At 31.7% G+C, this 56,328-nt stretch overlaps 2 protein-coding genes and 1 long non-coding RNA gene across 4 annotated transcripts; 2 read left to right on the top strand and 1 right to left on the bottom strand.

Annotated features, from left to right (window-relative positions):
- Window positions 1-13,117: 13,117 nt before the first annotated feature.
- LOC132728741 (uncharacterized) lies at window positions 13,118-15,743 on the bottom strand. The gene is made up of 3 exons (XR_009625521.1): window positions 14,386-15,743; window positions 13,760-13,957; window positions 13,118-13,242 (listed from the first exon to the last, which is right to left on the bottom strand). It is a non-coding gene; the product is annotated as an uncharacterized LOC132728741 (long non-coding RNA).
- A 3,049-nt stretch (window positions 15,744-18,792) lies between these two features.
- Window positions 18,793-30,454, top strand: LOC132728740 (amine sulfotransferase-like). 2 transcript variants are annotated; one of them, XM_060714413.1, is made up of 7 exons: window positions 18,793-18,879; window positions 23,741-23,949; window positions 24,529-24,688; window positions 25,343-25,503; window positions 27,525-27,625; window positions 29,469-29,646; window positions 30,191-30,454. In XM_060714413.1, exons 2-7 carry the CDS (start codon window positions 23,772-23,774, stop codon window positions 30,301-30,303), a joined length of 891 nt encoding a protein of 296 aa, XP_060570396.1. In that variant the 5' UTR covers window positions 18,793-18,879; window positions 23,741-23,771; the 3' UTR covers window positions 30,304-30,454. The 2 variants fall into 2 exon arrangements, with proteins under 2 accessions (XP_060570396.1, XP_060570395.1); XM_060714412.1 differs by having other exon boundaries at window positions 23,738-23,949.
- Window positions 30,455-32,449: 1,995 nt separating this feature from the next.
- On the top strand, window positions 32,450-56,211 carry LOC132728739 (uncharacterized; the record flags this gene model as incomplete). Its single annotated transcript, XM_060714410.1, is given in 2 exon segments — window positions 32,450-33,084; window positions 56,089-56,211. Coding segments are annotated over 2 exon segments (254 nt in total), but the record flags the coding sequence as incomplete, so codon positions are not given.
- Window positions 56,212-56,328: the final 117 nt, after the last annotated feature.

The following is a 56,328-nucleotide window of genomic DNA, read 5'->3' as shown; positions in this document are numbered from 1 at the left end:
AAGGTAGGGCCCAATATTTATAAGGTTAGAAAAGCCCGGAAAATAATTTTTGTTTTGGGTAAGAAATTTTACTTTTTCCTCTAAAAATGATGCTTGCCAGCTCGGGTTATTTTTCCAAAAAACCCGTATATTTTAAAATTAAATAAAGTTTGCCCTATAAAAAGGATTTTTTAAATAAACCCGACCGCTGGGGTTTAAAAACCCTTTATATACGACCATCAAACCTGTAAAAACCTTTAAACGAACTTATAAACAGCAAGCATCTTTTTAGTAAAAAATGAAGATTTCTTCAGAATACCCGTCCCAGCCGTGATTTTTTAGTTATAAAGATTGTTGCAGATTAAAATGGCCCATAAAAAGGGCTTTTTGAAATTAAACCCGGACCGCTAGCGAGGTTATATGCATACATCCGTTCATATAGGGCCATATAACATGTCATCAATCTTTAAACGAATTATAATACCGCAAGCATTTTTTTTAAAGGAATAATCGTGATTTTTTTTAATTCGACAGCAGCCATGATAAAAACTATAAAAACGTCACGATTATCCCCAATGAAAAGCAATTTAAAAAACGTGCAGTATTAAAAGGGTATATAAACACGTAAAAAACTTTAAAGCTAAGATGTAAGAAAACGGTAATATGTTTGCTTTGGCATGTAAAAAAATGTTTTTTTCTATTTTTAAAATGACAAAAAAACTATTTTAATAAATTTTTCATCCATAAATTAGCTTATTTTCGCAGAAATTTTCCCAATAGTTTGTAAATAAACCCCCTCTATAATAAATTTTTGTTTGACATATTCTACCCCACTTGTTTTAATTTTATTATAACATTGTAACGAAATTTGAAACGAAAACATCATATTAATAATAAAACTGTTATTTTAAAAAAAAAAAGAAAAAGATGAATTGTATATTAAACGTGTTTTTTTTGGAGGGGGGCTACAAAACAATGAAAAAGAAAAAAGGGGAGATAACGAAAAATATTGAAGAGAAGTTATAGAAAAGTAAAAGTCGCTCAACGTGTTATTAGTGGTTAAAACCCAAAATTATATTTTTTTGTTTGAATGAAAAAAAAGGTTTAAAAAAAAGAGCATTTTTTCCCCATGATAATCCCCCCCCCCCCCCCCCCCCCCCCCCCCCCCCCCCCCCCCCCCCCCCCCCCCCCCCCCCCCCCCCCCCCCCCCCCCCATCCTTTTACATGTCTGTTACTTTTACCTTTAAAAATTTATTGATTCTTATTAAAATTTGGGCATTCTGAAATGGGGCTAAAAATCGTTTTTCAATAACATAGTTAACAAGCGAGTGGGAAAACGGACCCAATTTATTTTCAGTAATCTATTAACGCATAAAACGAAGATACAAATGGTATATTTGCTTTTTTAATGAGAATGTATTTGGAATATTTCTGGGTCATTTTAATTTGATACACGTTTTATTCTAAAAGTGCATTTCTTTCATATTTACATAGGACTATGTACGTAAGGTGGGGCCAAAAAACATGTTGGGGTCAAGCGACTGAACTGGTTTACTCCGGTAAATAAAAGAATTTTCAAAAACAAGGACAAATCATTTTACCTTCATTATTTTTTAAAATGTCTTTTTGAGAAGTAAGAGACGCTCCTACTCTCATATGCACTGTTTCATGATGCAGTATACATGCTAAGTATAATTTTTCTATACTTATCACAAGATAATGCCTTCATAAAGATTGGTGCGTACATTTACTAAATAGTACAAAAATTAAATAACTGAATAAATAATAATAATAATAATAATAACAATAACAAACAAAATGTGTTTATTGTTTTTTTTTAGTCTAAGTTATGATAAATAGTTGTGATATATAATTTTATCTGTCCAGGGATCGCAGCTGGATCTTGGCACGGACTTTTTGGGGCAGCTACCAATCCCCAAATTGTCCCCCCGAAAAATCCCGGGTTTTTTTGGGGCCGTTTTTAACGTTTAAAGCAGGGAAGTGCATTTATTTTAGGGAAATGGAATATAACGAGGCTTTTAAATTTAACATTGCTGACATGGTTTTTTTCAAAAAGGAAAAAAGTTTTTAAATAATCAAAACCGTTCCGTTTTTGCCTTTTGCCGCAGCAAAAAAGGTCAAGGGTCTCTAATTTTCCCGGGAAAGGGAAGATTTCTACACCCATTTGGCGTCTAAAATTTACCATGGTTCCCCTCAGGGGTTGGAAAATCACGGGTAAATTTCCCCCGGTCCCAGTTACCTATGCGTTGAAAAACCGCCCCGGAAGTTGAGGTTTAGCTGGTTTCAAAAACGAAAAAGGGGGGCATGGAATTTTAAAAGATTTAAACTGGACATCCCGGCCCCCCTGACCTTCCAAAAATACTTTGAAAAACCGGGAAATTTTCTTGTGTTTTTTGTCCCCAAAAGGGAATTTAAAATTTAAAAAACTTTTTTAAAAAAAAATTAAAACCATTTTTTAAAAAATTTTCAAAAAAATAATTTACATTAAATGGGGGTTAAAATTTTTGATACTAAAGTTTTTAAAATATCAAAACAAGAAAAATCTTTGTTTGAAAAACCCATCAAAGGGCAAACCCCAAAAGAATTTGATCCCGTTTTTTGGGAAACCTAAATATTTTAACCCAAAAGATTTTGAAATTTTTTAAGCAGTCCCCCAATTACATGGCCCCTGGAGGTAGGGCCATTTTAAGTTAAAAATTTTAAACCCAAAAGAATAGACTTTTGCTTCCCCAAGATCCCCAAAAAAAATTTTTATAGCCAATTAAGCAATCTTTTAAACTTATGCTATAAGAAAAAAATTTTTCTTCAGTTTTATTTAAAAGACCCCAAGGGTTCCGATCATTTAGCATAAAAATCACGGCACGAGTATCGGATTTGGGGGGAAAAAATTTTAATGACCAGTTGCCCAGATTGTTTAAAAAAAACTGTTTTTAAAAAACCAAAACAAAAAAATGTAAATAATGACCCCTTTTAAAAATTTTTAATTTAATCAACTTGAAGTATATTTTTAAAAGGGTCTTTTATTTACATTTTTTTTTGGTTTTTTTTGAAAATTTTTTTAAAGAGGGAACACAGGTTTTTTTTTAATCAATCGGCCCATATTTTTTTTTCCCAAAGGGTTTCTAAATACTCGTGCCTGTGCTTTTATTTTAAAAAAGTTTAGCTTATTTTTTGAAGACATGTTTTTGACTTTAATTTTTAACTTTTAAAAGAGCCACCAAAAATGAACATCGGGGGACGGGCATAGGAAACCCCAAAAAGAAAGTATAGAAGGGAGAAACCAGCCACATAAACCAAAGCTACATCAGAGAAAAAAGAAAAAAACCCAGGAAAAATGTCTTTTAATATAGGGCAATGCTGAATTTTTCTAAAAAAAGAAAAAAAAACAACCCCTTTCATCCCAGATTTTGCTTTTTAATTTTTTAGTTGTTAAAACGTACCCAAATCCCCTTTTTGGAAATTTCAAAAAGTTTTCATGCAATACCCCTTTGTCCATTTCAAATAATGAAATTTTCGGGTTAAATAAAATCAAACATGTGCCCATTTGGGAAAAAACCACTTCTTAAAACCCTGATTAAACTGCCTAAACCAGGACTTCGAACCCATAAATTTTTCCCAAAAACCCCAAACGAACTATCCGGCCTGCTCCCAACCTTTTTCTTTTTTTAATAAGAAACATTTTAAACCAAAAACAAAATTTCCCCCACTATATCGTTTTTGTTTTCCGTAAATTTTTTATTTAAACAGAGCATGGGAAAATTGAACTCATGCAAATTTTTCAGTCACGGGAAGGGGAAAAATTTGAGCTTGACCAGAACTAAAAACCTGTGACCAACAAAAAAAATTTTTAAACGAACCCCCCCTTTAAATTTTTTTTAAAATTTGCATAAAGGGGCACCGGGCAAAAACGAAAATCCCAACAAACAAAACCATTTTTGGGAAAAAGATTGTTTTTTTCATTTTTTTTCATCTGGCCCCTCGGGGTTTACTTTTTTTTATACAAAATGTTTTTTCATGGGGCCACAAATCAAACTAAAAATTTTAGTTGCAAAAAATTTTTTAATTCAAGGGCAATTTTAAATCTATCTAGTACACTGTTTGGGTTGACGCAGGAGACCGGGAGGTTGAGACCGGTTCTCTTCATTAAAAATTAAAAAACCGAAGCGTTTTTTTTAAAAATATTTGCACATGTTAAAAAAAAAAAATAAATAACTTTTCAAATATGTTTTTTTTGAGAATTTTTTAATTTTACATTCCCTTGACCAATTTAAGGACTTTTTTTTCAATCAAAACATTTTTTATCTTTTATAATTTAAATAAAAAGTCCATCCCTTTAAAAATTTAATTTGACAAAAACTGTATCTTTTTAAAAATGCAGAAAATTTTAATTTCCCCAAATTTTATCAATTATCACTTGTCAAAGGGATATACATTATGCACATAACTTTTAATTTAATTTCCCCCCATTTTTTTTAATTTTAAATAGAAACCCTAAAAATAACATGCTTTTGATGACTTACAACTGGGGGAAAATTTATAAAACAAAAATTTTTTTGGGTATTTTTAATAATACCTTTAAAAAAACAAAAAGACAAAAAATTTTATTTAACAGGGTTTATTTCCCCTTTTAAAATAAAAAAAAACCTAAAAACCAAAAGAACCCCCAAACAGCAAAAATGAAACCTGCGGGTTTCCCATTTTTATCAAGCCCATGCAAAAATTTTAAAGGTTTTCATAAAAAAAAAATTGGCCCTTTGTGCCCAGCAGAAATTTCCCAGAAAAAATGGGATTTTTTTTCAAAACCCGGGGAACGGGTTTCACTTTGAAAAAACAACCTTTCTGCGCAACAATAAAGTAAAAAAGGATAAAACAATAGGATAATTTTTTTTACAAATTTCCCCAAATTACCTTTTTGCTTATATCAATTGCAGTGGAACTTTTTTTCTTTGGGAAAATTTTGGAAATTATAAATGAAAAAGGGCCCCTTAAATTTTTAAGAAAACAACGATTTTCAAAACCCGGGGTTTTTAATTTTTTGTCTTTTAAAACTAAGGGACAAGCTTTTTTTTTTTTTTTTTTTTTTAAAAAAAACCCTTTAAAATTTTCGTAAATAATATCACAAGGCACATGTTTTTTTTATAAAAATTTTTTAAATAAAAAATATAAAAACACTTTTGTTTCCCTTTGTTTTTTTACAAAATCAAAATAAAACTAATTAACAAAACATAAAATTTAACTTTTTTAATAATAAAAGCCCCTTTCCATAGGCCCAAAAAAAAAAAAGCTTTTCCATAATAGAGGGAGGGCCGCTAAACCGGCGTCCCCAATACAAAAACCCAAATTTTAAAAAAAAACAAAAAAAAAAAACAAACAAACGTTATGTTGTTAATTTAAAAAATACACGTCAGTTTTCATCCTTTTTTTTAAAGGGCGCTTTTCCGGGGATTTTAATTTAACTAGATATACGACAGTAAAAAAAATTTTTTAAAATTAAAAATTTTCTTTTATAGACTTGCTTTTTTGTTTTTAAAATTTGATGATAAAATTTTTTTTAGCAAAAAAAAGGGTTTTTTGGTCCGTTTAAATTTTTATTTATGGGGCTTTTAAATCAAATTTTTTAACTTATTTGAAAAACAATCTTTTGAATTATCAAACAAAGTTATTTTGTATTTGTTTGATTTTGATTTGACTTTACATTGGGATTTTTAAAATTGATTTTAATTTGCGGAAAATTTTAGTTTTTGATATGAAAAAATTTACCTGAAAGTTTTTTATTTTATTTATTTTTTAATATGAGGCCCATTTTGGGAAACCCCCCCTTTTTCCAATTGCAGTTTTAAAACTTTTTTCCAAATAAAAAATTTGCATGGGGTGAGAAAAAATTTGGCTAAAACAGTTATAAAAAACCCCGGTTTTTTTGAAAAATTTAAAGGAGAAAAAAGGTCCCCACTATAATCATTTCTGAATTTGCCCCCAAAATCCCTTTGAAATTCAAAAGGTTTCTCTTCCGTCTAAAGCGTTTTCAACTGAAAAATTTTTTGGGTTTTTACTTTGGTTTTGTCGTCCCTTTAAAATTATAAGTTTTTAAAATTTTTACTTTAAAGGGAAATTAATTTAAAATTTAAATTTAAGGGTTTTTTCAAAAAAAACGACATTGAACTGTAAGCAAAAAAAAAAACTTTAATATTATCTTTCTTTTTATAAATTTAAAAAATTTATAGGTTAAAATTTCAAATTTTTTTTTTTTTTACCATTTCCCGAGCGGCCCTGCTTCTGTAGGGGTTTTTTTTATTTTTTTCATTTTGACAAAAGGTTTCGGGTTTTTTATTTAATTTTTTCTATTCCTTTTCTTTGGGTTTTTTTCTTTTTGTTTCCCAGACACAGTTAAAAAGTGTGAGAATGTATTACACTTTTTAATTCCCTGAATTTACCCCCCTTATTTTTTAAAATGTTTTTCTATTATGGAAGCCTGAAATGGTGCCTACCTCTAAAACCACCCACTGCTCGCAAGCGTTTGGGGAAAATAGTTTAATTTTAAAAGATTTATTTTTTATTTTTTAAAGACATATTGATATCAAAAAAAATTTAATCAGTTTAATAAAAAACAAAAAATTTGGGGAAGGAATTAGAGACTGATATTATTTACTTTCCGTTAGGGTTTGACAAAATTTGGAAAAAAAAAAAAAATTTAAAAAAAACAACCCAAGTAGGGGCCGATAAAGGAAACTTTCCCTTTTCTAGCCCAAAACTTGGCACGGAAACCAGTCCATGAAAAAAATTTTAAAACATACAGACATATGCCAAACTGAAATGAAAAACATTTTAAATCTGTGTTTAATTAAACAGAAGGGATAAAATTTTTTTCATTTTTAAACCTTAGTTTTTGTATTTTTTAAAAAAAATTACAGTAGCATAAAATGACACCCAAAAGAAAAATTTTCTACTTTCATTATGTTTTTTAAAAATTTAAAAAATAAAATTTTACCAAAAATTAGAATCTGGCAGGCATTGTGTAAAGCTCTTTTTCTGGGATTTTTTTAAAAAATTTCTTTTTCCTTTTACCCCTACTCCCATTTTTAAAAACTCATTTAGTTTCGTTTTTTTAAATTTTTGAAGGGCAGATGCCATAGTTTTTATTCTGCTCGGAAAAAACTTTTATATAAACCTAATAATGTCATTTTGATTTAATTATGAAAAAAAATATTGTTAAAAATAAAGCATGTAAGATTATTTTCAAATAACTTAGGATATTCACTTGTCAGATCAAATCAAATCTTAGGGTCAGGTTCATAATTGTAGGGGTAATGACTAACACCCTATAATTCGAGCATTTTTTTTTACTAGATTAACTCCCCATTGTGCCATTAAAAAGGTGGTTTTTTTCTTTATTTCTAAAATGCTCAGGATGCACTGTCTGACTGGCAGCTATTGTTTTCTTTATATGATAATTTATATATAAATCTGTTTTACTAGATTTTTATTTGTCATAATAATTTATTCTGTAAAGAAAAAACATGGTTAAATTTTTCCTGGCATACTTACTGGTGGTTTTTGAGAAACATGTTAAATTTTTCTGGCAATTCTTAATGCTAGTAAGATTTTAGGATGTTGCAAAGGCATTTAATAAATACATTGAATAAAATAAAAGTACAAATTTATTTGGGCACCATAGCTGAGTGGGGTTATGGTATGGTTGCCAACTTCAAATCATTAGTCCTGATAGTCTTCCCTTGCTGTGAGGTTCAAACCCTGCAAAGCTTTAAAGACTTTGGATTGTGCGTTTAATTTTTTCCAATTGAAACGTTTGTGGTTCTACCAGTGTGCTTGCTTGTGCCTGAAAAACCACAGTTGGGCACCTAAACTCTTCCTCCACCCAGAATAAGGCAAAGGGTCACCATAAAAACCTTTATCATGTCAAAAAAAAACTTCATTCATGAACAAAATTCTTTAAAACACATACATTACATCTAAACATTGATACTTCAAATTTTTTTATGATGTAATGAAAAAACAAAATGTATATGCCATTTGATACTAACTTCCACGTATAATTTTCAAGCAAACGGGACCATTTTTTTGCCCCCATCGTCCCCAAAGGGTGAGCTTTTGGATTACTTTTCGTCCCGCGTCGTCGTCCCGGGTGTCCGTCCCAAAAAGTTAAAAATTTTTTCTTTAAAAAGCATTTTCCCCATAAACTCAAACCAATTTCATTCCAAACTTTAACCCGGAATTTTTCCCTTTGGGGGTCCCTTTTTTTAAAATTTTTCAAAGAATTTTAAATTTTAATTTGCAGAACCTGGTTTTCCAAGGCAACCAAAAAGAAAACATTAAAATACCCTTTTTCTAAAAAAACCCAACTAACTAAGAATTTGGGGTGAAACATCTTCTAGGATGTCTACAAATTTTCAAAATAAAACCCCCGGTTTAAAAATTTGGGCCCCCCCAGGGTTTTTTCTTGATTTTCCCAATTTTTTCAAAGTTTAAAAACCTTTTTAAAAAAACTTCTTTTTTAAAGAACCCAAAGAGCCCAGAGCAAGATATTTAGCATGAAACATCTTCTAATAGGGGTGTCTACCAAGTTTGTTCAAATTAAAAGCCCCGTGGGTCAAAATTGCCCCGCCCCAGGCATTGATTTTTCCCCATACAAACCATAATTAAGTAAAAACTTAAAAAATCTTTTCCCCTTAAAGAATCCAAAGAGCTAGAGCTAACGGAATATTTAGCATGAAAAAATATTTCTATGGATATCCCCAAGTTTTTCAAATAAAGCCCTGGGCGTCAAAATTGGCCCTGCCCGGGGGTAATAATTTTCGTATAGGTTTATAACAAAAACTTTAATTTTTTTAAAAAAAACTTCTTTGAAAAAACTCAAATACTTAGCTTAAGAGTTCTAGATATTTTAAACCCCAAAAGGGATCTTCTTTTGAGAGTTCTACAAATTTTTTCAAATTTAAAAGCAATGGGGGTCAAAAAAGGCCCCCCTGCCCAGGGTGGGCATTGTTTTTAACTTAAAAATGTGTGAAAAAGGGCTTCTTTGAAAAAAACCCTTTTCAAAATTTTTCAAGCTGGACCTTGAAATTTTTTGCATGAAACATCTTCCCAATTTTGGTTTTTACCAAGTTTTTTTCAAATAAAAGCCCTTTGGGTTTTTTAAACCCCGCCCCCTTTCCCGGGGCCCCTTTTTACAGGTGAGCGAAATTTCAAAGGCCATCAGGCCCTTCGTGTTACAATTTAAATTTTCTTTTACTTTTGATGTTTTTAGAATTTTTTTAAACATCTTCATATTTTTTATATCCCTTTTACTTTTCCCTTTTTTAATTTTAACACCTAATAGGATATTATTGTAACTTCACCCTGTTGAAATTTTCTGTGTGGATTTTTTACCCTGCTTTGAATTTGGAACTGCGCATAGTCTGGTTTAATGTTTTTTAAGAATAAAAATATTGAAATTGAAACAACACAACACAGTCACAATCTGAAACTGAGGGGGCATTGAATTTTTTGTGAAGACATTATTGATGCCAAAAAGTATAGTGATTACTTATATATTTTTTATTAGCGCGTACAGTTTGGTCAGATATTATATTTTTTTTATAAATCTTTTCATTTACATAACAAATTATATAAAAAAAATACTTTTATTGATTTTACTTGGAAGTTTTTTTTTTTTTAAACTCAGGAAAATTGCTATTTTAAGATATTTTAAATAAGAGAAAATTGAACCAGGCATCGATTCTTATATTGAGAGTGTCTTTGCAAATGAAAAAAATGCTGAACTTTCAACACTGCTAATAGCAAGCAATACTTATTTATAACACCAAAAGATCATTTTTTTTTACAGAAAAGATAATACAAAGTAAACTTTTTCATAAAGAATTTGGATATAGATAAATTTTTTAACATTAAAAAAATTATTTATTTTTTTTCAAACCCCAAAGAAAAATTTTTTTGTTATTTCTCTTTTTGCAAAATTTTACTAATTTGTACAGTTTTTAATTTATTTTCCCCCCAAAACATGTTTAGTATTTAAAATGAAAGAACAGATTTTAAAATTTCACATTGCATGTTAGAGTGAAATGCACGCAGCCCGGCTACTGTAAGAAAAATGTCTCCTAGTGTTGTTTTTATTTCTTAGTTTTGCTTCTTAGGCTATTACCCCCAATGAAAAACTTATGAAAATTTTGTCTTTTGTACAAGTACAAATAGGATGTTTTTTAAAGAAACATGAATGTTTCAGTCTGTATGTACCCTATTGAAAATTGACACTTATATATGTGAGAGTAGGCACTCTCATAAAATTGCAGAACATTGACAAATAGGATTTTAAGATACATGTAAGTAAAAACATTTAATGACTGATTTTGCTGTATTTTTTTTTAAATCACCATATAACAGTAAGGGCTAATTTTTGCACATTTTTGTTTAATCTTAACCCTGTTTTGGTCATTCCCCATGTGGATTGGGCATGGCATAAGTGTTGTTTGCAATATGTAAATTCCTTTCTTTGTCTACTCCCCAACATCACAATACTTTTAAACACATTTATAAAATTTTCATTAAATAAGTATAATTCTGGAGGCATGGCGCTTTAACATTTTCAATTTTTGCAGAATCTATTACATTTAATATATTATTTTGTGGAAAGTAATTAAAAATTGAAATTTGTGGCAGTCAAGGCTGTGATAGTAATGGTAATTTATTTAGGAAGCTATTTCTTATGAAAATATGAACTTTCATCAGAAATGATGATTTAATTGAGTGTTTTTTTACCAAAAGCAAATTTATAATTGCTTTTTTTGTCAGAAATCATAGTTTGTGTGCATTATTTGTTTATTTTTTCAAATGCATATGTCCTTTGCATTATAACATACCTTTGTTTTAGAATGCAATATTTGTATTAAACTGAATATTATATGTATTTTGTCGGTATGTGTGCATTATAGAAACCTTATGTTATATTTATTTTTGTAGGTAGTTGCATTTGTGGATGATTATATTTAAATTTAGTATTTTGATATCATGATTGATTTCAATTTTAGTAAATTGTTTATAAGTTTTAGGTGATTGTTTGAGCATCGAGCAATACATTAAGTTGACCTAGAATCTACCTGATAATTTTTTTTAAATCCCAAGAAACGTATCTGTTTTTTTATGGTTTTTTTTAAAACCCTGGGTTTAAAGATTTTAATGGTACAACCCCCTTTAAAATTTGGAAAAAATTTGGAGTACTTTTGTGCACTTTCTAGAACAATAATTGTTTAAAAAATTTAATTTTTTATAGGGTTTAAAAAGTAAAGTAAAATTTTTACCTAAAATTATAGTAATAAGCCCCAAAATAGAACCATTTTTGTCCAAATTTCTCAAAAGGTTTTTAAAAATTGACGTTTTTTTTGGGAAAAATAATAGTAAAAAATTTAAAATTCTTAGAAATAATTTTTAGCTGAAGTTTTTCGTTTCGTGTAAAATTTCCATACATTTTTTACAAAGGGTTTAAAAGACTAAATGTAAATTAAAACCCCGAATCGAGTTTTTTTCACAAAAATCTGAAAATTTTTACAGCTTAGTCTAAATTTTCCGCTTCATCTGAAAGCCTTTCAACCCAAATACCATAAATTAAACATTTAACAAATCTTGTTGTTGTTTTATTTTCCAGCAACATGTTTTAGCAACATTCCTGTGGTTACATACAAACATTGAAGAAGACAGTGAAGCCGTGAAGAAACCAGTTTAGTCAATTCCTGGCCAAGTTGACTGTGGCAATGTCAGACAAAAGAGAGCAAGAGGAACTTAGTATCATGAACCATCGATAAAAAACTTGTTAAACTATTCTGTGATAATTCTAATAATGTATCTTTGTCAACTTATTTATTTTCTTGTAAAAAATTTTGATCTGTAGTTCTAATTAATTCAGATTCACTGTAGATTACTTTGAGTATTGTTGAGTAAATGTTTGTTCTAGTGGTGTATTCAAAACTGAACTTTTTTTTCAGAAATGGAACCTGGATGGTTACTATGCCAACGCAGTATAGGTCAAAGTCATAAAATGATGTAAAAAAAAATGATGCTGTAAAATTGAATCTCACCACACCAGATGTTGTTTCGCTTATTTTTTCAAATAGAATATACAAGTTATTGTTAGGAACTGGTGTTTTAAGGGAAAACATTATTAACAACATATTATTGATAACCGTAAGATCAACATTTTTCTTTTCATGTTAATATTGTTTATATATTAAAAGACTTGAATACATTCTGAATAAAAGTGGATTATGTTTGAAATGTGGCTACACTTTTATAAAATATGATAATAAAATAATGAAAATAAGACACTTAAATTCTGTTAATTATGCACCCAAACAAAAAAAAGATAGGAATGAATCAGTATAATAAATGATAAACAAATTTACCATTTATTCCCCAATTTATTATAGATGGAAATGACATGCAAATGAGCCAATGCATTATGAATAAATTTGTTAATAAATCAGTGAAATGAATTGGTAATGAATTGGGTCCATTTACCAACTTATTATAAATTGTTAATAAAATCAGGTTAACAAATGGGTAATGAATTTGGTCCTTTTCTTGACTTAGTCAATGAATTATCAACAAATCAGGTTAATCAATTGGTAATAAATTAGGTTCGCTGACCAACTGATTCATTAATGAATTGCAAATAAATTGTTAATGAATCACTAATAAATTGTATTTTTTCTTTATCCATAAACCCAAATTCAATGTATTAATGAATCATTAACAAATCAGGCTCATCTAGTGGATATTGAATAAAAGCAGGTTCCAATGATGGTGTCCATTCCGGAGAAAAATATGATGATAATAATAATAATAACATATCTTGATAAATTTTATTTATTTTTCTTTTATTTTTTACAAACAAAAGCTGACTAGATTAATCAAGAACATACAACAAGATCAAAATTTGTGAAAAAATCTATGCCACCACATCAATAACATTGAAAAACTCATAATGTACGTGCATAGCTCATTTCATAAATATCCCTGCAAATAAAACAGGTAAGTCAGGTAAAAAAGTAAAGGGAATAATTCTGGAAATATCGTGCTTGCTGTTAGGAATATATTTTCTAGTTTAGAAACTAGGGCTTTATGTCAGTCTGAAAACATCTTTGCCTTCCTTTTCAGTGTCTGTCTGGAGCTACACCTTTTTTATTCCTATAATCATTAAATGTTGAATCTCTATACTGAGGCAATGAATGGCATACTCTGAAATAGAAAATAAAAGTCTCATAAAAAGTATCATATTTATAATAAAAATATCAAAATTTAAACTTAAGACTTCTGACATATCACTCTGAAAAAAGTATGATATATTTTTGTTCTATTTGCAATACAATCTGAATTTGAATTTCAACTCGAGCCAAATACACTAAAGGACTCAACCACTTTTGACTGTACATGTTCTATTGAATAAATACCAGCAGTATATTTCACAAAGTCTGATGATAGATAAATATTTGTTCATAAAACAAACGGGTGAATGTTCGATTTCATTTTCAACAGAGGAATGAACAAATATTTTGTAGCAAGTCCAGTTTTTTACCATTTGCTTCAATTAAATTTAAAACAAAATTGAAAAGGCTATGACATTGAATTACTATATGTACATGAACAAAATTCAGATTGAAAAGTATTATTTTTTTATCATTTACTAGTACTTAATATTTAAAAAAGCACATTGTCGTTTTTAAAATGATTAATATATATGTAGCCCTATACTTACGCTTCAAAGACTCATATATGTCATTTCCTTGGAATGCCCTTGTCCCATAACTAATAGCAAACTCTTCACGATCAAAGAAGCCGTCAATCTGCATTTTTATTATCTCCCGTTCATCTGCTTTTTACCATCTCATCAGAGTTGCTGATTTTTACGTTCTGTCCTTTCTTTGCTGCTCTTTTTCAGTTTTCTGCGAGATAACTAAGTAAAAGAAAAATAGTCTTCTGAAGTCACTTAAAATAAAAAAGAACATCATTTTTCATCGCATTCAAATGTGCGGATGAGCTCAGTGTGAAACAATGCAGATTTATGTTTTTAAAATGGCTGTACATAGATTTCCTCATAAACAATGCATGTACATGCGTGCATATTTTAAAACTTGTATCTTGTATCATAAATATTTTTCAATCCAAATCAAATGAATAAAAAAATGTTTAATTTAAGGTGGTGCCATTAGGGGGGACGAATCGTCACTAAAATGGGGCGAGTCGTTATGGGGCGAATCAATCGTTATCCTAATCTGCACATTATTCCAGTAAATTTTATTTATTGCCAACTTACATATGATCTAGATCTATAGAAGGTTATTAAAAACGCTATGTAGAACGAAAAGAAAATTTTGAACTTACCGTCTATCAGTATACCATCTATCAGTAGTCTAGATGCCTTGATATTGTTTTTTATCCATATTTTTGTGTAACACCACAAGTTTTCATCTTCCAAAATAACCGCCTTTTTCCTATGCATAGAATTAATGCAAACGAAATGTTATTCCTAGCTACTAAATTATTGTATAAAGTTCCTAATTTTGCAGCTGCAATGACAAAATCTGTTGTAAGTTAGTTTGTTTCTGACATTAGTTATATCCAAAAGAAAGAAAATTGTTTGTATGGTAAGATATCTTTTTTCTGAAATGGCAAAAAAATTTCGTTTCCTATTAATCTTGTTCTGTTGTCGGCTGATAGGGGGCGCTCGGTAGGCTGCAGTTCCCTGCAAGATCTTATCGTTTAATCGCGCGGCTGGGAGCCATGCTGTTCAAAACAATAAACTAACAACAGATGTTAAGTCCGAGAGAATTAAGTCGCTTTTTTACGACATTTTACCTTTTTACGCATACGTTAATCTATTTGACAGTTTTTTTACTGATAATGATAGATCTAATCATAAAAAGCCGTGGGTATGGATCAGATTGCGTATTAACAATAAGAAAGACAAAAACTGATCTTGATCACTCAAAAATAAAATCTACATGCAAATTAGTTAAACATATTTAACAGTAAAACGAGTTTGTATAATTGACCCTTTTTTTACGTTTTGCGCTGAGCATGGAATTAATAATATGGTGATGCTTAAACTAAGAGACTTGAAAAACCCATATATATTTTCCAGTGACTGATTAAAAAACAAGTACGGTAATGAGTTAAGGGAAATTAAAAAAATATGTATTTGTATAGTTGAGAGGGGTTTAGTTGTAATGAACAGTAAAACAAAAGGACCTACATCAATGAAAATTTCTGTTATAATTAAGCAAATTATGAACATCTGAAGTACAATGAATATGTTATGAATTGTATTGAATAAATCCTGGAAAATCTCTGATTTTAATGAATCATGATTCATGAACAACTTGTGAATATCTCAGAACTTTAAAGTGTATTGAATTTGTAATAAATGGTATTAAATACAGTCGGGAAAAGTTCTATTTTCAATAAATCATGAATAAATTGTATACATTCCAGTTCAAGTGTAATGAGTTTACAATAAATTGTATTGAATATATCTTATGTTTGTAATCAATGGTTAATAAATCTGTCTTTTGTAATGAATCTATAATAAATGGGGTCTTTTCTTTCCAGTAAAAGCACAATTTATTTATGATTCATTTAATGAATCATGAACAAATTGTATTAACAAATCAGGAAAACATGATTTATTCCAGATTTATTCACAATTTTGATATAATTTGTTGATGTATTTTTTTGTTTGGGTGTGTTCCCATGAAGGCTCGCACGAATGAAAATACACAAGGCAGTTTAATATAATATATACATGTACTCGTAAAACTTGTCAAACATGGAGGAAACCTTATTGTCCTATCCCGGAAATTTCCTTGTATTGATGTCTGCGGGGAAAGTTTTTTTTTCTAAATCCCTAAGAGTGCTAGATTGGATAGAGAAAGTTCAATTGGAAACCTTCATTGACAAAACATACAGTATCAATAACAATATCAACAATAAACCATACTTGTCTGAAACCTAGTAAAAAAACTTGTGTGTTTTAATATGATGTCATTTAATCACTGGTGAAGCAGCACCGTTATGGTTTCATCCAATCAACTAACGGACACAGCCAGCATTTTAATCATCATATTGACTCGTTGATACCGTAGAATTTTGTAATTTTAGATGAGCTTCCGAACAATGTGGAAATACATGGCATCTTGCCATACAACTGTCTTCTTACCATAGCATATTTGCTTCCAGTTTCACAACGAGGAACGTTTAACAAAAAAACTTCCATCATGTTTTTTTTAAATAGATGAAGCAAAACCTTCGGCCACTCAACTAAACCAGAATCCGAAATATTTAACAGTCTGGCCGAGTGGTTAACGCGTCGGATTAGTAATCTAAGGATTGCTGGCCGCATTGGTTCAGAGCCCGTTAGGGGCAAGCTGTTGTTTCCTTGAGCAAGAAACTTTACACTCATTAATTGCTTAGTATTTGGTTGGTTCCAGGAACATATTCGAGTAACAGAGTGATATTCAATAAGATTATAGCTTCAAACACAATCAAACTAAAATATATTCGTATAAATTAAACTAAGTGATTAACTATTCAAAGTAAAAATTGTGTTTGGAACATATTAGAAACCGTATATCCATAATTATTTTGAAGAGTAGGAAAATCTAAATATAGCGTCCATGATGATAAATAAAATAACAATATTGCAATGTTCTGAAAAAAAAGAACAAAAAAAAGAACAAAAAAAACCGGTCAATTTGACTCAAGTCGGATCATGCACAATACAAAAAATATGATTTTCAAGACGAGTATATATTTCTATATTACTACATACTATATTTTGTAAGAAATTCAAATTTTATGTTTTAAGGTTTTGGGCCGCAGTGGAATTCTTTTAGTTAACGAGCTATAATTAACTTAGCGTCGGTTATTCATAATCATCTCGGAGTTACTACGGATTGAAAAATATTTCTACCACGTGACATTAGTGGAAACGATTGCATTAATTTGACATCTGCCGAAAAATAATCAATTTGGTGATGTTATGATCGAAAAGTGTTAAAATACACACATACATTGTACATACGCACACACTTTACACACGCACGCATAAATGCAATCAAATCCAAAATAATGTCAACAGGTAAATATGTTCTTTTGGTGTCTAAAAACAGTTTGTAAATAAATTATGTAGTTTTTAGCTCGACTATACGAAGTATATGGAGAGCTGTCCTACTCGCCCCGGCCCCGGCGTCCGCGTCCGCGTCCAGACTTTAGATTAAAGTTTTGGTGCAGTAAAATATTTTTCACTATTACTTTGTCATTTCTTAAGGTATCAACTTCAAACTTCAAATATATCTTCCTTATCATCAACCACATCATATGTGACAAGGTTTCATAACCTCTAGCACCAATATTTTCAGATTTATCTCCCCTTGAAACTTAGAATTTTCCTTAAAAAATACTATTTTTTACTGTTACTTCCTTATTTCTTAAGGGATCAACCTCATACTTCAAATATATGTACCTTATCATCATCCCACCATCTTATGTGACAAGGTTCATAACTCTAGCACCAATAGTTTCAGATTTATCTCCCCTTGAACTTAGAATTTTTCCTCAAAAAGTACTATTTCTAACTGTTTCTTCTTTATTTCTTAAGGGATCAACCTCATACTTCAAATGTATTTACGTTATCATCATCCCCATCTTATGTGACAAGGTTCATAACTCTAGCACCAATATTTCAGATTTATCTCCCTTTGAACTTAGAATTTTCCATAAAAAATATTTTTTTTACTGTTATTTATTTATTTCTAAAGGGATCAACTTCATACTTCAAATATGTTTACGTTATCATCATCCACATCTTATGTGACAAGGTTCATAACTCTAGCACCAATATTACAAGAATTATCTCCCCATAAACTTAGATTTTTTTACTAGAAAAATGTTATTTTTTATTATAACTTTTTTATTTTTAAAGGTATCTACCTCAAATTTCAAATACTTATTCCTTATCAACAATTACATTTTATGTGACATTGTTCATAATTCTTGATGCAATATTTACAGATTTATCTCTCTTTGAACTTAGGATTTTCTTTAAGAAATATAATAGCTTCTTTTCTTTTTAAGGTATCTGCTTCAAACTTCAAATATATGTTTCTTATCATTACACAAATGTTGTGTGACAAGGTCCATAACTCTAGCATGACTATTTCTAGCATTATTCCCCTTGATCTTGGAATTTATGTTAACAAATATTATTTTTTTACTATAACTTAATACATAATTATACATAATTGATTTTCCTTTCATAGTTTTGTCCTCCTTACTGCGTCCAGTATTTCATTAGTCGAGCTTCGCTGTCTCCTGTGGCAGCTCTTGTTTTAATATATTTCGATCTTTTGTTAACTTTCTTCAGTTTTTTTTATACAATACCGTTAAAAATCTATTGTAAATGGCTGTCACAATAAGCATGAGTAACGTTACCATACGGTATACCAATATTATAAGGCCAACACAATTTTTAATTACTTAAGCTAAAAGTTAACACACCTCGCCGAATAAGATTGTTAATTTATTCATTATTTACTATGTTAACAAATGGTAAAATAGCCAATCTTGTATACACTGCTGGTTTTAAGCTGAACTTTATATTGATATGTAAGATAAATACATATAAACGTGTTATCTACGGTCCACACAACTAATGGTCAATATAAATTTATGTTGTTAAACTAGAGTTCAAAATGTAGTTTTTCATGGGGTTATCTCCCTTATAAAAAACTGGAAGTGCATAAAGATTTTACATCGGTATAACTTATTAAAGATTTTGCATGATTTACCGGATTATTTATCTACATTAGGCTATAGCAGGTGAGTTTGTGTTATTGAATTAATTGATCACAAATTAATACACTTTAGCACTACTTTTTCGAACGTGGCTAATTACTTTGTTTTTTTTAGGATTAAACAAAAAGGGAGGCTACCTTGTAAATATTGTATAGGATATGATGATTCAGCATAATAAAACATATTGTTGCGCGCTGTCTTTAAAAGAGGACATGACTGTCTCGGTCAGCTGACATATCATGTAGAATGTTTATTGAAATAATTACTGTTTAAAGATATACTATGATCGAATTTGATATTAGAAATAAATGATAATTGCTACACAGTCTCTTTATTAAAAATAAACATATAGAAGATTCGTTATGTTTAAAATTCTACACACTATAGGTAGTTACAAGATAAATATACTGTAAGGCCATTTAAAACTGGCTATTTTTGTAAGAAAGGACAAATTTAACATGTCCCATAATAGGGAACGAAGCTTGTCACGCATAGTTTGTTCATTCTTTTAATCAAATTAGACATATTCAATAAGATTTTCATAGATTTCAATAAATTTCTGTGAGTTAAATATGTTACTCGAGATTGAGCGTAGTATATCTACATGTCGACCAGTGATATTCATTGCATTCATTCATACACTCATTTTTTCATTATAGACATCCTGTTTTGTAATATATGGTTCATCACCCAGCGTTTCGACTGAGTTAATTTACACACATTCAAAGTTCATATAAAGAAGTAAAAGTAGATACAAAGATAATTAACAAGGTGCATTATATATGCCTTAAAATCAATATAAACGTGTTTAAAATGTTAATGAGAAAAAAGCATTTTTTGGGGGACGTAATATATGGAACTTTAATTGATGCGGTAAATAAGTATATGTTAGTGTTCATCCGTGCTGTTCTACAGAAATTAGAAACTTCGACGGGAGCGATAGCGACAGGAGAATGTTTCTAATTTCTGTAGAACAGCACGGATGAATACTAACATATTTAGTGTCAAACTTTATTTGGCCTCATTATCATTCACTTTATTACGTCACTATGCGGTTTTATGAAGTACTATGAAAAATAGAAGTCGACTATGGACGTAATTCGATATAGTATCGACTTTTGTACTTCTATGAAAATTAACGCACATAATTTTTAAGAAATGTAGCGTTTTCATTGGATGACAAATAAAGTTGGACACTAATGTTTCTTATAAATGAAAACGAGAATTTTTTGACACCATTATTCAGAGGGCTCTCCTCACACCGTATTACCGGCGGCAGTGATGGCAGATCACTGCAGTGATGGCAGATATCTGAAAATTACCGATCGGTACAGGTAGGTTATAAATTTGGTTGGTTTAATTATATTACACAAATACGGCCCATATCATTGCTATAAAACTATTGTCCATTGAATGGAGATACTGTAAGGTAATTTTGGACTCGTTTTTTCCTGTTTTAAGACTATTTTGAGCAGGTTAAAAGTGAAAGCCTTGGAAAAAATCCTTGAAAATGTCTGTTTTCTGTTCAAAATATCTCAAGTTTTAAGTAAATGGCAGGATTTCCTGTTATCAATATAGACGTTCATCCATTGGGGTCACGCAAGCCAAATATCTACCCCGTGAGTCTTTTCTTGAAAGTTTTACAGACGCTCAATCTTGTCCGGTCGAAGAAAAAATGCTGCCGTTGTAGGCAGATACATATTATAAATGCTGCCGTCGATGGCAGAAATACCACGAAAGTGGCTAACATTCTGACAGAAAATCAAGTTCAATCTTTTATCAATTCCTCTTTTCTTTGCGTCCTTTTAGTCGGAATTGAGACGTTAAACTATCATTTCTAATATTTTCTCAAGATAGAAAAGTTATTAATGCGGTGTGTGCATCGAAAAAAGCTTTTTAGCAACATGCAGTTACAATACAAAAAGTGATGATTTAGTACGACAAAATTTCACTATAAATAGAGAAATGAACATGAAAAACTTCATTTTCTATGTTCATGCATGTGTGCTTGATCTGTTCATATGAATTGAAAGGTCAAAAAAGAGAAAAAGAATATAACAAATAAAAAAATTCTAGTTTTTTTTCCTATAAATACAGGATTTATTTTCATCTTGTGATATGAATCATCGAAAGGTTCATCTTTATAAATTGTCATGGTTACAACTAAAATGAATGAAAAAATACATAGTTAAATGGGAGCACGTGATGTTAGAACTGTTGTTAATAGTTTAGCATAGTAAATGTAATTCAAAGGCAAACTACAACGCTATTACAAACATGAACATTTAAAGAAATGAATCCACGTTGTCGTGTTTTTCAAGAACTTGATAATATAGGAAAATATTTGAACTGTCAATAATATTATCTTTCCATTTTACATTAACACTGATACCAGTTGCGAGGTTAATAGTCTCCCCTTTATTACATCAATTTAATAATTTATAATCTGCGCCGATTAAGTAAATTTCAGCCTTTATTTGTCATAAAGCGATGAACATTATTACCTCGAGAAAATAATGTCATATGCTAGCAAATGAATATCCACTTACAGAAGTTACTTGCTGTAATATGCAATTGGCGTTATGTCTTAAAAAGGGAGTGCGCTGCTAAACTTAAGATACATAATTATAGTATTGTATGCATGTAACTGACAGACACAACAGATCAAGCACACATGCATGAATATAGAAAAATGAAGTTTTTCATGTTCATTTCTCTATTTATAGTGAAATTTTGTGGTACTAAATCAAAAACATTTTGTATTGTAACTGCATGTTGCTAATAAGCTTTTTTCGATGCACATACCGCATTAATGAAAAAAAAATCAAAAAATCTACAAAACAGCAATTTTCTTCAAAATTATATGTGAGGCCATGTTTTAACATGGAAAAAACGCGTTTTTGGGTAATTTCGTTTTTTTTCTTCATCATTTTCTGTTAACCCATTACCAGATATATACGCCTTTCTACGCCTGTTTCACACCCCCCCCCCCTCCTTTTTTGCTTTCTCAAATGGTGAAAAAATGCCTTATTTAGGCCCCCAAACACTTGTTTTTGTTTGATAAATGTTGTTTAAAAAATTGACCACTTTTTCGGCGCGGCCCCCACCCCCAACCAAAAGATACATCAGGGGGTTGCCAGAAGGGGATGTGCCCCTTCTGTTTGGGGGTTTGAAGGGGGCTGAGTCCCCCTCATCGCCAAGAAAACTTTGGACTTGTGGGAGGCTAAAAATGACCCCAGGTCGATCACAAGGTAACGTGTAACCAATGCTGAAAAGCCTTTGACTCTATCTCAATCCATTGAGAAGTGGCAGCACTTTGAAATCAATTTTGATGGAAAAAATCAACGCAAAATAGTGATTTTTGGCAATTTTGAGATGTCCCCTAGTTGCTATGGTAACAGGAAATTTCAGACTGAACATGTTGTTACAAAGGCAATGGTCCAGTCAACATTTGTGCCAAGTTTTGATTAGTATTGAAGCAGTTTTTATAGTTTTATAGCAACTTGAACTTGTAACGGGAGACCTTTCAATGAAAACAGCCATTTTTCACAAGATGCTCATGGGGTAATGGGTTAATAACTTTTCTATCTTGAGAAAATATTAGAAATGATAGTTTAACGTCTCAATTCCGACTAAAAGGACGCAAAGAAAAGAGGAATTGATAAAAGATTGAACTTGATTTTCTGTCAGAATGTTAGCCACTTTCATGGTATTTCTGCCATCGACGGCAGCATTTATAATATGTATCTGCCTACAACGGCAACATTTTTTCTTCGACCGGACAAGATTGAGCGTCTGTAAAACTTTCAAGAAAAGACTCACGGGGTAGATATTTGGCTTGCGTGACCCCAATGGATGATCGTCTATATTGATAACAGGAAATCCTGCCATTTACTTAAAACTTGAGATATTTTGAACAGAAAACAGACATTTTCACGGATTTTTCTAAGGCTTTCACTTTTAACCTGCTCAAAATAGTCTTAAAACAGGAAAAAACGAGTCCAAAATTACCTTACAGTATCTCCATTCAATGGACAATAGTTTTATAGCAATGAAATGGGCCGTATTTGTGTAATATAATTAAACCAACCAAATTTATAACCTACCTGTATCGATCGGTAATTTTAAGATATCTGCCATCACTGCAGTGATCTGTCATCACTGCCGCCGGTAATACGGTGTGCTCCTCTTTCCAAGAGTTTTACTTTAGGGACAGACCTGTTACTCAGGCAGTATGTATTATACCAGACCGCTTTTAATAAAAGATGTCATTTATGTACAATTTATTGAATAAATAAAGTTTAAACTAATAAAAGATCAGATGGGTAACATTATTTATACAATGTCATTACATACATTATATTGTCACGTGACAAACCTGACTGAATTAAAGGATTACACGTTTACCTCATTGCACACCAGCTATCGTAAATTTACTGAATTATATGAAGTCAATTTGACAATGTGCAGTGACCTTCTTTGGTTAAATAAGTTAATACTAATCCTTTAATACTCTGCGTATAGTACAAAGAGGTCGCATCGCCATTTGGTTAATATAATCGTGTATGCCTTGAGGAGTTTAATACGTTATATTAGAACGTTAATTGGTGGGCCCACCCATTTATCAACTGTATTTTCAGAGTTTATTAACAAATAGACACCGTTTGGAAAATATAAGTCGACCTCAAATTTTTGTTAACATAAGTCGGGCATGATCTTTTGGTAAATATACCACCATCAATTTTTGGCAAATTTAAGTAAACCCTCACCTTTTGTTTAATATCAGTCGACCTTCACAAGTCGAGCCTCACCTAGTAAACTTTTGCAGAGAACCAAAAGTATTCTCTTCATATCATTATAGATGTATGAGTTTTTTATGCAGCAGGATTTCAGGGCAGTAGACTAGGCTTGCAGATATGACCGAAGTTAAGGTTAAGGATGAAGGTGGAGACACATTGACCATGATTGACTTTGGCGACTTCCGGTCTTCTTTATTTGGCCGGACAATCGAATACATCCGCGATGTGAACAAACATTTGAATGATTTCCAGTTTAAAGACGACGATGTTCTTCTATGTTCTTATCCAAAAGCAGGTAAGTAAGCAAATAAAGTTTCTGCAAAAAAAAGAAATAATAAACATTATCTTGCCTAACCAGCTATACCTTACGCAAGTCAGATTGAGTTCTTGAGTTTTAGGATGAGATTTCCAACTTCACCGATGACGTTATTTTCATATAAAGCTGCACGCCTCCAGATAAGCCAACATTTTTCAAGAAAATCAATATTGAGAAAAAGGCACTAAACTTTTAAGAAAGGTAAAAACATTCAAGATCCAAGTTGTATTGTACATGTTATCATATGTGCTGCAGTATTTTATCTGCGTTACTAACGCAGTAAGGGCTGTTTTTGCGTATGTTGACCACTTTTTTTTTTGGTAATTTTCGTGGATTGTAAGTGCCGATTGCAATATGTAAACTACTCTATTTGTTCATCTAACAATAATTTAAATACATTTCCAAAATTTTCATGAAAATTAACATGGATCTGGAGGCGTGCTGCAAAGCTAAGACTTATATATGACAGGGACTGAATATTCTCTTTTTTTTCCTCTCATTTTGATTTTCTTCGCTTATACTATAGATAATAATGTTGTTTCATTTCTTTCTTTATAGGCTGTACATGGACTTACGAAATACTAACAATGCTGATGAAAGGGAAGCCAGAAGGTCCAGCAGAAAGTAAAATGTTCTCAATGATAGAAGCGACATCCGCAGACGATATTAACAAAATTCCATCACCTAGATTATTAAACACGCATCTACCTTATAGAAGGTAAGCTAAATGGAAAAAATAAGGTTCATTTAACAAAAGAATTGAGCCGCGTCACGACAAAACCAACGTAATGCGTTTGCGACCAGTATGGATCCAGACCAGCCTGCGCATCCGCGCAGTCTGATCAGGATCCATGCTGTTCGCTTACCAACTCTATTACAAGTAGAAAAACTGATAGCGAACAGCATGGATCCTGATCAGACTGCGCGGATGCGCAGGCTGGTCTGGATCCATGCTGGTCGCAAACCCATTATGTTGGTTTTGTCGTGACGCGACTCATATTATTTTATTAACCCAGGTTTGTACGTAAAAGGAATTGAGATTGAAAAGTTCCCATTGCAATCATTTTATTTGGTAAGAAAAAAGTGATTATATTGGTAACAAATAAATGCCACGTTATTAGAATATGTTTGTAAATTATCTGTTCGTCTTGAAATATTCTGGTTTTTTTTTAAGTTTGATCTTCATTGTCCATTTTTTTCTTAATTCAGCGGTCTATAAGTTCATGTGTTTTGCATTTAAAATTTGTTTGTTTTTTGTTGTTGTTTCTTTTTTGTTGGGGGGGGGGGGGCGCGGAGTGGATGGGTGTTGTAGTGGTTTTGTTGTTGGTGATGTTTGTTGTTGTAAGTTGTTGTTGTTAACTAAATTTTTCAGAATACCGGCGGACATAAACAACAAAACTGTGAAAATTGTGTTTGTGGTTCGAAATCCAAAGGACGTGGCGGTGTCACTGTACAGCATGCTGTACGCGTTCAAACACTACAACTACAGCGGCACATTCAGTAACTGGCTACCCCTGTTTCTCCGCGGTGATCGTAAGTTTATTTATTCAATTCTTTTTTAATCTAACATTTCGTGGTATCCCATAACATTTTGAATGCGAAAAAATTTAGTAAACACGGTATTGTGACGGTACGTGTATGGTACAGATGTAAATACCTAATATATCATATCGGTATAACAAAATTCTATTAATAATAAAAAAGAAACACAAATTTGGTCCTTATATCTTTTTAATAGTGATATAAACGTAAAGTCCAAGTTAAGGAATTTATTTAGAAGAAAATCGTTGCATCTAAGTGCATCTTGGTAGAGCGTATCAAATTTTATAGCACGATTGTCACATGTATCAATAGAAGACAAAAGTACGCTTTTCAAAAGCAAGCCCCAGAAAACTTTTACATGTGAATTTAAGTTGTCTTTAACCGATATCTCGTCTATTTTAGCTCCCTGTCACCGACAACTTGTATACATGTATTTTATTTCCCTAGCACAGCCTATCTTACGAATTTAAGTTGTCTATGGCCGATATTTTGTGTATTTTTGTTGCCTGGGACCGGAGGCGATGTCTTGTGTATTTTTTATTTGCCCGAGACCGCCTATCTTGTGTATATTAGCTGCCTATGACCGATATCTTGTGCATTTTAGTTGCCTTTGACCGCCTATCGTATGAATAAAAGTTGCTTATTATCAAAACTTATTATTTTAGTTGCCTATAACCGCTATCTTGTGTATTTTATTTGCCCAAGACCATCTATCTCACAGGGGGCCCACACAGTGTTTGGATGGTATATACTGCTTGATAGTGACCTAAAAATGAGATTTTAGTCATAACCTTATAATATGTATATAAATATAGACAAGGGGCATTACTCGCTAAATAGAGAATTTTCGATCACCCTCAAATTCATGCGAGATTTTTCACTAAATAAATATAAAAAAATCAAAAACTATACTGCGTTGCATAGCTTATATAATCCACAATTGATAAACACTAAATCTATTCTGATTCCCTTAGCCCATTTTAAGAAATTTATTCAAAACCGTTCACTTTTGTCACAAAATTGCTTAGTCGTACGAGATGTCGCAACACCAAATTCCACGGGTAAAATATCAATTTTAAAAGAGGGAGGTACAAATAAACGCATGCAAACAATAACACAACATAGTTTCTATTACCTACCTGCGCAAATAGTCGTGAAGCGCTCTATATTCGTCTGTTTCGAACGAAATCTTCAAATCAGTGCAGAAATCTGCTTCGGCGAATACATGTTGGAAATTCTGGTCATGGTGTATGGAAACCTTTCATTTGTTGTCGTTATAAACAAAGTTCCTACCGAACCAATGAAAGGTCTCGATACACCGGCTGGTCACGTGACCGGGGTTTCCCCAAGATGTCTACGTCGAAGCCGATTTCTGCTCTGATTTGAAGATTTCGTTCGAAACAGACAAATATAGAGCGCTTCACGACTATTTGCGCAGGTAGGTAATAGAAACTATGTTGTGTTATTGTTTGCATGCGTTTATTTGTACCTCCCTCTTTTAAAATTGATATTTTACCCGTGGAATTTGGTGTTGCGACATCTCGTACGACTAAGCAATTTTGTGACAGAAGTGAACGGTTTTGAATAAATTTCTTAAAATGGGCTAAGGGAATCAGAATAGATTTAGTGTTTATCAATTGTGGATTATATAAGCTATGCAACGCAGTATAGTTTTTGGAATTTTTTTATTTAATTAGTGGAAAATCTCGCATGAATTTGAGGGTGATCGAAAATTCTCTATTTAGCGAGTAATGCCCCTTGTCTATATTTATATACATATTATAAGGTTATGACTAAAATCTCATTTTTAGGTCACTATCAAGCAGTATATACCATCCAAACACTGTGTGGGCCCCCTGTGATCTATCTTGTGTATTTTATTTTCCCAAGACCGATATCTTGTGTATTTGTGTTGCCTTTGACCGCCTATCGTATGTATTGAAGTATCTTATGTATTTTAGTTGCCTTTAACCGCTATCTTGTGTATTTTATTTGCCTTGTGTGTATTTTAGTTGCCTATGACCGATATTTGAGATATTTGAAAGACTGGGAAGATGTACTGAAAGCTAATAAACACAACATGTTGGTGCTGTATTTCGAGGAATTAAAAAAGGTACTGAAACACTTACCTTTAGTTGGTTTATAATATATTTCGGCGTCCATAATATTTATTGTACCAGGATGCAATTTTTATACGCCCGTTTGAAACACGGGTCGTATTATAGTTTCCCCTGGCGGCGCGTGTCCGCAGCAAAACGTCTACACTCATGGAGGGATTTCAATATAACACGACACGAATGTTCGATATTGTGAGGCGGCGTGTAGAGTGTAAAATTAAGGTCCCTTCGGCCAAGGTCAAGGTCACACATCGGGGTTCAGATAAAAATATGAAAATGTGTATTCAGACCATTTAGTCATCATTTATGGAGGGATTGAAACACAAATGGTCATTATCATGACTACTGGTGTGGAACATGTAATTTAGGTTAATATTTGCAATGTCAAGGTCACTTAAGCTGATAGTCAAGGTCACTAAAGATGATAAAATATAGATAATTTGCCCAGAGCATATCTCCTACACATAAGGAGGTATTCTATTGAAATTTCATGCAAATGTTATTAATAAGCACTATAAGAAGCAGTGTCATGCGCTTTAACTAGGTCTTCTAGTCAAAGGTCAAGCTCATACTTACAGGTCATTGAAAAACGCTTGTCCGGAGCAAAACTTCTACATGCATATAGGGATTTCAAAATCACTTGGCACAAATGTTCACCATGTAAGGCGGAGTGTCGCGTGCAAAATTTAGTTCCCTGTGGCCAAGGTCAAAGTCACACATAGGGGTCAAAGTTCTGATAAAAATATCAAAATGTGTATTCGGACCATTTAGTCATTATTTATTGAGGGATTGAAACTCGAATGGTCATTATCCTAACTACTGGTGTGAAACATGTAATTTAAGTTAATATTTGCAAGGTCAAGGTCACTAGAGATGATAAAATATCCAGATATTTTTCGGATGTTTCCGAAAGCATATCTCCTATATGCATATCTATCGTGCCCACATATCTATCAAAATCTTTGTGACGGGCGTATTTTGCGACAATTTTGCCCTTCTAAATTAGTAGTTAATTGTTGAATCCTTTTTATAGGTTAACTACAGAAGTTTTAGATACAATGTATATTAGGTCTATTTCAAGATTTTCGATATACTCTTGATAGAATAGAATACATGTATTCTTTGTTTTCCAGTCATGAGCCATTGCTAGTAAAGAATCACAAGTAATATCATATATGATAAACATGTTTCACAAGAGTAAAACAACCATGTATATACAAGTATAATGAATCTGTTGATATGCATGTTTATTGTTTGTAAATTGATACTTTTGCTCATTTCATTAGAGTATTGCTGATTGTAATTACTTTTTGATATTATTGACATTGTCATATCTGAGCACATGTTTAATTAAAGCAGGGTCTTTCAAATATAATTTATATTAAAGACACTGATTAACGTGACAGTGAACACATGTGTAGTTCAATTTTGTACAAAAGGAAATGTGATTTGTAATGTAAAATCAGAATCAATTTGTGTTCTCTTGAACGCACTAGTACTTCGATAGAATGCCTTTTTGTTTTGTTTTTAATTATAGCATGAGTATGTCCCCGCAATATTTCTTTGACATTTGAATATCATTTATTCAAGCTAAGTTTATTCTGGGACTGACTTAAGATAAGATCGCAGTTACGACCGTCTTGGTTGATAAAACGGCACCCTGGTTTATATACATATACATTTATATTTCATCTGCATATATAATTAATTTACTTTTACCTGTAGATTATTTACATCTATTTGTCATATACATACATTTATTGTGCATTTACTTAATTTAATAAAATTAAATTATAATAAGATATTATAAAATAAAACAGAAAGTCATTTATTGTACAGGATACGTTAACAGGGGTAAGAAAACTTGCAGAATTTCTAGGAGTTCACCATAGTGACGAACTGTTACAGGAAATTTCAGATAAATGTCAGTTCCAGCATATGAAGGAGCGATATTCCAAAAGCATGCTGGGACCAAGTCTGTATAAACCGGAAGTTAAATATGGATTTATGAGGAAAGGTAAGTTTAAATTATAGTGCAAAAAATATTATACAAATGTAGTTGAATTTGATAATATTAGGTAAAAGCTTGAGAGTTATTTATATATATTCGAATTCTTTTTAAGAAATTTTCTGACTAATTAAACATTCTTACTTTTCACAAACCATATGTTTATAAACCAAGACCGTTTAAGTAATAAAGTTTCTGTTCTGTTCTGTTAACAATTGGCTACCAGTAAATAGTATTTTTATAGTAATTTTACCGATTTGTTTCAGTGCCAGGGGTGAAATTATAATCTTTCTTTTCTTTTTTCAAAGTAACAAATCAATTGTATCAACTTTGGCAAAACATGGGAAGGTTTTAATAGGGAAAGTCATTATATACTATTTATTTCCAAAGTTACGAATCTGAAATCATACGATACCAGAAAGTTCCAACTCGAAACTTCTTTTTCTTTTTATGTAAAAAAGAAAGTCTGAGGAAAAAGCAAGAATAATAACATTGCAAACATATGAATAGTATGTTGAGTTACTAATATTCCTTGTACATGTATATGATTCAGGGCAAGTAGGGAACTGGAAGGATTGGTTTACAGTAGCCCAGAGTGAGGAGGTAGATAGAATGGTATCTGAAGAAATGAAAGACTCAAATTTTAAGTTTATCTATCAGTTGTGACACCACGTGCATGTTGTCTTAAAATCATTCATTGTGTTGATATTTATATACTTGTTTTAGTATTGCTACTATTTTTGTTAGAACTATCAATTATCAGGAAAATGTAATAAAATTTTGTAAACAGAGAGATTATATTTGCTATGATACTATATGGAACATATTTGTTGTTATTAATTCACACATTTTCTTTAATGATTTTGCGCATTCCTATTGCAAGAAAAATAAAATCATTTTCTGACAAAAAAGCAAAACAACAACAAACCCCATCCAACATTTGATTTGAAATAAATTAACTAAAACCAACGATTAGCACACAACAAAAAATGATAAAACTATTCTTATGCTCTAACAACGCAAATGTATGGCCCTTTCGGATATGTATATATGATTATGAATAATTGGCGGGTTGTTCAGAATGTTTTTCCTATTGGTTAATGCCAATACTGCTTCTGAAATTTGTCGGGAAGCAAGTGTCCAAAAATTGTGATAACACGAAGTGAATAACGTCCTAATAGGTCTGAATGGCAGAGGTGTTATCAAAATTATACGCTTTACACCCAGTTGACAAACAAAGTTTCCTGGTACCGTTCGTGGATAATTTCATGCACGGACCAGGGCCTTTTCACCATATTTGTGTTACAGGGCCCTATAATGGACCATTCCCATTTCAGGAAGCCCCCTTCAAATTCCAAAATACCAACTTCACATCTGTTAAGATGCCAATTTCACAGTCGTACATATCTTTGATTGCTGCCACAAAATTGTTTTAAACAACATGTCATTTCAAAGTAGATGTGTATACTTACCCTAAAATATTCCAAGTTGATGAAATCAGGGTTATTTTAACATTTTATGTTGTAATATTTCGCGTAAATTTTTTATTTTTAACAAATAAAGATAAATCATTAACGTTGTAAATTGTTTTTTCACAAATTAGATTAAACTTCACAATTGTAAGGTAAACAACGCTTAAACTTCACAACTACAAGAAAAATCGCACTTGTCTCGACAAATGAGAAAGGCATTCACAATATAGGGGGAAACAGTCCTCCGAACAACTTGCATTTTAGTTGAGTAATAACCAACCTTGCTTAAGTTGTGTCGGCTTGATATTTTATCACATTTACAAATAAAATATTTCAAAGTCGTGGGATTCAAACAACTCTGTATTAACTGCCTCGTTGTAATACATTATAATTATCATATTATTCCTATTGATTTATACGTATTATGCGATTTAAAGTTGCATGCCTCCAGATCAGCAAAAAATATTTCAAGAATATCAAACTTGAATATAAATATACTTAAATTTTGAGAAAAGTAAAAAGATTCGATATTCTTTAAATAATGTACATTTTATATGCGAATAATAACATAATTTGCCGTATTTATCAACACATTTCTACTGAGAGACTAAAGCAATAAGCGCTATTTTTTGCATATTTTGACCTCTTTTCTTTGGTAATTTATGTGGATTGTAAGTGCCCCCTTGAAATGTGTAAATTACTTTATTTTGTTAACTTCACAATGTTTTACTTTAGATCATTTAATTTACAAAATTTTGATGAAAATAAGTATTAATCTGGAGGCATGCTGCTTTAATAAAATTGAAACAACATGGCGGTAGATAACCTGAATCTGTCTCACCTTCAACTTGATAAAAGAAGACAAACCGATAAAGATTATCTTGAAGGAATACTGTCCTACCAGTAAACGAACGTCGAAACGTTTACAACGTCAGTCACGTCACGTATACGTTAAATACATGTCATATACAATGAACTAGTATTTTGTTTATTAAAAAAGTGCGGTTTTTCCCACTTTTACAGTCTCAGTTAAAAGTTTTCCGTTTAAACTTATGTTGATATAATTTTATTTTGCTGACCGTTAAAACATTGACCTTGCAAGGTTCATCTAAGGTAAATTTTCAGATAAAAAGCGGCGACGAAAATGCCAACTTGACATATTAGTCCTTTTAATATATTCCTTTAGATAAGATACGGTTGTAAATTACAGTGTTAAAATACATTGTTTTCATGAGTGTAGTGTTACAAGTCCAATGATAAACTTAGATAAAAGGCTCATTGATAAATACAAAAATAAAAACACGTTAGGTCGAGTTTCTTTTATCGGTAAAACACGCACACGAACTGCTGTTATATACCGCACGGAAATTTCATTACCATCTGTGACCGAATTAGTTGAGTCACGCGCTCTCCGGATTAATGTGTGTTTACATTTGCGTTCGTCGAAGTATAAAAATGAGAATTGCGAATTAAGATCCGCATAATAATATTTTTTCCGGATACAAATAGTATTAGACAATGTTCGCGTGCAGTACTTTATTCGGTTAAATTCCTTGTAAACCGGAATACGGTTGATTATAATGTATATGTAGTGGAAATGTATGCTTTAACTTACAGGCTATATTGTACGATATACTAGTGATTGTGTTTTACTATAATATAGGTTACTGTTTTACAGTTATATAATGTTATATAGGTTTCTGCAAAGTAACAATGTACCGACATAAGTGGTGCTGTTTAAATCAATTGTAGTGGCTTAAACTCAAGTTTGTGGAATACATATAAAAATATCAATTCTTGGATAAACTTGGTTACAAGAAGTGAAAGTAAAAGATTTTTAAATAATGGCCGGTTTAGAAAGAAAACGTTTGAAGGAAGATAAGGAAAGGGCGTTAAATTGGAAACGTTGGGGTCCCTACCTGTCGGAGCGACAGTGGGGCACGGTGAGAGAAGACTACTCGGAAAACGGCGACTGGTAAGTTACTTGTATATATATACATGTAAAGTTCTAAAGCGACCTTGACCTTCCCTGGTTAAGCTTAATAGATTTCCATCTTCATTTAGATCCAGAACTGCAAGTGTTCGTAAATTTATAAATATGAAAACAGATGTTGTTGTATTTAAAACGAACTTCAATATGAAATGCAGTTAAATTTGCTACTTGATATGATTGATAAAACAGTGAGTGCTAAAAGGCGAGTTAAACAGTTTAAAACTCGGTTATGTTTACCTACAGCGTATATTGACATTTCAGTGTCCTAGATTAAAGCCTCTTTCACCATTTGTTTGGTACATAACACAAAAAAATATAGTTCAGTGACAAAAAATATGTTAATTTGTCAATAACTAGTTTAGTGTTGGCATTTCTGCCATGTCCCTGGATCAACTTGCATGTAAGCTGACATTATTAATCATTTAACTAGTGCGGTTATATATGCAGTGGCGGATCTGAAAGCCAACTTTTTGGGGTAGCAGATCGATTTGTTGACAAGTTGAATAGGGAGAAAGTTAATAGAGAGAAGAAAAGGTTTATTATCTAATTAATGTCGACTATCAATTGCATAACCGAATTTTACATTTTAGCCGAACAAAGTGGCTTTTTATAATAAAGACAATCGTCGCTCTTCGTAAATGTAAAATCGGTCGGTCTTGCAGTCTAAGCTTTTACCAGAATTGACAAATTTGGCATAGTAATTAAACTGGAATTTGACGCTATATATTTTACCTCCTATTAATTATTTTCATCTACAACATATTATATAAATGATAACATAAAACATATGGTCCAAAAACAGTGTGTGAAGAAAACACCTTATCTTACCTGTTAAAATGCCTGCAGTTTCTCAACTTCTATTACATTTACATCAATGTTCTGGAATAATGAAAGGTAAAACTATATGTACACCACAGACGAAAATGAAATGATCGTGTAACTTTCATTGGAATATCTGTGTCGTGAGGATCATATAAACTAACTATCATTAGTCAGGCGACATGACATTGAGCCAGTATTACAATTTACTTAGAATCATTGCCACTGAGTTGATCGATTCTTTACTTCAAAGCTGTAAACTTGGAAACAAAGTCTTCATTAATATCCTTTTTCAATAGTCTCAGTTTTAACATTTCTCTGCCAATAAGTACTGTCCGCTCAAAAATTATGATGCAGACTAATGGAAAGATACCATATGCATGTAGATACATTAATCACTAGAGACAAAATATATTGACATATCAAAACTAGGTTCTGAGATAAAGCTAGTTGTTCTGGGTGTGAATCTCGTTTTTGTAGAGGTTAGATATAACCCAGAAACAAAAAAGCACAATATCTCAAATAACGAGTCATACAATAAGTAAGACTATATTTTATAGTAGCGACATCCTCTGTAAATATTATAAAATACATTCTGTTGCAAATATATACATATATATATGTAAGGAATGCATTTCAAATAACTAATTAAGTGTTGGCATATCTGCCATGTCCATGGACCAACTTGAATGTATTATAAAGCTTGTGTTATATAACTCCTTAAACTAATGTGGTAATTAATATACGTAGTAACGAAAATCATGCCCACTGTTGGGTGAAACAAATTAAATGAGCCGCGTCACGACAAAACCAAAATAGTGCGTTTGCGACCAGCATGGATCCAGACCAGCCTGCGCATCCGCGCAGTCTGATCAGGATCCATGCTGTTCGCTATCAGTTTCTCTACTTGTAATAGAGTTGGTAAGCGTACAGCATGGATCCTGATCAGACTGCGCGGATGCGCAGGCTGGTCTGGATCCATGCTGGTCGTAAACGCACTGTGTTGGTTTTGTCGTGACGCGGCTCAAATGTAATATATGTACAGAAAGTGTTCATTCATGTTCGGAGACATAATAAAGAGACGAAATTTCTTACTTCGACTAACTTTATTATATAAATGTCGGCTGTTAAGTGCATGCATCAAACATTATCTTTTTATCTGAGTAAAAACTTTTGTGACGCCTTTGCCAAAGTTATTGAAATAACATTATGTAGGAATGTAAACGAATCCATCATTGCTAGAATTAATTATATGTACTGCAGAACTATTTACTAGGTTGTATCCCGCAGCATATGTACAGATAACTACGGTGTTCCGTTGGGGCCATCGTTTTTGAAAACAGAGCAGTTAAAGTCCCAAAAGCCCTTGAATCTGAGAGTTGGCTTTCACAATGTTAACCTAAGTGAAGCAAATAAGAATTGGTGGCTTTTTTCTGTTATAAAAGACGAATTGATTGACAATATTTAAGCTGTTTCTTTACAGACACCGGAAGATCTGATAATACATGTATAATGTATCACAATCGATATCAGCAAACGATAGTTTTGGTCTTATTTTGCATTTTAAAAAATTAAATATGTTACATTTAGAGATTTGGACTATAAAATGTATCTCAGCAGTTGTATTTTATGATGTAAACATACAGTAAATACCCTTGTAGAATGAAGTTAATCAGTGGTGTCACTAACATAACACCATGATTTATACAATTAACATTTGTTTTTGTTGTGTTGCTGTTGTTTTTTGTTGTTTTTTATACTTATATACGTGTTTTGAGATAAAATGTAACATTGATGAATTATATACGTACCGTTTTAGGGTTAAATATATACATTTGTATTTATATATTTTTATATCTTTGAGCGTGTTTCCTCACAAGTTATAACTCCGATATGTGAATAAATCTGCAATGTTGCAATTTGTAAGTTTATCAGCACATGTAGATTAGAACAGAATTTTCCTTCAAAACAAAACAGGAACATACGTTTTATGTAAAACATCAAATACCTGACAATTTCATTATTTGGTGTAACATCTTTTTAATAAAATACATTTTGTCTTCTTTTTTTCAGTAATAAAACCAAGTTGGTTTACATAATATACTAAATTAGGATGTGATATATGTAGTAGCCTGTTTATTAACTCATTAATGAAAAGTAACGCTATTATTTTATTCACTACATATGTCCAAAAGAAGAAAAGTTCAAACGCATCTTATCCCATATATTAAAAAAGTCCCTCGGGTGCTCACCTTCTTCTATACAAATACACAAATACCATTGACTGGTTGGAGAAAAAGGGTTCTTGCAAAAGTATTAAAATACGAGTATCTACTATTTCTGCCAGACAAAATAATAAATGTTTATCTCTTTGCTTCACCAAAAATTAATCTATGTAAACCACTTAAATCAATATATGTAAACCACTCATATCAATCTATGTAAACCACTCAAATCAATTCATGTAAACCACTTAAATCAAAATCGAATCAATCTATGTAAACCACTCATATCAATCTATGTAAACCACACAAATCAATCTATGTAAACCACTCCTATCAAACTATGTAAACCACTGAAATCAATCTCGAATCAATCTATGTAAACCACTCATATCAATCTATGTAAACCACTCAAATCAATCTATGTAAACCACTTAAATCAAAATCGAATCAATCTATGTAAACCACTCATATCAATCTATGTAAACCACTCAAATCAATCTATGTAAACCACTTAAATCAAAATCGGATCAATCTATGTAAACCACTCATATCAATCTATGTAAACCACCCAAATCAATCTATGTAAACCACTCATATCAATCTATGTAAACCACTCAAATCAATTTATGTAAATCACTTGTCAGTTTGAATCGGGAACATTACCAGCTCTACAGTATTTTGAACGGACATTGAAAAGATCTAGACAGTGCGTTAAGGTTTAATATATTCCGCGAGAATCACATAAACAACTATCATTTGCTAGTCCCCCGAGATGACATTAAGTCTGAATAATAACGGAGTCGATTTGTGTTGCTTCCATTAAAGTAGCTCTGCAAACTGAAGTGCTTTCAAAATGTATTGCAGCAGTTTTTAGCTCGACTATTCAAAGAATAGGGAGGGCTATGATACTCACCCAGACGTTGGCGTCGTGCCGTTTGGCATCTTCAAAACTACTAAAGAGCATGATCAATACTTCACTCATAATAGGAGGTCACTGTCCAAAGCCCATAACTCGAACAGAATTGTGGCCCTTTTTAAAAATTCTACATTATCCATTTTCATATTTACGGTACCACGTAAATAATAAAGACTTACGTTCGTTTACCTTTTTCCTGCAATGTGTGTTCCCATTTCGAGACAGCGTGGTTAACATTTACTCTGAGAAGTGTAATTTATTTGACATCCTAACTTTGTAGAAAGTAAAAGATTACTTAAAAAGTCTTAAATTCAGCTCTTTTCATAACAACATAATATTTAAGGTGTAACTGCTTTTAATACATTATATAAACTAATACACGTATGTTATTTTAAAAAAATCATGTAGAATTCAGTTCACTCACAAGCATTTCTTTATACAATGTGGACGTGTTAGTTTTTATCTTTAAATTTATATACTATGCCAGTAGATTGGCAGATAAAATGTTTCATTGACAAATTGATATACCTTACATGTCAAGGTTATATCCTATCTTTTAACCGTGTTTCTTTAAGTTAATACTGCCAAATAACCAACAACGTGTAAGTTAATAACACATGCATATATAGAAAGTTAAAGAAGCATAAAAATGGTTTGTGTTAAGTAAAGGCACAGCAATGATTACAATGGTCACTGGACGCCTCCCCCTTAGATTGACACTGTCTGCTAAATGAGAAGATTTAAATTGAAACATGTCGCTAAGAGGCAAATATGAAAAACTATGAAAGGTTTTATAAAAACTCCCAGTAAATGAAATGCGTTCTGTTTACAAAAAAAGAAATACCAAAGACAGATCATGCTTGTAGAGGATGGTATAGCATTTGTCATTACCTACTTTTCTCGTAGAATATTTTTGTTTTTTTAGAGATCATTTCGTTACTGACAATATAAATCATAAAAACTAGTGAGTTATTATACGCAGTAGCGGATCAGAACGTCAACAACATTATGTAGGTGAGCTCGCGCGCTCTAGTCAATTGCGGTTAACAGTTTACTTAATAAAATGCATGAATGATACATTTTTATTAGAACTTGTCGACTTTGGCAGAGGTAACGAAATAACATAATGTAGGAATGTAAACGAGTTAGAATCTCCGCAAGAATTCTTATGATTGTTAGAATTAATTATAGGCAGAACTATTTACTAAATGGCATCCCTCTGAAACAACAATAACGACAACAGCGTGTCAATTAACATCATACCTGTTCACTTATAGATCGATCGTGTTACAGGGGCTTCTGACGTTTTTTTTTTCTGTCATGGAAAGTCGCCATGGGAACTTTTTAGCGTCTAGTATTCTTTTCTTATAGTAATCGAGTGTCCATTTAAACCTTAAAGGAGCTCAATAGAGGTACAAAATCCTAAATGCATAAAATTGGAAAACCCTACATAGATCAAGAAAGTAAGAAAATATACTTTGGATTAAATAGAAAAATCAATATGTCCGATTCTAAGTCTGTGAGTTTAGTGTTTAAACGTTTTTCCTTTAATTTGGTATTATGCATTATTATTCTTGAAAAGCAGAGTGAATGGTCAATTACGTTTTTTTTTTTGCTCTTTTAAACTATATGACAGTACTTATCACTTCGTTCTGGTCTAAACGAAGTGATTATCTTCTATATTGTTGGAGTCATTTTAGAGTAAGGATTTTCAGCAATAACATTGTTGATCTTGCGAGATGAAAATTATAACATTATATAAACTATATGTCAGGGTGACATTTTTAAACTGTGCTACCTGGCAAGTTTTAGGTCATATAAGTAAACATATCTGCAACGTGGTAATTTACTTGTGTTTATAATTACATTTGGTAAAAATTATGCTTCGTAATGAAGCAGGAAAATTGATATACGTGAATAATTCAGGCATCACATATGCTTTGTTTGTTCTTCATCTTATAAATAGAAATAAATGGACATTTGAAGTTCTATTGTCACACCAATTATCATGCAATTTGTATACATATACCCATCAAAGGCGATAGCATAGACGCCCCCCTCCCCCCCCCCCCCCTTGTAACTGAGGGGTTGCGTGATCGTAAGAAGCGACTATATAAGTTCGAATTACTGGACTCTGTGCATCTCTTATTTCCAGCAAGTTGGGTGGTTTTGATCCCTGGTGTTGCTTTAAGTTTGTAACACCTGAGGTTAGACAAAACCATCTTTTTTGCTTCGGTGCCCATATGACCTAAATTGCGTTGGTGCGCTATCAAACCAAAACAACAACAAAAACAAACAAGCATAGGCTGGATTATAATGTTATATGGTCGCTGACATGAAATGTTAGAGCTTAGACAATATAACATATGGTACAGAAACATCTTATCTTACATGTAAACATGCCTGCAGTTTCTCAGACTTTATAGCATAAGTGCTACGTAATGTTTTGAGAGATGATCTAATAATTTTGAGAGATGTTGTACTAGTTCTAATAGTCAACGTCTAAAGCTAGAGTGTGTGTGGGGGGTGTTCTGGGTCAGACTCTCATCAGTACGAATCCCTGCAGTATGGGGCACCGGAATTCGCTATACAATAGTACATTTTGTTGGACTTCAATACTAATATCTAAAAAGCTGTTCTTACTGTTGATTGCAAAATCATTACTTTAATACGTTAATAGATATATATTCATTTGTAATAAGTGGTGTTCACAATAATATTAACTCTAGCAATGACGTAAATTCTAAATAAATTTATATATTTTTTAATTCATTCACTTTGTAATTTCAACAACCCGGACACATTTACTTCGTTTAACCTTTGTTACGTTTTAAAGTCTACGAAAGTAAATGTATATTCATATTCAGCTTTCCCCCTTCTGAACAGTGGACGTTCTGATCCGCTACTGCAGTAGTTAAATTATTTAAACTGCCATATATTCCTGGACAGAAGTTAGTATTTACGAATGTAACACCAGTCTCTTCATCATTGCACTCGTTGATATAACAGTTTTCCTGTGAATGGCTTTAAAAAGTCTTCGAATTTTATTCCGCAGATAGAGTGAAATACAATGTAGTATGAATAGATTTTTTTTCTCAGACTCTATATATGTGTACCACTTAAAGATTAGTACGTATATTTGTGTATATATTTCCGGACATTATTGTTAACGGACAGTGAAGTGTCTAGACAGTATGGTAGGGTATAATCTATGTCGTGAGAATCACATAAAATAACAATCACTCATCAGTCCCCTGAGATGACATTAAGCCTGAAACTTAGACAGTTAAATCAGGTGATGTGAAATGGTTTCTCGTTACTAAGTTGATCAATATTCGTCGTTTCCATAAGTATGTCACAAAATGTTGAAATTTGTCATGGAAACGTCTGTGATTTTAGAGTAGATAATGATAAAAAGTACAACAAATATTAAATTGAAGATTTTCATTGCGTTGAAATTTGTATTAAATTGAAGGTTTTTCGGTTCTTTAATTGGATTCAGAGACGCTCATATATTAGGCAAATAACTAAGCTATGAGAAGAGTAAGGTGCGGCTCAAAGCACAGATATGTCACTACAATATAACAGTTAATTTGTTTCTTCCAAAAGAAAGATATTTAAGAAAAAGAAAAATCCAAACATAATTTTATCCTTGTAGAAACTATACACTTTTCTGTCGTTTTTTTTTATTTCCTAAAAAATATTTAGAATATTTTTCAAAAACGTAACTTCAGTGACAAATTTTGGTATGTGATACTTGAAATGAGTCGTTGAGCATTCATCATGCTGTAGATATTTAATATATGTGTAATGTATATGTAATATATATGTCTTTATTAGCTATCTGTCTACTTAACATATACCTACTTTTTGTGTCGTCACAAATATTTGTTATCGTTTTCTGCCAAGGTCATAAATGTAAATATTCGGTGAACAATGTATTTTTATGTGTAGGGAAAGTATACCAAGTCAAATAAGGGAATTATTGAAAAGTTTCTTTCTTGATTGCATGGTTTAGCACACAAAATGGGTTTAGACAAATATTATAAATTTGTGCTGGCATTTTTTTCATGGTTATAGATCAACTTACATGTAACTGACAATACACGTCACTAAAGTAATGCTGCCAATAGGTCTGTTTGCGGATCACAATATATACTTCCATCTTAAGACAAGGCGACGATAGAGCAGATATAGAACGTTTGTTTGCCGTCATATGACGTCATTACGTCGGCCAGTTTACATTCGTATATGAAAACCGTGTTCCCATTTCAAGACTGTGGCACTTCTGCTAACTGACGTCGACCTTTAAACGCACGAATATAAAATATACAAATGTTTTTGTTTTTTTTTACACATTTGGCACGTTATTTGAAAAAAAAAACATAATGTAGGAATGTAAACGAGGCAGAATCAGCAGAATCTCTGCAAAACTTAACGTCATTGCTACAATTAATCACAATTAAAAGCAGAACTATTTGTAATTATAAAAAAAGTCATATCCTTCCGCGATAAAGGAACGACAACAGCTGTTTATTGAATACCTCTTGCTTCATGAATATCATATATTTGAATGGTGACATGTAGATCTATAAATTATTTTCTTACTGTGCAGAACTGTCACTAAGGATGATGGCTTGGACAATGTCTATCTTGTTTTCTTCTGATTTAACATGTATTTATTGACAAGTTTGCCATTTAAGAAATATTACATCGCTTTCATATACATGTAATGATGTATTATGTAAACATCTGTTAAATAAAAATTTAACATAACGTTCAGGTTAAAGCCGTTGTAGAGAGAAGTACACTGACAGGCGAGTTTTATACAATTTACACGTGTCTTTTTAATTTATATACTATACTACAGTAGATTGCCAGATAAAAAGTAACATTGACAAATTGTATACCTGACATGTCAAGGTTATATTCTATCTTTTAACTGTGTGTCTTTAAGTTTACCAGGTTATATATAAGAAGACCTTTTATGACCTCCATCTAAGCTCGTTTCCATTTTCAGAGTCCTAAAAGAAATTAATTTTTATTGTACCCTAAACAAAATGTAAAAAAAAGAAAAAGTGAAATAAAGACGTTCTTATACATTGTACATATTATTTCAGATATTCAATTAAGCAAAACAAAAATGACACTACGTTGGTATTTTTAACCGAGATTCGCTGTGCACAATTGAATTAATAAAGGCGTTCTCTCGACTGTTTTGATATTTTCATTTTCTATACATACATATGTTTATGTATTATATATATAGAGGAAAAAAGAAGAAAAACCAGAGAATCCCCTACGATTGTTTTTCCCATCTGGATTATTTTATTATAGTAAGCTCTCATTTAATATACTAACGACTAATGTTATTATGTAATAAATATAAATAAAAACGTAACACATACGAATTTATTTATGTATCTCTATAATTAACATACATTTTTAGTGTCACTGCTTGTATGCATATTTTTTCCTGTTCCCAAGGTCATAAAACACTATTATAATATCCACTATTGAAAGCAGTGTGTATTTTAATTCAAATATCACAGTTCTCATAAATGTTTTTTTGTGTCAACAAAAACACCAAAAGAAAAAAAACGATGAATTGCAACCATAGATAACAACAGTAGGAAAGAAACTTTGAATGGATCTTGACTGATTCTCTGGCGGTAGCGAGTAAAACAACAGAACAACACATTAAAAACGCCTAAGAAACATGCAAGCGAACTGAAAGCTCAAAAAAGAGCGATCGAAGAAACAATAATCTAATAGATAACTTACGGACGAATAAACAAGTTAAGCTTGATTTTTTTGTGAATATACTTAGCTATGTCTTTATATTGTTTGTCCGTCTGATATTATATAAATAACCCATGTGTTATTTATTTTATTACCCCGAACAAAAATACTGTGATGATCTGAAATTGTCAACTAAATCTAACGGTAACAAAAATAAACCAAGAGTAACAATAACTAAACTGTCCTTACCTTTTAAGTTTTAAGCGTACTTTAGGCCTACTTGAGAAGTTTTCTTTTTCTTTTGTTCTTTAAGCAAGTGATGATATCTACAAATCATAAACATACAATAAGCTAGGTTTTATTTAGAAAACAAAACACTAACCCATTTACACGGTTATGATCTTTGAAATGTGATCCGCTTCTGTTTCCAGAATATTCTTAGCATGGTTTTTGACAAAATAACGATGATATCCTATGTCTGTCCACCATATCTGTAACGTTTCACTGATTAAAATTGTTAAATAATCCTTTGTTGCATGCTTAAATTCAAGTTTGACACATAATTATTTACATTGCATTTACTTCCGTTAATCAAAGCGCTGAAAGCACTGATGTATTCGCTGCGCATTATAAATACATATGTGTCTTACTAAAAACGTTGCAATTGTAACGAATAAAGGAATATGGGCCACTGAATTACAGATTATCAATCTGATAGAGACATTACAGTGTATGTAACACTGGTTGTTGAATATTACATTGAAAGAGGGAAAGAAATAAGAATAAACTAAATGAGAACAACTTTATTACATAATCTAAGTGGTACAATAAAATATACATCCAAAATATGAATGCATGCAGTACATTCATGACTAGATCCTTAACATGATGAGAGAATTATGTTATAATGAATATATATACAGTAACAATACCTAGAATACTATATTGCTACATAAGCTTCAAATGTAATGACAGACAGATTACCTAGCTAAAGCATTTCAGTTTTGATGAAAAGTGAAACTTGGAACATGTTAATTTCATGAAATTTAAGAAGAAAATATAGGTATTTTTGTAAAATACTTTAATTTTAAAAATTTCTGAGATTAAAAAAATACAAAAAAGTACTTTTAATAGTTTGAGTATTATATTTTTAATTAGCCTGTAACAGTCAAAAATAAATTTTAAAAGTCTGTTATTTACTTTTTTGCAAAGAAACATTACAAATGGAATGGGAGTACTAGTATGAGGAAATGGCTTTAATAATGCAAAACAAGCAAAATGGGACAATAAGAGAAAAGGATGGTTGTAATATCTAATCTTTTTTACCTACTGTGACCTTATCATGCAAAAGACCTAATTAATTTTAAGCGTTCTTGCACACAGTAAGTGAGAATTTTTGACGTTTTCAAACTGAGTAGTTTAATATGACATTATTGAAATATGGATGACGGACAGACCAGGAATCTTTGACTGTCTGTAATAGCTGAGCTTTTGCTAATGTGAGCTAAAAAAATGAGAATACTGATGTCAAGGATGATTCAATAATATCCATATTTAAGAAAACACAGCTTTAAAACCAATTGCAATATTGATAAACAAGAGGGCCATGGTGGCCCTAGTTGCTCACCTGTATAAAGGCCCCCGTAGCGGGGCCAGTTTAAACCCGAGGGCTTTTATTTGAACAAACTTGGTAGACACCCATTAGAAGATGTTTCATGCTAAACATCTAAGCTCTAGCTGGTCAAGTTTTTTTTTACACATTTAGTTAAAAACAATGACACACCTGGGGCAGGGCCAGTTTGGACCCAAGGGCTTTTATTTGAACAATCTTTGTAGACACTTACTAGAAAATGTTTCATGCTTAATATCTGAACTCTAGCTATTCAGATTTTTTGAAGAAGATTTTTAAGTTTTTGCTATACACATATAAGGAAAATCAATGACCCCCGGGATGGGGACAATTTTGACCCAAGGGCTTTTATTTGAACAAACTTTGTAGACACTTACTAGAAGATGTTCCATGCTTAATATCTAAACTCTAGCTATTTGGTTTTTTTCAAAGAAGATTTTTTAAGGTTTTTGCTTTACACATTATAAGGAAAATCAATGACCCGCGGGGCCAATTTTGACCCCAGGGCTCTTATTTGAACAAACTTGGTAAACATCTATTAGGACATGTTTTATGCTAAATATCTTAGCTCTAGCTCTTTTGGTTCTTTAAAAGAAGATTTTTTAAGTTTTTACTATATGCATATAGGGAAAATCAATGACCCCCTGGGGCGGGGCCAATTTTGACCCCAGGGCTTTTATTTGAACAAACTTGGTAGACACCCATTGGTAGATGTTTCATGCTAAATTTCTTAGCTCTAGTTCTTTGGGTTCTTTAAAAGAAGAATTTTCAAGTTTTTACTATATGCATATAAAGAAAATCAATGACCCCCTGGGGTGGGGCCAATTTTGACCCCAGGGCTTTTATTTGAACAAAATTGGTAGACACTAACGAGAAGATGTCTCATGCCAAATATCTTAGCTCTAGCTCTTTGGTTTTTTTAGAAGAAGATATTTTAAGTTTTTTTTTCTTTTGGTTGCCATGGCAACCAGTGTTCTGCATGGAATTAAATTCTTTGAACAATTTTCAAAGGTGACCACCAAAGGAACATTTCTGTGAGGTATGGATGAAATTGGCTTAGTGGTTTATGAGGAGATGTCATTTAAAGTAAAAGTTTTTGATCGGACGGACAACAAGCGATCACAAAAGCTCACCCTGTCACTTTCTGACAGGTGAGCTAACAAGAGCTGTCGGTAGGACAGCACGCTCGACTATTCTAAGTGCTTGATAGCAAAAGAGCCTTGATAATGTTAAATCTTTTAAGTTCACAAAAGGGCTAATTTTTTTTATAAATTCATGTTATAGGCCTTAGAGAGAGTCTAATTATAACAGTATTGGCTTGACTATTCGGAAGGAAATGTCACAAGGGTGTTTTATTGAGTATAATAATATTTAAATTACCTATGAATACATAAATTTGACAGAAAAGGTACAAAGGCTTGTTATTAAGATGTTTTATCAAGTTAATCACTGCTTTATTATCATGAATGCATAAAATTGTCCTAAAAAAAGGCACAAACCCTTCAGTAGTTGTTGATATAACAGCTTACAAGCAAAACTTTACCATGAATTTCTAAGTTGAAAAAAGGGGAAAAAAATCCGCCTAAATGCAAGATAGAATTATGAATCTTGTCAGTGACCTACAATTATGACCCTAAATCATATGTGAAGTTTTAAATAAATTTCTTTAATAGTTATTGAGATATGTAAAAACTTGCATGTAAACATTAAACAAGAGACTAAGTAGAAAAGGGGATATGAATCAGCCTTTAATGCAAGATAGAGTTATGGAACTTGGTCAGTGACATACAATTATGACCTTCCAATTATGACCCTAAGTGCATGTGTAAAGTTTCAAGTAAATATCTTTGAAAACCTTTAACCAAATTTCTAAGTTTCAAAGGGGCAAATAATTCTGCAAATATTGCAGGCAGAGTTATGCAATTTTGCAAACTGATGTACATTGTTACTATAAAAAAAGTATTTTAAATTTCAATTGAATATCTCAAGCAATAATTGAGATATTTGACTTTACAAAAAAACTTTAACCAAAATTCTAAATTCCAAAGGGGCATAATTCTGTCAATATTGTAGGCAGAGTTATCCAACTTGTCAATCTGATGTACCTTGTTAGTATCAATAAGTATTGTAAGTTTCAATTAAATATCTCCAGCAATAATTGAGATATTTGACTTTACAAAAAACTTTAACCAACGCAGACGCCGACGCGGACGCTGACGCCGGGGCAACTACAATAGCTCTCATATTCTTCGAATAGTCGAGCTAAAAAGTAAACAATGTATATTATCTATGCCCCTCGTTAAAACATGATAGAAATATCCCCAGAACCTTTTTATTCACAATAATAATACATGTAATTATAACAGCATTAATAAGTACATCGCCTTATCTAATAGTCTGAATCTTACCCAATTTAATGTTGCATGACAAACATTCAGTTACTTCATACATAATCAGTGTTCTTTTCTAATTAAAAGCATATATACAGAACTTGCTAACATGAAAAAACAAATTTGGTCACGATAAGTTTATCTCATGTATAAAATTGCAACTTGCTTGCAATTTAAGTAATTTTATTTTAAGATTCTTATGCTAGAAAGTATGGTGATTGCTCAATTTTAAGTCATTTGTTAAAAACATTTTCATAAATCGGAAACACACTCTATAAATGGCTTGGTACTTCATATCAATTGTGAAATTTCTTTTATTAAGAATATTACTTACTGATAAATGTTCACAAAATTGCAAAATACAATGTAAATCATAAAACAATGCTACATAATTAAGGTATTATCAAATTATATAATGATTAAGACATTATGGATTGAAATGATAGAAAAACAAGCAAATGTAAAATGAACATAAAAATTATATACATGTAACACTATTGACCATAAGAAACAGTTAAGTCAAACAAATGTAATAGTTATTATGCATTTAAATTTGGGGTGTAGTGTCATGTTTCTTCGGAAATTGAAGTCAAAATAGTTCTCAGAAATCAAATATTTCTCTGACAAAGATAGAAATGTTATGAGCATGTAAAGCTCCCACAAACTTTCTTATATAACTCTAGTGCAATCACTGTTTTGTTTTTACTTTGACTAGAATTAAAAATGATACCTTTGTTTACAGTTTGTGTCCACAATGATAATAGCATATAAATAAATATTATCTTGTCACTTGTGCCTGGTTATATAAAAAAAGACAATTTCTAATAAAGGAATGTACAAGTTTGTTTTGTGTATGTTAAGAACAACTTAAGCATGTACATAAAAAGTACTGGGAACATGGTATTTTAAAGGTATTAAAAGTAGATTTCAACAATAATAAATAAATGATTTCAAAATTTAAAAAAAAAAAAAAAAAAAAGGGTCAAAGACAGAAAAGGTCGGGTTGCATTTCTATACCAAATATCATGATGCTGTAATGTTTTTGAAAAATATTTACCACTGACCATTAATGTGGAAAATTTAAATAAGACAGTTAACAGGAAGTGGAAGAATGAAAGACTTGAAATCGAATCCCACAGTATAAGACCATGTGTCAATGCTGTTTGTCAAAATATCAAGAGCCTGTGATAAGTAGTTGCTAAAAAATCTGTCACAAAAATTTCCTACCATTGACCATTAATGTTGAAAATTTAACGGTAAATGGGGCTTGGTGAGCGACAGACCTGAAAATCAAATCCGACGGTATGGGACCACGTAAATACTGTATATACCAAATATCAAGAGGCTGAGATAAAGTTGGTATGGAAGACAAAACTATGAAACTAAGAACGTTTGTTTACATAAATTCCATGAATAAGTTCAATGTGGGGGGGGGGGGGGGGGGGGGGTAATTCTGGAAATAGTCATGCTTGTCACACAACATATGTGTAATGATAAGAAATATAAACAAGAGGGCCATGATGGCCCAAAGTCGCTCACCTGTATATAGGCCCCGGAGCGGGGCAGTTTAAACCCCAGGGCTTTTATTTGAACAATCTTGGTTGACACCCATTAGAAGATGTTTCATGCTAAAACATCTAAGGTCTAGCTAGTTGGGTTTTTTAAAAGAAGATTTTTTCAAGTTTTTTTTCTTTACACATATAGTTAAAAACAATGACACACCTGGGGCAGGACCAGTTTTGATCCCACGGCTTTTATTTGAACAATCTTTGTAGACACTTTCTAGACAATGTTTCATGCTTAATATCAGAACTCTAGCTATTCAGGTTTTTTCGAAGAAAATTTTTAAGTATTTGCTATACACATATAAGGAAAATGAATGACCCCCGGGGCGGGGCAATTTTGACCCCAGGGCTTTTATTTGAACAAACTTGGAAGACACTCGCTAGAAGATGTTTTCATGCTTAGTATCTAAACTCTAGCTATTTGATTTTTTCATCAAAAAAGATCTTTTAAGTTTTTGTTATATGCATATAAGGAAAATGAATGACCCCCAGGGCGGGCCAATTTTGACCCCCTGGGCTCTTATTTGAACGAACTTGGTAGACATCCATTAGAACATATGTCATGCTAAATATCTTAGCTCTAGCTCTTTACATTCTTTAAAAGAATTTTTTTTAAGTTTTTACTATGTGCATATAGGGAAAATCAATGACCCCCTGGGGCGGGGCCAATTTTGACCACAGGGCTTTTATTTGAACAAACTTGGTAGACAACCATTAGAAGATGTTTCATGCTAAATATCTTAGCTCTAGCTCTTTGGGTTCTTTAAAAGAAGATTTTTTTAAGTTTTCACTATATACATATAGGGAAAATCAATGACCCCCCAGGGCGGGGCCGATTTTAATTCTAGGAACAAAATTAGAACAAGTTTGGTTTTGGACCTATAGGTGATACCATAGACCAAATATCAAAGCTCTAGGCCATTTACTTTCAGACCAGAAGATTTTTCAAGTTTTCACTATATGTATGTAATGAGAATCAATGACCCCCCGGCCATTATTTGAACAATCTTGATAGAGGTCTACTACAAAATGTTTCATGCCAAATATCTAATCTGTAGCCTTTGCCAAATCAGAGAAGAAGATTTTTTTAGATTTTACTATATACATATAAGGAAAAACCTATGACCCCCCAGGGCGGGGCCAATTTTGACACTAGCGACAAAATTTGAACAACTTTGGTAGAGGACCCATAATGATACCATATACCAAAAATCAAAGCTCTGGCCCATGTACTTTCAGACAAGAAGATTTTTTAATTTTGTGTTTTTTGAAATCCTTTTCTGGCCCTATGACCTACATATGCAACAGACCGGAACCATTTGAATAACTTTGAAAGGGGCCCACCCAAGGATCATTTCTGTAAAGTTTGGTTGATGTGCAGTCATTGGTTTCAGAGGAGATGTTGTTTATGTTAAAAGTTGACGACGCACAAGGACGGACACAGGGCCATCACAATAGCTCACCCTGAGCATTGCTCAGGTGAGCTAAAAAGTAAATTAAATTACTTATAATATTTCTTAAAAAAAAGTTCAAAGGGATATTAACCTGGAAATATTGCTTTAAGAGTAAATTATGAACCTAGTCACATAAGATATAATTGATGATAAGGAATATGTATTTGAAGTAAGAGGTAGATGCCTTTGAAAACTAAAAAAGTCATAGTAAAAAAATAATATTTTTCAAGTAAAAAAAAATATCTGTGTGGAAAAGTGTGTATGGTACGTTTTAACATAAATAACTATTGCTTCTTATGTAAGTAGAAAATGCTTAGTCTTTTTTTGTCAATGTTCCTCTTGGAATTGAATATGGTGGTATTTTGGCTACTATTACCCAGGATGCATCAAATCTTGGAAAATCCCGAAACACATGATAACTTGCACTAGAACAACTCCAATAATACTGAATTTAACTGTATGACGTCTAAGTTACTTCTCCATCTATATTAAGCTCCATGACATGTCCAATCAATCAGTAAATCAATAAGTTGATTGATCATTAGAAATCAAAGAATGAATCATCGAGTCAATGAAATCGAGGAAATCAACACTCTGAAATTAAACAAATTACATCAACATAAAAATAGAGTTAAATCAATTTCCTTTGTCTGAAATGCATAATTATCATTTAAATAAAACCTCCAAATTTATGGTCAATTACAATAAACCCATTCACACTTTCTATATGATCTACGTAAATAACCGAGGTATATCAAGTGAAAAAATACAAGTTGCTTCCCTTATCTTCAAGTAAAATTGATATCTCTTATGCTTAAACAAAACCACTAGTTTGTTCTGATTAAATGTCCGCTTTTAAAATGAATTACACCAATAGCAAACGTTGGATCTTAGCTTCATCACAGTATATTCTTCAACACATCTTTTGACTCCACAAAGTATTCAAATGAACAGTTAACCCTACCACATGTCAGACCATTTTACATACAATTTATACAGTGAGAAAACAACCAGTTATCTTTATTCCTAAAACTACTGATAAGAAAAGCCTCTCGTCTGCTAGTTCTGAAAGTGTTTATCGGTGTATTAAATATTTACAACACATTGAACAGCTTACTTAACCTGTAGGTATATTAACTTATAATATAGCTATATGCTTTCTATTGGCCGCCACAATCATAAGTTCATTTAATGAAGTTATTATAAAATACATCATAATCATAAATAAATTCTAAACTCACCAGTTCGTGGAATTGAATGTACCAATAAAAGCATTATCTTCTTCAAACACGCATACTGTCAAACTCTCTCTCTCTCTCTGCTGTAACTTCTGCAAAATATAAAAATTGCAATGTGCAAAGTGATATGAATAAATTGTGAGATTAAGTAAACAGAGAGCTAGATTAACGGATTTTTCTGAAAACAATTCTCAAAGGTTCCAAATCACGAAACTGATGACATTTCGAATCAGACCACACTCGTTACTTAATTAAAAAATCATCTATGACATACACTCTATAAAACACTAATTTAAACCAAATGCAACTCAAAATAATACTGACCAAACTATCAATAATCCATATTTCCAATAAATTAAGAACACTTTGAACTTTTTACAAACAAAGCCGCTTAAACATAGACAAAACTAGTGATATTGCGGGAAAACAAGGGAAACAACTCAAACAACAAAAAAAAATTTATATCAAGACACCTGAATTATCAACACTGTTACGCATCATGAAATCCAAATAAGAATTCCAAAACAGAATAAAATTAAGTTCAAATAATATTGGTAAGTTTTTGGGGAGGCTATGCCGACCCAATGTTAATAACTGTTCGTCAAATCTTACTGCCGCGGTAATCAGGTCAAAAAATAGTACCTTGATCTTTTCTAAGCTGACTCATCAGTCATCACAGACATTTACAATATTGAAAATATTTTCATTCTTTAATTTCATATCTGCAATTTGTAAAGATAATAATTCTCTGAAAAATTCTTGATTTTTGTTTAAATCACTACTCCGTGACGTCATACTGCCGCGGTAATCAGGTTTGGCATACGTACGTACGTCTGTAATAAAAGTTCTGGAATGAAAACCCTTCAAAATAATAACTTTATCAATATTTTTTAAACAAAAAGCATAAATGAAAATTTGTAAGTAAATGCTTTAATTTAGTGGCAAATATTCTTTATTATTCTTGATAACAATTTTCCAATTACTACGCAGCAACCAACTGTTTATGACGGGTCATTAACTAGAACGTTCCAACACCGTATTCTCCATTGTATACACCGGTCTTACTGACGATATTTGAGACCGGTGTATATACAATGCCGTATTCTCAATATCATGCATGTTCTTTTGTTGTTATAAACCATTAAAAGTCCTTAATATTTTTTAAAGACAAATAATTGTAAACTGTCGCTTACATCAGAGACATGGATCATGCTTGCGTGATAACTAAGGAAAACTAACTTATTAGTACACCCCAGGAGGCTGTACGCGGAAAACGGTCATAAACCGCTATATCATAGCTGTTAGTAAATATTTTGCATACATTTAACTAAAAATTCACTGAATGGTGATGAGCATATAGTTTGAAACATTATATTCTTGAACCATTATCGCCGAAAAAAAACTATTTAACTACAAAACCCCTATAAGGACCTTCCGACAAAATTCCAGCACAATATTACATTTTACATTAGCAAAATAAAAAAAGCAATACTTATATTTTCATCTTACATAATTCATTAATCAAACTTTTAACATAAAAAGTATATTTGGCAATTGACAGATCCCTACTCTGATCTTTTATTTGTATAGGAATAAATTTAAACATGTGCTCTTTTGTTTAGGAATATTTTGTAGTGAAAGTCTTATATATTCACTGATCTCATAATTAGAATTAGACAGGTCAGGGATTTATACAACCAGTTGTTTACTTAACTATGCTCATTTTAATCCCAATAGAAACATTCAAATATTTGGGGTAAAAACATGACCAAAGTACCTAGTAGTCGTTTACCCGGTGGTGATCCCATTAAACTGATTATAGATTCGAATTGATTAGAAAACACAAATAGAAACATGTGTTTCCGTACAACAAAAAATCGGAAGTAAAGTGAACAGTTTAATTGACAGAAATATGTGGTCAAATATGTTTTAACAAAGAAAATAATTATTTCAGAGAAAGACGCAAAAGATCAGTATGACCCCATATTGTGTAATTAGAAAGTTTATTCAATTCTAGGGCATACATCATAATTTGATAGTCCATGTGTAATAAAATTCAAATTTTCAATACAGATTATGAGATACATAAAAATATTAAAGAATAAGAAGCATTAATTAAAAAAAAAAAAAAAAAAAAAAAAAAAAAACCGCATACATATACAAATTATTACAGTCGAGGATCGGGAAGTCATTAACATATCTTACGAAACTTTAATTTGAAAACGATATTTGCGCGCGCTGAAGTGATTAATGTTTATTTGAAAAATAAAAAAAAACAAAACTTTTATGTTTGTGTTCTAAAAATAATCGGCGGCATAAGAGGAATTTCTTATTCATTTTACAACACTTGAAAAATTACTACAGAAAATGTGTTGTTGTTTTTTTTTGTTTTTGTTTTCAACAAAAGTGAGTGTATTTTAAGTTTATTTATACTCGGCGCCGGAATAACCATATGTCCGAGATTATAGCATCTGGGACGTCTTTTTCAAGCAGATTCTTCCTGGAAAGCCCATTCTTCGGTGGTAAAGGAGACGACAATACCGTCAAGGCATCAACTTTCTGACTGACGACAAAAAAAACGGCATCTATTAGCGCCAAACCTCCAGAGTAAGTCACGACAGGTCAACCAATCACCTCTGGTACTTATGATGACTTGACTATGTCCTTCCGTGTGCCTTCTCCGCGACGTGCACGCCTCTGGAGGAAATTGGAGAAGTTTCAACAAAAACTTCCAAAACACGCCATTTATAACATCATTCATAGCACTGACGGCTTCGATGTTCTCATCTATTTGCGGGAAATGGTCGACAGGGAAAACCCTACGTAATAACCGCACACCCTGTTAACAACAGATTTTCCGCAGTATATATTTCAAGCTAGTGAGGTTTAAAAAATACACAAGCTATCGATTAACTACCATTAGTTGGTTGAGTATTGGCGGTAAAAAAAGAAGATATAACTTCCTGATCAATTTTCACTTAGGTTGATTCAGTTTTGAATAAGCTTTGCAGATATGTATTTTTTCAAGAAATATTTAGCTTTAATATTATCCGACGCCGTCAGTAATGAAATGGGAAATAATTTTCTGAAACGTGATTTTATTTGAGATTTGCTTCTGGAGAAGACAACCTTCTGTCCGTAGAGCAAGAATATTAATACTCATCACAAGACAGTATCTTATTGATCTCAATTATGGTACATCTAAACGTGTATAATTTTTATGTTCAATAAAAATGTTGCATCACTTGCAGTTGTTATTATCATTCAATAATATTAAAATGACATAAAGTATTTATGATGAACAGTCCTAGAATATTTTGACAAAGGAACTTGAAATTCTATCAAATAATCAATATTAATTATAATATCCAAATATACCCCCTATATACTATAAAAAAAAACAGTATATAGGGGGTATATTTGGATATTATAATTAATATTGGTTATTTGATAGAATTTCAAGTTCCTGTGTTTGTGTTTTTTTATAGTATATAGGGGGTATATTTGGATATTATAATTAATATTGGTTATTTGATAGAATTTCAAGTTCCTGTGTTTGTGTTTTTTTATAGTATATAGGGGGTATATTTGGATATTATAATTAATATTGGTTATTTGATAGAATTTCAAGTTCCTGTGATTTTGATAAGGAACCGTCAGTTGTAAAATGTTATTGTTATCTGATAATGAACAGTCGTCATACTTGCTGTATATGTCATTTATTATTGACAGTTTTAGGTTTTTCAAAATTTTGTATGATTAACAGTCCGAATGTAGACCTCAATGAAATGTTCTGGAATATTAACAAAATGAATAGTCAACCACATTAACCATATATATGAATGTTTGAACACAACAGTAAGGATAAATAGCGCAATGTGCATATCTTTTTATTTTGGTAGCATATTTTAAGCAAAAAGAAAAGACACTATAAGTCTGAAACATTCTCTCATAGCCTCCCCATCAGTACATTCAGTGCTTTGATCTGTACCTGTTTTTAGAAAAATGATGAGATCAGCTTTCACGTCGAAAACTTTGTTTTGGTACGAACTACTTCCTTACGCAAAGTTAACGCGAATGAATACTAATGATATTTTTTACTGATTATATCCTGAAAACATGCAAATAATATACGATAGAAATAACACAATCAAAAAATGAACTACTGACAATTCAAAATCTTATCACTTGTGTGTGACAAGAAAATCTGTGTAGAAACTACTTTGCGTTGTTCGGTACCCATTCTTCTATTGCAATCCCGCAAATTGTGATAGAACTGTATTCACTGCTAACGCAGCGAATACAAAAACGGATGTTCACTTTTTGACTATTCAACAAAAAGATATTTTATACGCGAAAAGCACACCAGGGTGCAAACAACTAAATTTATGAGTGTCATTGTTACTCCAGAGAAGAAATTGATGTCCTATCGGGGTTTAACGTCGAAAAATAAGAATGAATCGAGAAAAAAATGGCGGCCATTTTATTTCATTTTATTTAGAAAATAGACCACGTGACCAGATTTTATACTGTTAAAAAATACTGTTACCTATGTAACACAGTACAAAATTCTTAGTCACGTGGTACACTTGCATTAACAGTAAAAATAACACCCAGAGGCCTATGGGAAATTAGCATTACGAAAAATGTGAGGGGTAATAAATACAAATAACATGATGAGCTTTAAAATTTTGTGCTTTTTGTTGTAGAATAACATGTACATTAAAGGGACTCCGCTGGCTTTAAGCAGGATGGAACTGGAACTATTTTTTTACTGGGCATATTTCTTTATCACATTTTGCGGATCGTTCCGTTAAAAGTGGCTACAGTACTTATTATATAGTTGGATAACTGACCAGATCATTTCATATTCTCCTTGAGTTACTCATAATTTTCGCTCTCTTTGTTAATTGGTACACAAAGAATAAGAGATTTATATTTAATCTTTGTTAGGCTCTTCGACATCAGTAAGTGCCCTTAATATCCTTTGCCTTAATTTGTTTTCAGTTGGAGTCACTTCACGCACGATATGGCGCGGTCACGTGCATACAGGTGGGGTGAAGACGGACTTATGGGCATCACGGATAGACAGTGTCGTTTATGTATGGCACTAGCGCTCTGGAACACAAAGATCCAATACTTAAAGAGAGGCTGTATGGACTTAATGGACATCAGGTATTTTTTATCTACATAATGGGTTTAACCCTTGAACTTTTAATTTTAAAATGTGTTGCCTTTTGATACCTA

The sequence above is a fragment of the Ruditapes philippinarum genome, unplaced genomic scaffold, assembly GCF_026571515.1.
Source record: "Ruditapes philippinarum isolate M1 unplaced genomic scaffold, ASM2657151v2 ctg8721_1_1_1_1, whole genome shotgun sequence".
Classification (NCBI taxonomy): Eukaryota; Metazoa; Mollusca; class Bivalvia; order Venerida; family Veneridae; genus Ruditapes; species Ruditapes philippinarum.
Note: the sequence above shows the minus strand (reverse complement) of the source record. Positions and strands in the feature narration are given on the sequence as shown.

Bases quoted from the DNA above. Each gene is read 5' to 3' on its own strand.
- LOC132728740 (XM_060714413.1), top strand. From the start codon at position 23,772: ATGACCGAAGTTAAGGTTAAGGATGAAGGTGGAGACACATTGACCATG. The intron at 25,504-27,524 runs GTAAGTTTATTT...TGTGTATTTTAG, and splicing joins CCTGTTTCTCCGCGGTGATC to TTGCCTATGACCGATATTTG. The intron at 27,626-29,468 runs GTACTGAAACAC...TTTATTGTACAG, and splicing joins ATTTCGAGGAATTAAAAAAG to GATACGTTAACAGGGGTAAG.